Source organism: Tachypleus tridentatus, chromosome 2, assembly GCF_004210375.1.
Source record: "Tachypleus tridentatus isolate NWPU-2018 chromosome 2, ASM421037v1, whole genome shotgun sequence".
NCBI lineage: Eukaryota > Metazoa > Arthropoda > Merostomata > Xiphosura > Limulidae > Tachypleus > Tachypleus tridentatus.
The window spans coordinates 145,886,047-145,958,135 of record NC_134826.1 but is presented as its reverse complement, the minus strand read 5'-3'; the positions used below and the strand labels follow the sequence as shown (position 1 = coordinate 145,958,135).

At 34.6% G+C, this 72,089-nt stretch overlaps 1 long non-coding RNA gene across 1 annotated transcript; it reads left to right on the top strand.

The window, feature by feature from the left end:
- Window positions 1-22,288: 22,288 nt before the first annotated feature.
- On the top strand, window positions 22,289-49,992 carry LOC143245309 (uncharacterized). Its single transcript, XR_013025563.1, has 3 exons — window positions 22,289-22,406; window positions 31,075-31,230; window positions 49,863-49,992. It is a non-coding gene; the product is annotated as an uncharacterized LOC143245309 (long non-coding RNA).
- The last annotated feature ends 22,097 nt before the right edge of the window (window positions 49,993-72,089 follow it).

Genomic DNA, 72,089 nt, shown 5'->3' with positions numbered 1-72,089 from the left:
TGTATGAGATCCTTATATCTGTTTACATCTCATGAATGGTGAATTCAGCTCAAGGTTAGAGATACATTTGATTCTGTTTCATCAACAGACTGATAATTTGATTAAGTTGTGTTTTTGTTTTCCATATCAAGACCAGTAATTAGATTAATCGACTAAGTGCGCCCAGTCTATAAGCATGATCCATTGTGAGCTTCCCGTCACTCAACGAGCTTTCTAATTAAGTTAATGGATACAATAACATACTTATTAGGGAAGCTACGAGTGCAAATAATTTCGAAGTTTCAAACTCCACTCGCCTTAGACGTTGACTTAAAGCAAAATGAGCATTCTAGACTGCTTTTCTGTCAAATAATAAAAACAACAACTCACAAACTACCAGACATTAAGAGAATAAATTTTGCTTAGGATATGCTTTCTTTTTCTTCTAGTTTGGAAACCTAAACGTTCCGAGATGAACGATTACATTTAAAAGTGTTATGTAAATACAGCCACCTATAGAAATGTTATTGTAAATACTGCAAAGTATTAAGCTACACAAGTGTAACTTGCGATTTGACGGTCACATTATAACGCCCCCACGGCTGAAAGGGCGAGTATTTTGGTGCGATGGGAGATTCGAACCCGCGACCCTCAGAGTAGGAGTCGAGTGTCTTAATCCACCTGGCCATGCCGAACCCGTTGGTAAAGGAAGAAAAGCAAGTAATATTTTCAGTAAAACAGACAGCACATACGAAGCAATAAAATAATTTGTTTTACTCGCTTTATAAAATGTAAACTGATGTCGTAATCTATTGTTTAACTATGCATTTACGTTGAAGCTTCTCTGTGTTTGAACGTTCAGGACAGACAAGTGACGAGTAGTAACTATGGTAACAGGAGACGTCATCGCTTACGTAGAAGCAGTTCCGAGTCTCTGCATTTCTGTTTTTAGTTTTTGAGAAATTACAGTTGTACGAACTACAAATAAAAATCGATCTGCTCTGGAAAGAAACCTTCAAAAAATATTTGCACATTTTAGGAAATGGAAGACTAATACATAAAGTTATACAAATATGTATTTATTTTTATTTAAATCTATTTATCTATCTGGACATATTTAATCATTGTCTGTTTATCGATACATGGCTTAATTTTATCCGAGTTACATGGTCAACTGATTTTTAAGTAAACTAAATAAAACATTATTGTACCTTTCACGAGGTAAGAAAGAGTTCACCCAAATAACCGGTGAATGTTTATACAGATTGTTTGTATCTTAAGAAGGCTGTTTGTTTGACATTAGGCCCGGCATGGCCATGCGTGTTAAGGCGTGCGACTCGTAATCTGAGGGTTGTGGGTTCGCATCCCCATTGCATCAAACATGCTCGCCCTTTCAGCCGTGGGGTCGTTATAATGTTACGATAAATCCCACTATTCGTTGGTAAAAAGAGTAGCCCAAGAGTTGGCGGAATCTGGTGGTGACTAGCTGCCTTTCCTCTAGTCTTACACTGCTAAATTAGGGACGGCTAGCACAGATAGCCCTCGAGTAGCTTTGTGCGAAATTCAAAACAAACAAACAAACTTGTTTGACATTAAGCAGAAAACTACAGAATCATAATAAGGGGTGCTAAAAAAGTTGTGAAGGGATGCTAAAATATTGTTTTTCTTGATAAAGTAACGTTTGGTCAGTTCTTAAAGCTGTTATAAAAAAAAATTCTGAGTCGAAGACCTTAGGCCCCCAGTGGCTCAGCGGTATGTTTGTTAACTTACAACACTAAAACTGGGTTTCAATACTTCTGGTGGGAACATCACAAATAATTCACTGCTTCTATCTCGGGCTTAACCTCAGTCGTTATTAGTTTGTATTTAATTTTTGATAATTATCGTCCCGGTTAGTTGAGTTTTTGGGCTGAGTGTCCATTTCAAGGACCCTTAAGAGTGAGGCACAGGAATGTCTAATTTCGAAATATTGACCATGAGGAATGGAGTTAGCACTCGACGCCAAAATGGGCGTTTTATACGGGTCTTTGAATCGAATATTAGTATTATTTGTCGTTTCTACAATGCGTCCACACAGCTATAAATCGCGACTCGTTCCTTGGACCCTGTGATTCGCAGCAAAACGTGCTGAAACATTAGGCCTCGTTTCAATCAAGACGTAAAGACAGTCAAACTGGAAATAATAGACATTTATATATTTATTTTATAGTTTATATTACCGACTTTTATTTAATGTATAATTTGTTTCAGTATGCACTATCACCTTTCAAGCACAACAAACATATAGTATTGAAAACTACGAATGATTTTGCTAAACAAATTCTAATTAGTTTTTCATCTGACGCGTTTTATAAAGCCACGCTTTGCGTTATATATACCGGATGAACCACGAATGTCCCAAATAACGTGCCACAAAAGTTAATGTCCCAAATCACAAAAGTTAGGGACACCGACACATCAGGCGAAACATGGGATAAACAAGCAGGTGAGTGACCCCAAAATTCGGGCACAGCTGTAATTTAGAACTTTTGGCGTTTTCATTGTTTAACAACCCAGTCGACAAATTTACAGTGAAAAATTAAAAGACGTAGTCTATCGAATTACTGATGATAAATATCTTCTAAACGTAGATGTTACAATTTTTCAACGTTATCTTATAGCAATTTTATGGGTCGAGAGAATATTTCCTGGATAGGTGCCTTTCTTAAACTTAACTACCAGATTTTCGTATTGTTCAACACGGACGGACATCTAAATCCGTACTGAAGCTAAACCCATCGTAACACCACTGATAAGAGCTATGTTGTTCTTTCTGAGTCTAAATATGGTACAAACGATACGATTTGACATTCGTTATTTATATATTCTATATACACATATATTTATATACAGGGTTGACCAAAACTATCCCCCCCTCCACAATGAGGGAAAACTAATTTATAAGTAAGAGAATAAATAAATCTTTGGTAGTGTTTAAGTTACTTTTACATAATCACTGTTTGATTGGTTTTATTGTTCTACCTAATGATACGCAATTAGTTATCTGTACTGCGCTCACTACGGGTATCGAAACCAGGTTTTTAACCTGTAGGTTTAGTGCTGACCCACTAGAGGACACGTAATGACTGTATCAGTAAAACGTTGTTAAAGTGTCCACCACTGCTTTCAAAACACGTGTGACACAAAATATCTTCTTAAAATCCTCAGGAAATAAACAGATTTAATAGTTGTCTCGTATTTATTATTGTTTTAGTTATTTTTACAGCATGTTATTTTCTGTACATGCTGCAGTTTTGTAATAAACTATGAAAGGTTTGTTCTCGAGATACGCTAGTGAAGTGTAATAATATTTGAACTTGCTGGCTATTAATACATTTACTAATCAGTTGAAAGAATCACAACAAATATAAGGACATTTACCTTTTCAATATTTCAGTATGTCAGATGTAATTATTTTGTGATACCGAAACAGTGGGTTTGGTTTGGTTTGAAATTCGCGCAAAGCTACACGAGGGCTATCTGCGCTAACCGTCCCAAATTTTGCAGTGTAATACTAGAGGGAAGGCAGCTAGCTATGACCACCCACCATCAACTCTTGGGCTACTCTTTTACCAACGAATAGTGGGATTTACTGTAACATTATAACTCCCCCACAGCTGAAAGGGCGAGCATATTTGGTGCAACGGGTAACCGAACCCGCGACTCTCGGATAACGAGTCGAGGGCTTTAATCATCTGGCCATGCCGAGCCCCGAAACAGTGGAAAGCGTGCGTGTGTTTTTCTTTTAGCAAAGCCACATCGAGCTATCTGCTGAGTCCACCTAGAGGAATCGAACCCCTGATTCTAGCGTTGTAAGAGTGGAGAGAAACGGTATTTATCTGTTTTGTTGTTAAGTGCAACACCATACAATGAGCTATCTCTGCTCTGACAATCACGGGTATCGAAACACGGTTTCTAGCGTTATAAGTCCTCATACCTTCTCCCAATGCCACTGAGAGGCGTTCTTCATTGGTCCTCAACTTGACGGTGCTTGATCAATATCACTTCGTAATGTATGACTTCCTAAACCCTCCAACCCATACTATTTTTATAGAACGCAATTACGTCATTTCCCTTTAGTCATCTCGGGCTCGAGAAAGATCACCAAAATCTTCCAATGCACGTGCTAGGTTTTCAAGATCCCAAAGCCACTATGATTCATCCATTGCCAAATATATGTACATACGCAGTGCAATGAACTTCTTCGTGTACTCTTTAATATTCCCTGAAGAAATTAGACAACTGAAGCCACGTGTTCGTTTCTTACGTTTTCGCTTGCGAAAGAGACAATATAAAACCGTGTGTTATAAATGTATCTCAGAACTGCTGATGTGGGTATTAACACTTTTATTGATAAGTGGAGTTGGTTGCTAGGAGACATGGTCATCGTTTGGAAAGATGGAAACGAAAAAGTAAGCAACATTATTCATGACCACATGACTTACATGTCAATGACCCTACGAAATACGATTAAAGATCTGAGTCAGAGATTAAGAGCCTAAAACTCTGGTTTAAATCTTCCACTAGGATCACAACATGAGTCATGCGCATTCTGACTGACGCAGAAACCACATATATAATTTAATAAACAGCCTCTATGTTCAAGGTATATCATCATTATGTCAATAAAGTCTAGTGCGAAAAGCAATAAACAGGAGGCGGGTGGTGAACTTTTATATCTACACTAACGTTTTGACCTTGGGGTCGGAGTTGAAACAATCCGTTAGGCGTAGAAGGTGAGGAAATATACTTTAAAACAAAGAGAATTGCTAAGTTTCCTCTAAAGATGTGAGATGTTGTTATAACAACTTGAAAGAACGGAAAATGGTTTCCTCAATACTAAATATATCACGGTGTCAAAGTCATTATTTTAGTGCATAAATCTCTTAGCCTAACTGATTGTTATATTTCTGAAAATAAAGTTACTATTTTATATATTATTTTATACTGGCATCTAGTATTTACTGCGAAACTTCGAAGGATATATCTACAACCGTCTCTAATTTGAAAGTGCTGACCAGAAAGAGGTCAGCCGGTCAGCAGACACCCTACAACTTACCATCTAACTAAGGGCTCAGCTGCTCCTCTAATTGTTTGTTTTTAATTTCGCACAAAGCTACTCGAGGGCTATCTGTGCTAGCCGTCCCTAATTTAGCAGTGTAAGACTAGAGGGAAGGCAGCTAGTCATCACCACCCACCGCCAACTCTTGGGCTACTCTTTTACCAACGAATAGTGGGATTGACTGTCACGTTATAACACCCCCACGGCTGAAAGGGCGAGCATGTTTGGTGCGAAGGGGATGCGAACCCGTGACCCTCAGATTACGAGTCGCACGCCTTAACCACCTGGCCATGCCGGGCCCTGCTCCTCTAATAACGCATCATTATTGCAGAATATTTCATGATATCGAATCCGACTCTGCAACTCCAAAATCCAAAGGTCTACCACAGTTCTACCCGCCCCCTGTGTATTACTAAAAATATACTTGACAGGCATGTATCTATATTTTGTCTTCGGGATAAAAAAAAATTCTCTTCATATAAGTGACATCATGTTTGGGTGAAACACGTCGCTGATGTGAAAATGTGGTTGTTTCATTTTATTTAGCTGTCTCTGTTTGTTGTCAAACCACAAAGCTACACAATGGGCTATCTGTACCGTGCTCATCACAAGTATCGAAACTCGATGTGTGGTGTAACTTTTGAGACTTACCGATGAGCCTCGTTCTTATGGTTTAGAGAACGGCTCTAATTTTATATATTTTTTCTTCAAGTACAAACGTTTCACTTACAGCACCGTCATCTCTTTATTTGAGATCTAATTACAGTTTTATACTCTGGAGGTCAAACCATCTACATTGGTGTATTTTACTACACCCAAGGTCTCATTGGCTAATTTAGTCTAATTCTGCCTGAGCTAATTTCAAGTGCCGCGGCTGATGAGGATTCCCTCTCGTTCACCTTATAAATCTTTATTTCCAGCAACTGACAAAAGTATTAATAAAAAATTAACCCATTTTGGTTTGGTTTGAATTTCGCGCAAAGCTACAAGAAGGCTATCTACGCTAGCCGTCCCTAATTTAGCAGTGTAAGACTAGAGGGAAGGCAGCTAGTCATCACCACCCACCTCCAGCTCTTAGGCTACTTTTTTTGCCAATGAATAGTGGGATTGACCGTTACATTATAACGTCCCACGGCTGAAAGGACGAGCATGTTTGGTGTGACGGGGATTCGAACTCGCGACCCTCAGATTACGAGTCGAGCGCCATGCCAGGCCCGCCCATTTTGAAATTATAGATTTTTATCGGGTTCAGAAGAATAAAACCAGTACACTATCCATCTATTTAAGTTCCCTTTCTGTAATTATTTATCCCACTTAAGTTGTATAGTTGTTATAGCACGTTTAGAATAATGTGGTAGTTCATTCTAGAAACAGTAATTTTAATTAACTTTTTTTTTTTATAAGTTTCATAGAACTACTTGTATTATCAACTAAAATATAGGCATTTAAAACAAGCTTTAAAGAACTCCTTAAGAACTATTAACCCATAAACGTCAAGAACTAACGAAGTATAATTATTCTTTCAAAACAATATCAGATCTCCTGATATTTCAGTGATGTGAAGGAAAACCCACTTGTAGATAAATATATATGTAACACTAGGTAAAGTAATTCCTGATACTTCAGTTTCAAATTCATTACACAGAATGCGTCTAGTTTATCTGTTTTATGGCGTATTTAGCAGTGCAAGGCTAGAGGGAAGGCAGCTAGTCATCACCAACAACTCTTGGGCTACTCTTTTATCAACGAATAGTGGGATTGAACGTTACTGTATATTGCCCTCAAGACTGAAATAGCGAGCATGTTTGGCGGAACGGGGATTCGAATTCGCAACCTTCGGATTATGAGTCGAATTATATTGTGCATTTACAGTTTAATGTTTCGTTCAATATGGAAATCAACAATGAGCAATAAACAATTAACAATGAAGATAACCACTATAAGAAAAGTGTTATTTTCAAATACACGCATTGTCATATCAGTCGCAATATAATGACATATTAAGCTGTAAGCTTACTAGCAGTATTCTATAACAAATCTAGGGAGCTTTGCACATAGAATACTTGTATATATATATATATGTACATTAGATATGGTTATAGATAACCAATGAAATTATAATATCTTCAGACTTGTATTCAATATTTCTGTACTTAAAACCTAACATCCTATTTGCCCTATTACCAGCAATAGTACACTGCATGGATGTCTTTTGAGACTGACCAACATTACATCAAGGTTTCATGACACTGTTAATACTACTCCCATCAAAATTACACTTATAATTCACATTAGCACAACCCACATGCAATAACTTACATTTATTTTAATTAAAACTCATCTGCCGTTTATTTACCCAACTCACTAAAAGATTTAAATCCTTTTGTAAAGAAGCGACACCCTCAACATCATTAACAAATTTAAGTAATTTATTGACCATACCTTCGTATGTGTCATTAATGCCAATCAATAAAACTGATGGTCCAAAGACTGAGCCCCGAGATACCACATTTGTGGCATAAATTCAGTTTAACAGAACTCCATCTATAGCAACCATCTGCTATCTTCCATCCAGCAACTTCTCTATCCAATTAGTTAACATACAGCCCACAACTAAAGATACAAGTTTCTTTAGAAGCCTTTTACGTAGCGCTTTGTCAAATACTTTCTGAAAATTCGCAACACTAAATCTATACTCTCACACATACAGCAACATTTTCAAAAAGATTTGTTAGCCGAGATGTTTCCTTAGTGAAACCACATACACTATCCAATAAAATTCAAAATTTTATTTAATAATTCAGCAAAGTCTCTTTTATCAGACTTTTCAAAGCTTTTCCCGCAACTAATGTCAGACTAACAGACCTCTAACCACTGGACAACCTCTATTACCTCCCTTGAAGAATGGAGTGACATTAGCTAACTTCTAATCTGTTGGCACTTGTCCACAGTTGAAGAGGTTATATAAAAATGTGGCAAGGGACTCACGTATCCAATTCTTGACCTGCTTTAAAACCCTCAGGAAAATATTTTCTGGTCCAGGAACTTTATAATTATTTAAACTTCCCAATTTTATTTGAAGAAGTTTTCAATTTATACAATTTTTGTTCAAGTTTGCTTCATCTATAACTTGTTTGAGATGAAGAATACTGCTAAGTCATCTTTTGTAAAAACTAAAGAGAAAGCAGAATTTAATAACCTAGTCATTTCATAATTATTAAATACAAGCCTCTGTTTCTTATCCTTCATGTTTCCTACCCCTATCCTAAGATTTTATTTATCTCTGATGTTAAAAAAATTCCTTATGGTTAATTTCCATGAATTTGGACATATTTGGTTCATGAAGTCTTTTCGATTTTGTGATTTCTGTTTTGACCTTCTTTACCTTCTATCATATTCCATTTAATTTAAATTTCTTAGTTTTCGACGATTTTTATTAATTTTTATTTCCTATACCTTGTTTCATTAAACTTGGTTTTGTTCACAGACTTCCTCTCTTTTATTCTTGTAATAAATACAGTGGAACCTCTCTAATCAGGCCAGTTAGTTCCGAAGGTGGCTGCTTTAGAGGGGTTCCATTGTATATTTGTTTTTGTTTTGAATACTGAAATATTGTTTTTAAATCTTCCACATCTGATCAGTGTCTCCAAACAAATCATCTGTCCAACTTACTACAAATAATTCTCCGTTAACAATGTATTTTATTGAAAGAAAAGACAATGTATTTTATTTAAAGAAAAGACAATGTATTTTATTTAAAGAAAAGACAATGTATTTTATTGAAAGAAAAGACAATGTCTCTTCCTTTCAGTGTTTAAGATAAATCTTTCAGTCTTTCAAATATTAGTGTTATATTTCCAACAATCCGCAAAACCAAGCACTTGTTCAATGTGTTCCATGTCATCTTTTTTTTTTAAAGCGTAATATTTTAAATTTAAAGTTTCTTCAAAGTGTTCAGAATTACACTTTATTTCAAAATGTGTCAAATAATGACCTTATAAGTCTATTCACAGTATTCGATGTTATCCTTTATTACGAAATGTGTCAAATAAAGACCTTATAACTCTGTTTACAGTATTCGATGTCATACTTTATTTCAAAATGTGTCAAATGAAGACCTTATAAGTCTGTTTACAGTATTCGATGTCATCCTTTATTTCAAAATGTGTCAAATAAAGACCTTATAAGTCTGTTTACAGTATTCGATGTCATCCTTTATTTCAAAATGTGTCAAATGCCGATCTTATAAGTCTGTTCAGAGTATTCGATGTCATTCTTTATTTCAAAACGTGTCAAATACCGATCTTATAAGTCTGTTCAGAGTATTCGATGTCATTCTTTATTTCAAAACGTGTCAAATAATGACCTTATAAGTCTGTTCAGAATAATTGATGTCATCCTTTATTTCAAAATGCGTCAAATACCGATCTTATAAGTCTGTTTAAAGTATTCGATACCATCCTTTATTTCAAAATGTGTCAAATACCGATCTTATAAGTTTGTTCAGAGTATTCGATGTCATCCTTTATTTCAAAATGTGTCAAATAATGACCTTATAAATCTGTTTACAGTCTTCGATGTCATCCTTTATTACAAAATGTGTCAAATAATGACCTTATAAATCTGTTTACAGTATTCGATGTCATCCTTTATTACAAAATGTGTCAAATACCGATCTTATAAGTCTGTTCACAGTATTCGATGTCATTCTTTATTTCAAAATGTATTACACTTGAAATTCCTGTTGCTCACAGCGTTCAGTGTCATCCTGTATTTATTAAAAGTCTTATACTTCAACCTCTGGTTTGTTGAGAACTTAGGTCATAGTTTAGTTATTTAGTTTAATCTATATATTTCTAATAATAGCTCAAGGCTTTAAATCTATATTTTACACTAGTGCCTTGTTAAATATCAAACGTTCTTTGTTTCCCGTATAGTAGCAGTACAGTCAGTTCTTTATATATATATATATCTTTCATACAGAATACTTGGCTCTCATAACAATGAAAATCATCGACTCGGATTTTATGGTTATCACTATTATTGTCTCACTGAAACTCGTTTTAAAATATGCCGAATAATCAACACCCTGAAAATTCATTTAATCCAAATATTTATTTTGTTTAGGTAAATAGTTCTAAAGAATCAAAAACAAGTTTATCATTAAATTAATGCCTTATCATGCTCTATATAAAAACGATTAGACTAATGTATTTTCTTGTTTTATATAATACCACTAGAAACCAGGTTTCGATACTCCGTGTGGGCAGAGCACAGATGACCCTTTGTGCAGATTTGTGCTTAAACAAAAACAAACATACTCTATATAAAAATGACCAAAGTATTGTCTTATTCTGTTCTATGTAAAACGATTAAACTAATCCCTTATTCTGTTCTATATAAAATGACTAAACTGGTGTCTTCTCCTCCTCCATATAAAAATGATTAAATTAATGTCTTTCCTGTTCCATAGAAAAACGATTAAACTGATGTCTTATCCTGTTCTATATAAAAATGACTAAACTAATGTCTTATCCTGTTCTGCATAAAAATGACTAAACTAATGTCTTATCTTGTTCTGTATAAAAATGATTAAACAAATGTCTTATCCTGTTCTACATAAAAATGATTAAACTAATGTCTTATCCTGTTCTGTATAAAAATGATTAAACTGATGTTTTATCCTTTTTGTATAAAAATGACTAAACTGATGTTTTATCCTGTTCTGTATAAAAATGAATAAACTAATGTCTTATCCTGTTCTGTATAAAAATGACTAAACTAATGTCTTATCCTGTTCTACATAAAAATGATTAAACTAATGTCTTATCCTGTTCTACATAAAAATGATTAAACTAATGTCTTATCCTATTCTGTATAAAAATGATTAAACTAATGTCTTATCCTGTTCTATATAAAAATGATTAAACTAATGTCTCATCCTGTTCTGTATAAAAATGAATAAACTGATGTCTTATCCTGTTCTGTATAAAAATGACTAAACTGATGTCTTATCCTGTTCTGTATAAAAATGATTAAACAAATGTCTTATCCTGTTCTATATAAAAATGACTAAACTAATGTCTTATCCTGTTCTGCATAAAAATGACTAAACTAATGTCTTATCCTGTTCTGTATAAAAATCACTAAACTAATGTCTTATCCTGTTCTGTATAAAAATGACTAAACTAATGTCTTATCCTGTTCTACATAAAAATGATTAAACTAATGTCTTATCCTATTCTGTATAAAAATGATTAAACTAATGTCTTATCCTGTTCTACATAAAAATGATTTAAGCTACAATTTTATAGCTGACGTACAAGATAACCTATAAGATTCCGTTTGTTGTTCGTTAACTTATCGATTTCTAACACTAACACACTTCAAGTGAAGATACTCGTGTTCTTTCTGTAATCTACTGACTATTAAAAATTCCAAGTTCTAAGTTAATATGGGATGACACTCAAGGGGAAGGGTGTACCATATGCCTGAGTAAACTGTTAATCATATTATTGAGGTGTGTTTTTAAAATACTTTACAATATGCAATTATAAACGTTTTTTTTAACTAAGAGTGAGAAAGTGTTTTTTCAACAAAAACAAAATGGTTCTTCTGTCTTATAGGTTATCTCGGTATTGATGACCTTTGAGATACGTTAGTACCAAGGATTTTCAATAACACTTTCCAGTTCAACAGTTTTTTCCTATTTTCGAAGTTTTTTTTTATCTTTCCCAGCATTCTTTGATTCTATATTCAGAATTAGTCCTTTACAAAACTCGTGTTAAAATCCTGTTTATAAACCATCTGAACAAACTAGTTGGAGAAACAAGTAAGTCCCAACGAGCTCGTGACACCAACGTTACGTCCACTCTTGTTAATCACTGGAAGACGTGTGTTTGAGACTAATCCCTCTCGTCAGGAAGCTTAAACATGTAATGATCCGGATTGGTTCGTCGCCCACACTCTGCTTGTAAAATATAAATGCTTACGCACACATTAGTTATTTTTCACACTATTAATAGTAACTGTTTGTTTTCTAACACCTTCAAACAACTTGTATTTGTCTCGCTTTTGTTCGGCTGGTTCATCTTATCTTACAAAGGGCTAAAATTTTGACATTATGAATTTAATTATGCTTTTAATATTCGTTATTAATAAACATGGATTGGATTTGTTGGAATTTTGCGCAAAACTTCAACAGGATTATGTGCGCTGGTCATTACCGTCCATCATAGGTTTGAACATTATAACAATAATTCATTTCTGTGTCGATAGTCCGATGTGGCTTAGCGATAAAAAAGCACACACTTAAATTAACTTCACCACTTTCACCTAGAGAAACATATGTCCACAATACCAACGTGGTTACACAATTTAAAGTTCAGTTTTTTTATATACATGAGTGGTATCCGTAAAAAAAACAAAAAACAACTTCTATGGATACGTTTTCTCCGAAACTAAATATCACATAAAAGACGTCACTAAAGTTTGTTTGTTTGAAGTAACACAAAGGGCTATCTGCGCTCTGGATTATTGGTTTCAGTATTTCACAATACAATTACCGTATAGGTTACAGTAATATAATGTTTTCCTGTCATCGTCACAAATCTGTACAGTTTCTTCATCTAAAATTAACAAAGCTGAATAACAACTAATCTCACCATTAGCTAACAAACAATAATAACAACTAATTTCACCATCAACTTATAGCAACTAATGTCACCATCAGCTAATAACAACTAATTTCACCATCAACTTATAGCAATTAATGTCACCATAAGCTTATGACAACTATTCTCGCCATTAACTAATAACAACTAATTTCACCATCAACTTATAGCAACTAATGTCACTATCAGCTTATGACAACTATTCTAACCATTAACTAATAACAATTAATTTCACCGTCAACTTATAGCAACTAATGTCACCATCAGCTTATGACAACTATTCTCACCATTAACTAATAACAACTAATTTCACCATCAACTTACAGCAACTATTCTCACCATTAACTAATAACAACTAATTTCATCGTCCACTAATAATAATTAATCTTCCCATTAACTAAGAACAACTAAAATCCTAAAGCTAAAAGTGTTCTCCACGTGGGCAGGTAGTTAAGTAATCTGAATCAATAACAACTCTTAGTTAATTACCAGTTTTTAGGCCTAACAAAGAAAGCTAACATACGGTTACTGATGTATTCAAGATCGTCTGTTGTTATGCAAAATAGGTTCCTCACAGCCACAATGAAAAGCGTGGCCACGAGTGAGTTTCATTACTATGAACACACGTTAGGGCCTTTTGTCAGCTCTAGAGAGAGAAGCCAACCATTTAACAGCACACACCTCCGTCGTTTGGGCTACTTTTGTCTGGGATTTCATCAGCCCTGTTACAGCACCAAAGTGCAGATCTCGTTTTGACAGCAGTGGGCAACCGATTGGTATCCATACAAGCTAGTCATTAGGCCTCACTCAGCCCATAGAGACCGAACCTTTATGTCCTATGGTTTCTTTCTATTTTTTTATCTTAGTACTAAACATCCATGTTAGTGATGCATTTCGATTAGTGCAATATTCGCCACTAAACTCTATTATATAATAAACTACGTTGGTTGCACATTTTATTTATCAATTCTGAGTGTCGCGGGTTCGATTCCCCGTCAAACCAAACATGATCACACCTTCAGCGGTGAGGGCGTTATAATCTAACGGTTAATCCCACTATTCATTAGTAAAAAAGTATCCGAAGAGGTGGCGGTGGGTGGTGATGACTAGCTGCCTTACCTCTAGTCTTAAACTGCAAAATTAGGGACGGCTAGCGCAGATAGCCTTCGTGTAGCTTTGCGCGAAATTCAAAAACAAACCAAATCAAACCATCTGCTGTGACTATTAAGGGTAATCGAGATCCTGGTTTTATCGTTGTAAGTTCGTAAACAGACCGCTGTCCCGGCGGGGGACACCTGCAAGATATTCACAAGGTTCTGAAAAGTTGAACCAACCTTTTTAAAACTGGGTTACTGAACAAGAAAATTACCCTCGACAAATAACTTTCGAGTATTATAATTTATTTCTTTATTCACTACTGAGAGAAAGTAGTATAACAGGTTATGGATATATCCTCGTATATCCTGATTGTATTAACAGGTTTCATAATATGGATATATCCTCGTATATTCTGACTGTATTAACAGGTTTCATAATATGGATATATCCTCGTATATCCTGACTGTATTAACAGGTTTCATAATATGGATATATCCTCGTATATCCTGACTGTATTAACAGGTTTCATAATATGGATATATCCTCGTATATCCTGATTGTATTAACAGGTTTCATAATATGGATATATCCTCGTATATCCTGATTGTATTAACAGGTTTCATAATATGGATATATCCTCGTATATCCTGATTGTATTAACAGGTTTCATAATATGGATATATCCTCGTATATCCTGATTGTATTAACAGGTTTCATAATATGGATATATCCTCGTATATCCTGACTGTATTAACAGGTTTCATAATATGGATATATCCTCGTATATCCTGATTGTATCCCTTCTTATTTTATTTTTAAGCACATTAACACACAAAATTGGTTGCAAAATGCGAGAGCTGAGATACAAGCGCAGTAGTCGAATAATTGTGTGTTGTCTTTGGTAACATACGCCAAGGAGAAACATATCTATACATCATCTTATAATCACTAGAAAAATGTTTATAAGTGGAAGTTAGGAAAATGAAAGGAATTTTGTAGTTTCTAACACTCGAGACGTTTAAACAACAACGTAGAACGTGTAAACCTGGTGTTTGGAAAAGTGTCCAATAACCGTTCTGATAAGAACAAAGAACCGGAGGTTGGGAAATTATCCATTAAATGTTCAAAGAAGAACCTGGAAAGTGGAAACGTGAAGTTTAAAAAGTACGTATTTTTATATGTACCTTTCTACGCAACATACGCGATTTTACTGCACAGGAAGATATGAGATTGATTCATAACGTAGGTATTATTGTTTTGCGGTGCCACTCAGTTGGATTTGATAGGTGTCTTAGTAACAGCATAATGTAACTGATGGTAAAATCGGAATCAGATCAAGGATAGAAAATTACAATTGTGTCTTTTTTTACATAAGTTTGATTGCTGGCTCCTTGGTGGAAATAACAAGCTATTGTTCATAGATTTAAGACACCTAACCATTGGCTACACCTGTTTCGCATGATTAAACCGCACTCCTTTAGCAGTGTAGAAAGTGTGAATTTCATGTTCGAACTTCACAAAGACGCGTATTTTAAACCACTAAAGAACAGAGAACAGGCTTAGCAAGCACTATCGTAGTAACCAGTCAGGTGGTGTTAAATCGCTTCTTGAGCTAAATATACTTATACGAAGCGATTCTAATGTTTGCCACGTAATTAGCAAAGTTCAGTCTAACAGCCTTTAAAGTGCCAATGTAAACCCACTGTCTACTCTTTACTACATTTATTTAAATATGATCTTCAAAACGGAATGATGCATCTGCAGATTACTAGACCGAGGGGACAGTGATGAAGATTTCTGTTACAAAACACAACAACAAGAGAATCTTCACTCAGGTGAAAGTTGTTCACCACTCACTCAATATAAACGATGAATTAAATTACTGAATCAGAAACTAATTCACTGTAATTCTTGAAACTAAAACATTAGTTTATCGTACTCATCTTAAAACTCAGTAAGGCGTGATGACCGTAAAACGAAATTATTGTTAGAGGGCGTTGAAGATTTGGAACTTGTTCGTTCGGTTGAAAGGTGCGAAAAATCTTAACATAAGAGTTGCAATATTTGCATTGTAGTAAAATCAATAATATGTTTTGTGACAATGTTTTCTTGGGTGATCAAGATTTCTGTACAAATAATGTTTCAAAATAAAATATTATTTTAAGTTGTTTGCTAACTACTGTAGTCCTACTTCTACAAATATGAAGTTGTTTGCTAACTACTGTAGTCCTACTTCCATAAATATGAAGTTGTTTACTAACTACTGTAGTCCTACTTCTACATATATGAAGTTGTTTGCTAACTACTGTAGTCCTACTTCCATAAATATGAAGTTGTTTGCTAACTACTGTAGTCCTACTTCTACAAATATGAAGTTGTTTACTAACTACTGTAGTCCTACTTCTACAAATATGAAGTTGTTTGCTAACTACTGTAGTCCTATTTCTACATATATGAAGTTGTTTGCTAACTACTGTAGTCCTACTTCCACAAATATGAAGTTGTTTGCTAACTACTGTAGTCCTACTTCTACAAATATGAAGTTGTTTACTAACTACTGTAGTCCTACTTCTACAAATATGAAGTTGTTTGCTAACTACTGTAGTCCTACTTCCATAAATATGAAGTTGTTTGCTAACTACTGTAGTCCTACTTCTACAAATATGAAGTTGTTTGCTAACTACTGTAGTCCTACTTCTACATATATGAAGTTGTTTGCTAACTACTGTAGTCCTACTTCTACAAATATGAAGTTGTTTGCTAACTACTGTAGTCCTACTTCCATAAATATGAAGTTGTTTGCTAACTACTGTAGTCCTACTTCCATAAATATGAAGTTGTTTGCTAACTACTGTAGTCCTACTTCCATAAATATGAAGTTGTTTGCTAACTACTGTAGTCCTACTTCTACAAATATGAAGTTGTTTGCTAACTACTGTAGTCCTATTTCTACATATATGAAGTTGTTTGCTAACTACTGTAGTCCTACTTCCACAAATATGAAGTTGTTTGCTAACTACTGTAGTCCTACTTCCACAAATATGAAGTTGTTTGCTAACTACTGTAGTCCTACTTCCATAAATATGAAGTTGTTTGCTAACTACTGTAGTCCTACTTCTACAAATATGAAGTTGTTTGCTAACTACTGTAGTCCTACTTCCATAAATATGAAGTTGTTTGCTAACTACTGTAGTCCTATTTCTACATATATGAAGTTGTTTGCTAACTACTGTAGTCCTACTTCCACAAATATGAAGTTGTTTGCTAACTACTGTAGTCCTACTTCCACAAATATGAAGTTGTTTGCTAACTACTGTAGTCCTACTTCCATAAATATGAAGTTGTTTGCTAACTACTGTAGTCCTACTTCTACAAATATGAAGTTGTTTGCTAACTACTGTAGTCCTACTTCCATAAATATGAAGTTGTTTACTAACTACTGTAGTCCTACTTCTACAAATATGAAGTTGTTTGCTAACTACTGTAGTCCTACTTCCATAAATATGAAGTTGTTTGCTAACTACTGTAGTCCTACTTCTACAAATATGAAGTTGTTTGCTAACTACTGTAGTCCTACTTCCATAAATATGAAGTTGTTTGCTAACTACTGTAGTCCTACTTCCACAAATATGAAGTTGTTTGCTAACTACTGTAGTCCTACTTCCATAAATATGAAGTTGTTTGCTAACTACTGTAGTCCTATTTCTACATATATGAAGTTGTTTGCTAACTACTGTAGTCCTACTTCCACAAATATGAAGTTGTTTGCTAACTACTGTAGTCCTACTTCTACAAATATGAAGTTGTTTACTAACTACTGTAGTCCTACTTCTACAAATATGAAGTTGTTTGCTAACTACTGTAGTCCTATTTCTACATATATGAAGTTGTTTGCTAACTACTGTAGTCCTACTTCCACAAATATGAAGTTGTTTGCTAACTACTGTAGTCCTACTTCTACAAATATGAAGTTGTTTACTAACTACTGTAGTCCTACTTCTACAAATATGAAGTTGTTTGCTAACTACTGTAGTCCTACTTCCATAAATATGAAGTTGTTTGCTAACTACTGTAGTCCTACTTCTACAAATATGAAGTTGTTTGCTAACTACTGTAGTCCTACTTCTACATATATGAAGTTGTTTGCTAACTACTGTAGTCCTACTTCTACAAATATGAAGTTGTTTGCTAACTACTGTAGTCCTACTTCCATAAATATGAAGTTGTTTGCTAACTACTGTAGTCCTACTTCTACAAATATGAAGTTGTTTGCTAACTACTGTAGTCCTACTTCCATAAATATGAAGTTGTTTGCTAACTACTGTAGTCCTACTTCCATAAATATGAAGTTGTTTGCTAACTACTGTAGTCCTACTTCCATAAATATGAAGTTGTTTGCTAACTACTGTAGTCCTACTTCTACAAATATGAAGTTGTTTGCTAACTACTGTAGTCCTATTTCTACATATATGAAGTTGTTTGCTAACTACTGTAGTCCTACTTCCACAAATATGAAGTTGTTTGCTAACTACTGTAGTCCTACTTCCACAAATATGAAGTTGTTTGCTAACTACTGTAGTCCTACTTCCATAAATATGAAGTTGTTTGCTAACTACTGTAGTCCTACTTCTACAAATATGAAGTTGTTTGCTAACTACTGTAGTCCTACTTCCATAAATATGAAGTTGTTTACTAACTACTGTAGTCCTACTTCTACAAATATGAAGTTGTTTGCTAACTACTGTAGTCCTACTTCCATAAATATGAAGTTGTTTGCTAACTACTGTAGTCCTACTTCTACAAATATGAAGTTGTTTGCTAACTACTGTAGTCCTATTTCTACATATATGAAGTTGTTTGCTAACTACTGTAGTCCTACTTCCACAAATATGAAGTTGTTTGCTAACTACTGTAGTCCTACTTCCACAAATATGAAGTTGTTTGCTAACTACTGTAGTCCTACTTCCATAAATATGAAGTTGTTTGCTAACTACTGTAGTCCTACTTCTACAAATATGAAGTTGTTTGCTAACTACTGTAGTCCTACTTCCATAAATATGAAGTTGTTTGCTAACTACTGTAGTCCTACTTCTACATATATGAAGTTGTTTGCTAACTACTGTAGTCCTACTTCTACATATATAAAGTTGTTTGCTAACTACTGTAGTCCTACTTCTACAAATATGAAGTTGTTTGCTAACTACTGTAGTCCTACTTCCATAAATATGAAGTTGTTTACTAACTACTGTAGTCCTACTTCTACAAATATGAAGTTGTTTGCTAACTACTGTAGTCCTACTTCTACAAATATGAAGTTGTTTGCTAACTACTGTAGTCCTACTTCTACAAATATGAAGTTGTTTGCTAACTACTGTAGTCCTACTTCCATAAATATGAAGTTGTTTGCTAACTACTGTAGTCCTACTTCCATAAATATGAAGTTGTTTGCTAACTACTGTAGTCCTACTTCCATAAATATGAAGTTGTTTGCTAACTACTGTAGTCCTACTTCTACAAATATGAAGTTGTTTGCTAACTACTGTAGTCCTACTTCCATAAATATGAAGATGTTTGCTAACTACTGTAGTCCTACTTCTACAAATATGAAGTTGTTTGCTAACTACTGTAGTCCTACTTCCATAAATATGAAGTTGTTTGCTAACTACTGTAGTCCTACTTCTACAAATATGAAGTTGTGCTAACTACAAAAGTCCTACTTCCATAAATATGAAGTTGTTAGCTAACTACTGTAGTCCTACTTCTATGAACATCAAGAGCTTTCAGAACATACACGTAATCTACAGAAATGAGCTATTTGTTATCAGGTCTTCCAACAATCAAGTTGGAATTCACAAATAATGGCTCTCGAAGTACCGCATAGAACACTCTTGTACGGGATGACTATTTAAGAAAAACACAAAAAAACATAATTAAAATTATTGTACTTCCAAAGTGCTTAACGTTGAGGAACTGGGTTCAAACCAGCGTCACATTAGTACGAATAAGTTTTATTATTCGTGATAAACTGTGTTTTAATGTTACAGAGTATATTAATTGTATTTTCCAATCTCTAAATTAAGCTACTTGTAGCAGGATCTAGTGGGACTACTCGTCTTATTATATTAAGCACAAAAATTTTCCTGTAGTTGAAAGAGGGACAAATAAAACCAGTGGTACCTTATTGGAAAAACGACGTGGGTAAGCCGAAGAACATGGTTTTGAAACGCCCTCCACTGTGTCTGAAAGTTACTGGATTACTTCGCACAATTCTTAAAGCGCGTCTGATGAAACCACCAAGTAAACCGAGTACTTTTTAGATGTAACTATTTTAAATTTTTGAGCTTGTGTGTAAAAACCTTGCGATTTCGATTTGAGTGAAAAATAGCTCATTACGTCACTACACTATTAATATTTTAAACGTGAGCGAATTGTTTTGATTTTCTTATAACAAAGCCACATCGGGCTATCTGTTGAGCCCACCGAGGAGAATCGAACCCCTGATTTTAGCGTTGTAAATCTGTACCAGCGGGGTTTGCGTGGACGAAACATCAAGGGCTGGACAGAAAGGTGATAGTCATCCCTTACTTAGGACTGGTCAGGAAGGAAGAGAAACCACTGACCATAATCCACTGCTGAATTAAAACCTTTGAACTAAGTAAGCTAGCGTCACTGTCACAGAACTTTAAAAGTAAATTTCATTGAGGTGATATAATATAATAAATCTCACGTTTTTATTGTCAAACATTTTACAGTTTGAACGGAAGGTTAAAATAAGTAGGGAAAACTTATAATACGAAATAGTTTTGACTTAAAGAAACCAAAACGTCTACGTCAATTTCAGGTTGCATTTGGCTTCCTTCTAAGTTCTCGATTCAACTAAAACAAATTCAATGGCTCTTGTTAAGAAACTCTGAATATTATTGTTATGGACCAAAATAGCTACGTAAAGAGGAATCAGTATTAAGAGATCATAAGTTTATATTTAGTTATTACAGACATAATTCACCGTTCACTTTTTATGGTGCATTTACCAGACTCAAACAGCTAGTAATAATAAAATAAACCAACTTTTAAACACTTTATTAACTTTGTTAACCCGTATTAGATCTCTATATTTAAAATAGTTATATGTTTTTATCCTGGTCATAAATCTATCGGTGTGGTTTTGGTCAACTTTTATAGAATTATTTCAAACAGGAAGTATGCTGTGATGACCAGCAATACAACTAATACATAAAGTTTGTTACTTGCTTGGACTGTCTTTGATAGGTTTAAAACTAGATGTATTATTATCCTTTGGTAAGTAATTAATCAAACTATAGTAATAGAGGAAACCGTTCACTTTTAACGTGTTTTTTTCAAGTCACGCTTTTTTTAAAGTTGTAATTTTTATCATCAACGTTAAAAGTGAAAGAATTATGATAAATAAATAATGAGAGATAATACTTTACCTTCCCTGGACTACAATCGAAGTCGAATATTTTATCACAACGTAACATCTATATGGCGGATGCTCCGGAGTTCAGAGCTGCAGGGCTCATAGAATAAAATTATTGCTAGGTGCAAAGTGCAGTGTTGGCCCACAGCGGTCAAAACAGCTCGCTGGCGTTGAAGCTCGTGCCTAGAAAATTTACAATAACGAGCTACCAGCGCGTGCAGCGAGTAGAGATTATGAACCAACGTCATGCGCGGGCTGTTCTGACGTCATTCATTATAAGAAACAGACCAGGGAACTGATGGAGGAGGGTCGGGGGAATGAGGGAACAGAAGAGATAAAACCAGAAGGGCCTTTTTTTTCTTCAGTTACTTGTTTTGCCACACGACGACTTGGAACTCATTTAAAATAAATATTACAATCACTTCTAATGCAGATATAAAATGATAAGGATTACAGTCAGTGTTAGGCAGAACCAGTAGATTATCAAGAGACGACATGCGAGTCTCTAATTCAACAACATTGCAATGTTATCAAACCAAAGACATGATGACTAAAATAATTCTATTTTTTTCTGTTGATACTTATTTCGTTAACTAAAACCCACAAAATTTCACGGTTAATTTTTACATATTACGTCAATAATCGTTTATTTAGTAAACGGAAGGAGATGATTCTCTTGTCGGTTTCAAAACCTCTGCAGTTTGCTCTAAGTTCGACAATACAACTCGTAGCAGTGCACTGAATATACAGTCTGCACAACAACAGAAAAAGAAACCAACACAGTTAGTCACTTGGCTAAAGGAGTTAAAGTGACGTTTTCTGTTATCCAAGTGTCCTTGGAGAGTATATGTTTCTGAGAAAACCTATCTCAAAAAGACAGTGAAACAATTCCCGTTACTTGGAACAGTTAATTATATTCTTAGAAGTGCCCAGAGTTTTCTAAATGACATAAAAGGGAACTATAATTGATAACCAGCCAACAAAGAAGTGAAATGGATTTTAAAATCAACTGAACTTCTCCTTAAAGGATGTTGGGAGGAAACGTAGGAGCTATACTACTAACGTTTACACACAGGTTAGGAAACATAGGAGCTTTACTACTAAAGTTTACACACAGGTTAGGAATTTTGACCAGTTTAGTTAAAATTTTTTCCATATTTTTCAGCATTACTCATTCTAATATATTCCATACTTTTCAGCATTACTCATTCTAATATATTCCATACTTTTCAGCATTACTCATTCTAATATATTCCATACTTTTCAGCATTACTCATTCTAATATATTCCATACTTTTCAGCATTACTCATTCTAATATATTTCATACTTTTCAGCATTACTCATTGTAATATATTCCATACTTTTCAGCATTACTCATTGTAATATATTCCATACTTTTCAGCATTACTCATTCTAATATATTTCATACTTTTCAGCATTACTCATTCTAATATATTCCATACTTTTTAGCATTACTCATTGTAATATATTCCATACTTTTTAGCATTACTCATTCTAATACATTCCATACTTTGTAGCATTACTCATTCTAATATATTCCATACTTTTCAGCATTACTCATTCTAATATATTCCATACTTTTTAGCATTACTCATTCTAATATATTCCATACTTTTTAGCATTACTCATGCTAATATTTGTAAAAAATAATAAGTAAAGAAGTTTAATATTTTGAATTTTTATTTTTGGAATATAAACACTTCTTTGAGCAGTTTATATGTGTTTGTTTTACAGTTAAGCACAAACGCAGAGATTGTTTGAAAGGAAAATCTCAGTAGATATTTTGTAAACACTATAATATTGTATTTATTGTAAAAGTATCAAACAAATATTATTATGTGCCTGTAAAAGCGGCCCGGCATGGCCAAGTGTGTTAAAGCGTTTGACTCGTAATCCAAGGGTCGAGGGTTCGAATCCCGGTCGCATCCAAACATGCTCGCCCTTTCAGCCGTGGGGGCGTTATAATGTTACGGCCACTCGTTGATAGAGTAGCCCAAGAGTTGGCGGTGGGTGGTGATGATTAGCTGTTTTCCCTCTAGTCTTACACTGGTAAATTACGGACGGCTAGCACAGATAGCCCTCGAGTCGCTTTGTGCGAAATTCAAAACAAACAAACAAACTAACGAAGCCTGTATAAGCAGCTTCCTAGCCATACAGTATTGTTGCAGGGTAAAGTCGCAAGTAAAATAACTCATATCTAATTGTTTCAGATCATAAAAATAACCAGGAATCGAAAACCCTCTTACATCCAAGATACAAAGTTACCACGAATTTCAACCACGAATGTTTGGTAAACAGTTAATAGTTGTTCTTACATTATTGGGTCTCGTATATCGTCATTATCAATTGTTCTCTTTAACAATGATATAAAACCTGTTTACAACAAACTTTCAGTTTATACCAATAGTTACAAACACAGAGTCACCAAACTGTAATATTTAAGCGAAATTAATATCCGGAGAGCCTTTTCTTTTACTGGAAACGAAAAAGATGTTTGTCTGTATTTTGTATTTCTGTCAAAGCTATCAAGACTAGGGCTATTCGTTGTCGTCGTACCTAATTTTGAACTACTGACGAGAGAAAATACATCAATCAACAGTACCCTACCATACGCCATCCATGTTCGTTTTATACTATCATACTGAAAAACGAAATTTACCTCACTAAACGACATCCAGACTGAACACCACGAAGAATAATGATTTGCTTCTAATTGTAAGAATTCAGGACTTCGTCAATATTGCAAAGAGATTCTCGAATGATCAACAATGTTCGAGAACACGCCAGCGTTTTCGTAAAACAAATATTGTTGATTCATACGCTCAAATGAGACTAAAATACTTAACAAATGATCTGGATTAAGTCTGTCTCTCAGTGATACTAAGACACTTAACATCTGAACTGTAAATAGTCTGTCTCTTAGTGATGTGAGACTCAGTTACTTAACATTTGAACTGTATTAAGTCTGTCTCTGAGTGAAGTAATACTAAGACACTTAACATCTGAACTGTAAATAGTCTGTCTCTTAGTGAAGTGGGACTTTGTTACTTAATATCTGAACTGTAAATAGTCTGTCTATGAGTGAAGTAATACTAAGACACTTAACATCTGAATTGTAAATAGTCTGTCTCTTAGTGAAGTGGGACTCAGTTACTTAACATCTGAACTGTATTAAGTCTGTCTCTGAGTGAAGTAATACTAAGACACTTAATATCTGAACTGTAAATAGTCTGTTTCTTAGTGAAGTGGGACTTAGTTACTTAACATCTGAACTGTATTAAGTGTGTCTCTGAGTGATACTAAGACACTTAACATCTGAACTGTATTAAGTCTGTCTCTGAGTGAAGTAATACTAAGACACTTAACATCTGAACTGTAAATAGTCTGTCTCTTAGTGAAGTGGGACTTAATTACTTAACATCTGAACTGTATTAAGTCTGTCTCTGAGTGATACTAAGACACTTAACATCTGAACTGTAAATAGTCTGTCTCTTAGTGAAGTGGGACTTAGTTACTTAACATCTGAACTGTATTAAGTGTGTCTCTGAGTGATACTAAGACACTTAACATCTGAACTGTATTAAGTCTGTCTCTGAGTGAAGTAATACTAAGACACTTAACATCTGAACTGTAAATAGTCTGTCTCTTAGTGAAGTGGGACTTAATTACTTAACATCTGAACTGTATTAAGTCTGTCTCTGAGTGATACTAAGACACTTAACATCTGAACTGTAAATAGTCTGTCTCTTAGTGAAGTGGGACTTAGTTACTTAACATCTGAACTGTATTAAGTGTGTCTTTGAGTGATACTAAGACACTTAACATCTGAACTGTATTAAGTCTGTCTCTGAGTGAAGTAATACTAAGACACTTAACATCTGAACTGTAAATAGTCTGTCTCTTAGTGAAGTGGGACTTAATTACTTAACATTTGAACTGTAAATAGTCTGTCTCTTAGTGAAGTGGGACTTTGTTACTTAACTTGTTCTGTAAGGCTTAGTTAGGACTTGCTCTCACCATCAGTGTACCGATTACCTTTTACCTTTCATTATTTTTGATCACCTGTTTTTTCGATAGTTTTGTGTCTGTAAAAGTCTTACTGTGTATGTCGTGCTGTCTTTGTGCATCAAAACCAGTGAGTCTTGGAAACATATTTCGTACTTAAAAGCAGAGCAGTTGTGTCAGAGTCACACGCTATGGAAAACTTTATCTGCTTTTGAAAAGAAATAAACAGACCGATAATAGCCCTAATGATTCTGGTAAATGTTGCATTCACACCTTTGTATTTTGCAATAGAAAATTAATAAATGTGTGAAACTAAAAATCTTTGATGTCAGAGGCCCCTCTAATAGCCATAACATTACAACATCTAAAAGCTACACACCCTGGTTTGCAGAAATATAGCTATCTTTAGTTTATTATAAGATATAAGAATGCTTACAATGACTTTAAATCAAACCCGTTAATTGGAAGCTATCTAAATAAGTAAGTGTTGTATATTAGTATCATTTCAACCTAGACAGCTTTCGCTCAAGAGAGTGCGTTGTGGTCACTAATGCTTCAACAAAATAGACCTCTCTTTCATGTCGTATCTGTCTGCTCACGTTTCAATTTATGTCTCTCTCTGTCCTTGCTAAGCAACGCGCACAAAAGTACCCGTATATTTGCTTGTTTATATGGTAAACTTTATCTTCTGTTTATCTACTTGTAATTTTTATCGGTCTGTCTTACTATTTACCTCAGTGTTTGTATTTTTACCTGTCTTCCTTTCTGTTGTTTAGTACGTTATACTCTGTGATATTTTTAAGCCAGAGCTTCTGTTTACTTTATCGATTTTATGTATTATTTACCCATCTCTTTCTTACGTTTTTCTTTCATTGCATTATTTTATAATTCGACTTTTACAATTATTTGCATTATTCTCATAACTTTTAATCGTAAGTAATTTCTCCGTACGAAAAAAGCTAAAATTACTCAAAAATAAAAGTACCAACGGTAACAGTTGTACACGAAATTCTTCATAACGGGAAAGGCTATTAAGTTATAACAAAGAATACTGTGCACATATTCTTTATAAGAGAAAAACATACAACAAATTAGGGTTTACTTGTTTATGAATTTCGCGCAAAGCTACACGAGGACTATCTGCGCTAGCCCTCCCTAACCTAGCAGTGTAAGACTAGAGGGAAGGTAGCAAGTCATCACCATTTACCGCCAACCCTTGAGATATTCTTTTATTAATGAATGATGGAATTGACCATAACATTATAACGCCCACACCGCTGAAGGTGCGATCATGTTTGGTGTGACGGAGATTCGAATCCGCGACCCTCGGATTACGAGTCGAGTGCCTTAACCACCGAGCTATGCCGGGCCGTAAATTGTGAGTTGAGTCTATATCAGGAACATTATAAGCGATACTGATTAATCCAGTGCAGAATTACTTTTGAATAATTTTGTGTAATTGTACCGTGATCTGGACCATGAAATAAATAAAAAATTGTGCTATTAAACAAGCTTCATTGCTGGTCAGCATTGGAATGTAATGAATATTTCTAAGTGATTTACGCACAATATTTTTAACTTTTATAGCCTTTCCACTTTTGTAAAATTGGGTTCGAATTCCATCTGGTCTTTGTATTTATTTCTACAGAATATTTTATAAGTTTACTTGCGGACGAGCCGTATTTTAAAATTCTAAGCATAATATATTAATACAGAGTCGTAGCAACACAATAGCACATTGACTTACGTTTTCGTACATGAATGTAGGATTGGTTCTATGTTTGATACAAGATAATAGAATATTGTTATTCGTTTTAAGATATATGACAATAAGATATTGTTTTTCTTTTTACTACATGCTAAGGCCCGAGTGGTTAAGGCACTCGACTCGTAATCTAAGGGTCACTGGTTCGAATCCCCGTCACACCAAACATCTCGCCTTTTCAGCCGTGGGAGCTTTATAATGTGACGGTAAATCCCGCTATTCCTTGGCAATGAGTGGTGATGACTAGCTGCCTTCCATCTAGTCTTACACTGCTAATGTAGGGACGGCTAGCGCAGATAGCCCCGTTTAGCGCAGATAGCCCCGTTTAGTTTTGAGCGAAATTCAAACTTAGTTAAGCTCGTTTTTAAGTTAAATTTCAATAAAATCATTTTTCTCTTGGATTGTGAACATTGCTAAATGTCAATCACAAGTACATTGTTGTAGAGTTGTCAGATAATTCCAGAAGAGGTCGCAGATCCAATAGTCTTTCGCAGGAACTAACAGCTATACTTTCCCGGGTAATTTTGGCAGCATTGTTAATTTGTATGGTTTTTCTTAATTGTTAACGTTTTTCTGTGCTGTGTCTAATGGACCACACTTTTAGTGTTGTAAGTCCTCAATCTAACCTCTGAGCCATCGAATATTTGTGTGTTATATATATGGCTATCTGTAATCTTTTTAAGCATTAATTATTATGTACTATTCTTACGTGTAGAGTCCAGACTCTTTAGCCAATCATTTATAAAAATGTATTTCGAAAATTATATTTTATTGATACACATTTCTTACCGACCCGACATGGCCAGGAGGTTAAGGCACTCAACTAGTAACCCGAGGGTCTCGGGTTCGAATCCCAGTCACACCAAACATGTTCGCCCTTTCATCCGTAGGGGCGTTATAAAGTGAAGTTAAATCCCACTATTCATTGATAAAAGAGTAGCCCCAGAGTTGGCGGTGAGTGGTGGTAACTAGCTGTCCTCCCTCTAGTCTTAAACTGCTAAATTAGAGACAGCTAATGCAGATAGACAGCTAAATGAGGGACGGCTAGCGCAGATAGCCTTGTGTAGCTTTGCGTGAAATTCAGAACAAACATTTGTTACTTCATTTAAAGGTGGTGGTGGGTGTGGCAATTTATGGCGCAAAGTAACTAGGCTGTCTGCGCCTTAAAGCTTGTGAATGCATTTTGTGTTTACTCTCTGAGTGAAAGGTAGCACATCAATAAATTTATCACAGGATTATGTGTTTCTTGTTGCTCAACATACCATTCATTAAATACTTAGATTCGTGTTTCCTCTCCACTAAGTCTTAAGCGCAAAACACGAACTGAAACCATCTGGTTTCGACAACTGTGTTGAGCGCAACCGAGGTAGCCCATCGTGTAACTTATGGTTTAATAAAAAAACAAAGTAATTCGTCTTTTAACTTCAGCAATCTCATGATGGTCTCAAGTTAAAGGGGCATCGAAATCGGATGTTCTCAGTTCGTGTTTTATTATCTTCTGATTGTAAATATGCAGTTCTTATCCTGTATGGGTCACCGCTGAATCTAGCAAAACCGACATACGTATTTATATTCAACACATCAGCAAACGTTCTTTTCAGAGTAACGTAGTACGTTCACTCTTTAGTTTTGTAGTTTTAAACTAGTTTCAAATAGCATTCCTCGAGAACAAAATTAAACCGCTAATGTTCTCGACATTCCATACGATGAAATATATTTATAGGAAAATAACAAACAGCACTTATTTTCTGGAAAGAATGATATATTTAAACAGTCGCTGCTTTGTTACTTGAAGGACAGGTATCGCGGTAGCTTGTGGAATGTAAACCTTGATGGTGATAGTAATCTTGATGTATGGTTTTACCACATAATCACGTTGTTCCCGAGATTCAACATTTCAACATTCCAGCAAGCGCCATCTAGAGGGGTTAAAACAGCATCTGTATTTAAATTTTATTTTATTTTAATTTTTTTTGTATGCATCCACTGTGGTTGAAGAAATTTACCATCACAACGGCTGATGTCGCGACGCCTCCTGGTTGTATCTGCAGTGATATTTTCTTAATAAATGTGTTACGCTAAGATTTTCACTTGAATTCGAAAAAAAAACACTAATTACTGGCTTTGTTTTGACTTTGGTGTTCGTGTGTGTTCTACTGCGCTTTCACACGACATAGTCACTTGTTGCCTTGTTCTTGTTGCCATGGTTACCAACAGTTAGAGTTCACACGTTTCTCCACCTTCGCTGCTACGAAGACTGAAGACAGCTTTTTTATTAGTTTGTGTTTTAGTCGTTTTATTTGTTTAAAGACAATCACGTTTCACTAAGAGAAAAGAAACGTTTGGTAATCCACATCTGATACATGTGTGTGTATATATAGCAAAATGTTCCTTCTTTTACGTAGCGGCCTAGGCATAGCCAGGTGGTTAGAGCACTCGACTGGTAATCTGAGGGTTGCCAGTTCGAATCCATCTCCCACCAAACATGCTAACCCTTTCAGCTGTGGGGGTGTTATAATGTTACGGTCAATCCCCCCATTCGTTGGTAAAAGAGTAGCCCAAAAGTTGGCGGTGGGTGGTGATGACTAGCTGCCTTCCATCTAGTCTTACACTGCTAAATTAGGGACGGCTAGCGCAGATAGCCCTCGTCTAGTTTTGAGCGAAATTCAAACTTAGTCAAACTCGTTTTTAAGCTAAGATTTCAATAAAAAATCATTTTTCTCTTGGATTGTGAACATTACTAAATGCCAATCATAAGTACATTGTTGTAGAGCTGTCAGATAATTCCAGAAGAGGTCGCAGATCCAATAGTCTTTCGCAGGAACTAACAGCTATACTTTCCCGGGTATTTTCGGTAGCATTGTTAATTTGTATGGTTTTTCTTAATTGTTAAACGTTTTTCTGTGCTGTGTCTAATGGACCACAGTTTTAGTGTTGTAAGTCCTCAATCTAACCTCTGAGCCATCGAATATTTGTGTGTTATATATATGGCTATCTGTAATCTTTTTAAGCATTAATTATTATGTACTATTCTTACGTGTAGAGTCCAGACTCTTCAGCCAATCATTTATAAAAATGTATTTCGAAAATTATATTTTATTAATACACATTTCTTACTGACCCGACATGGCCAGGAGGTTAAGACACTCAACTAGTAACCCGAGGGTCTCGAGCTCGAATTCCAGTCACACCAAACATGTTCGCCCTCTCATCCGTAGGGGCGTTATAAAGTGAAGTTCAATCCCACTATTCGTTGGTAAAAAAGTAGCCCAAGAGTTGGCGGTGGGTGGTGATGACTAGCTGACTTCACTCTAGTCTTAAACTGCTAAATTAAATCGTTGTTTTAACGGTTTGTTTGTTTGTTTGTTTACAATTAAACAAAAAGCTACATAATGGCTATTCATGCTCTGCTTACCACGGGTTCTACCAAAACGTTGCACAATGGATAATTGGGTTTTGTCTGAACAGGGATAGAATCCCAAAATCTAGCGACATAAGTTTCCAAACGTAAATCAAAGTCATTGTGGGGGTCATCACTTGTTTTTATTTTTACTTTTGCCCTCTAGTGGCACAGCGGTATGTCTGCGGAGTTACAACGCCAAAAACCGTCTTGCGATACTAGTAAACATATACTACTTAAAATAAAAACACTAGCAAACGATGGTGATATATATTTTAAGTCAATATGGAACGCTACCGCCATCTTGTTTGTTAAGTTATCTCATGGTTTCACTGGTTTTTGAACGAACCACACGTAAGTGAAGGATAATATGAGAATTTGAACCTAAACCTACTTAACACGACATATATATACCTTCAACAGAATGGTGAGATTGACAATGGTTTCTTATATATTTGTTCTCAATTCTTTACAGTTTTAGTTATAAAAAACGAAAATGTAAAATTACTCAGTATGATGGCGCTAGTAATAAAAGGTTGAAGCAATGTTAACAACATAAGTATTAAGTACCTAATACACATGTTTATTTATAGCTATAGAAAGATCTATCCTGCGCTCCGTCTACACCGAATTTTAGCTTTTAGGTCCGTAAGCTTATCGCTGACCCACTGATGGGGACGTCTACCATACGGAGAATATTAACACCCCACTTCGAAGACAAGCGTCACTAGGAAACAAGCACAGTGAAGGTAAATACACGAGAACAAATAGTGATATTTTATTTAATTCAACTTAGGCCCACCATAGCCAGGTGGTTTGGGGGCTCGACTCGTCATCTGAGATCGCGGGCTTGAATCTTCGTCACACCAAATACGCTCATCATTTCAGCCCCGAGTGGCGTTATAACGTAACACCAATCCCACTTTTCGTTGGTAAAAGAGTAGCCCAAGAGTCGGCGGTGGGTAGTGATGACCACTTGTCTTTCCTCTACTTTTACACTGCTAAATGAGGGACGGATGGCGCAGATACCCCTTGTGTAGGTTTGCGCGAAATTCAAAAAAACAAAATCAGTTCACTTTGATTGGTCTATATATTCATATATACGTGGAAAGATTGACTTTCTTAAATTTATTATGCTTAGATAACTTTTTTTTTTATATTTACGGCCAGATCAGTATTTTTTTGGAATGATACAAAATTCATAAATTAGAAACCATCAGATTTTAACGCTAAAATTTCGTCCAGTATTTATTTTATTTTTGGTACAGAAAAAAAAAAAACAGTTTGTCCTATTCGTCAAAGAGTTAAAAAGACAACTAATTTGGTAGATATAACCTGCTAGCAACTCAGTTTGTTTACTTAAAATACAGTTTCTTGGAAAAGTTTTAACTTAGCTTAAAATGAGATAGGTTAAACACACCCTAAAGTGAGAGTAATGTGTTGTAAACTTCCGACGTAAAACGTAGTTCCAAATACGGATTTATCACTTTATAGACTGTTACCCAGGGTGAAGATTGATCGCAAATAGGACTGTAAAAATAGACGAATGCGAGTTCTAAGTGGACATGACACAGTAAAATGGCCAGTATGCTATTTCTTTTCCAGGAACACAAGACAGGCAATGATTTGTTAAATGTGTCACATTTCTTGGAGCAAATGTGTTGTTAAATTGATTGTTCCGATAACCCACTTTCTAACGGTTATCTGCGTGTTTGTTACATCCGAAGTCGTGGGAATAAAACTACACTAGAAAAAGATCTAATAATTTTTGTCCAGTTTTGCTTAATACAGCTAATAAATCTGTCAAATTTCGCATAACTGACTGACTTTTGCATGAGGGTTTTTTTCTAGAATCGTGAAGTTGTTTTTGACCAACATTTAACAAAAACGAACATCAAAAAAACATCTGTGTGACACAGACGTGAACAGCGAGATATTGCTATATTATTGACTGAAATAAAAACATTTCCTTCCAGTAAACTCACATAAACAAACACTTCCGTTTGCTACGTTATATATTAAAACAAAACTCACGGGTTTGTATATTTAGATTATCTAAAGCTGACAACGCTGAACTGTAGCAGTCTAAAGCTGACAACGCTGAACTGTACCAGTCTAAAGCTGACAACGCTGAGCTGTACCAGTCTAAAGCTAACAATGCTAAACTGTACCAGTCTAAAGCTGACAACGCTGAACTGTACCAGTATAAAGCTGACAACGCTGAGCTGTACCAGTCTAAAGCTGACAACGCTGAACTGTACCAGTATAAAGCTAGAAAATGGGCTATCTCTCTACAGCGGGTATCGAATCCAGATTTTTAGCATGGTAAGCCCTCAGACTTACTGCTGAGCCACTGGAGGGGGGAGAGAATAAATATAACTTATTATATCGACCGAATAATAAAACATTTTTTTATTTCAGATACTGAGATATTTAAAAAATAAAGAGATACTCCACGGAAAAATAGTGACCATCACAAACCTAAAAGGTTTGTTAAAGTGTTCTGAGAGTCGCAGGTTCGAATCCCCGTTACACCAAACGTGCTCATCTTTTCAACTGTGGGTGCTTTATAACTTAGATCAATCCTACTATTTGCTGGTAAAAGAGTAGCCCAAGAATAGGCGATGGGTGGTGATGACTAGCTGCATTCTCTCTAATCTTACACTATTAAATTAGGGACTGCTGGCGCAGATAGTCCTTGTATAGCTTTGCCCGAAATTTAAAACAAACATAAATCTAAAAATCAACACGTGTAATTTCACACATGTTTGTTTCAGGTATAAATGAAATAATATAAATCGTATGGCACAAAAATTACTTTATTCAAACGTCTTAGCACGCTGTAACACCGTAATCCAAAGGTCTCGAGTTTGTTTGTTTTTTGGAATTTCGCACAAAACTACTCGAGGGCTATCTGTGCTAGCCGTCCCTAATTTAGCAGTGTAAGACTAGAGGGAAGGCAGCTAGTCATCACCACTCACCGCCAACTCTTGGGCTATTCTTTTACCAACGAATAGTGGGATTGACCGTCACATTATAACGCCCCCACAGCTGGGAGAGCGAGCATGTTTGGCGCGACTCGGGCGCGAACCCGCGATCCTCAGATTATGAAGCGCACGCCTCAACGCGCTAGGCCATGCCGGGCCGGTCTCGAGTTCGAATCCCAGTCACACCAAACATGGTCGCCCTTTCAGCCGTGGGGGCGTTATAATACGATAGTCAATCCCACTATTCATTAGTAAAAGAGTAGCCCAAGAGTTGATAGAGGGTGGTGATGACTAGCTACCTTCCCTCGAGCCTTACATTGCTAAATTAGGGACGGCTAGCGCAGATAGCCCTCGTGTAGTTTTGCGCGAAATTCAAAAACAAACATTATAACACTATTCTAAAGTTTTAACATTACATCTATATTGTTGAGTAATGGCTATATTGAAAACCTGAAGTGACACCTTATGCGAGACGTGGTCTGAACGGTCAGGTCAGAAACCTCAATATTCAGTTATAGATTTTAGAAACGTTGGATTGATGTAGATTGACAAGTTAAAAGCATTCGCCGTCTCCAGTGTTACTCTCAACCAAACAGTGAAACTGACTAGCACAGATCAAAGGACTTCACCAAAGCGTGGAACGTGTTTAGCACAACATCATAGCACATACGTTAGGATTTCTGACACGCAGCCCGACATGATAACCATAATTTCGTGATCGTCGTTCAGTGTCAACAGCATAAACGTTTCCTTAACATGTACATTGCGTCTACGACTGTTCACATTATTTTTCTGAAGACGTGGACATTTTTAAGTATGACGACATAAGTATATTTTTACAAAATAACCCTAGGAGTTTGAAACGAGGAAACCGTAAACCTTGTGACGTTTATAAAAAAGGTAAGCTTTATAGAATTTTGTTTCTTAACATGTAAGTTAGTAGACACTACAAGTGGCCTAATAGTTAACGCACCGGGTTTATTGCACGCGTTCAGTTGTCTTGTTTTGTTTGTTTGTTTTTGAATTTCGCACAAAGCTACTCGAGGGCTATCTGTGCTAGTCGTCCCTAATTTAGCAGTGTAAGACTAGAGGGAAGTCATCACCACCCACCGCCAACTCTTGGATTACTCTTTTACCAACGAATAGTGGGATTGACCGTCACTTTATAACGCCCCCACGGCTGGGATGGCGAGCATGTTTGGCGCGACCGGGATGCGAACCCGCGAGCTTCAGATTACGAATCGAGTGTCTTGACATCCTGGCCATGTCGGGCTTCCACTGTCACCAAAACGAGGTCTACACATTTAGGAGTCGTAGATGCGTCTTATTAATGATGGTCGCCCTTCATTTTTCTTTCAGATACGTTTATCACTTAGGAATTAGACACTGTTATTGCACAGATAGCTATTGCACAGCTTTCGCAAAAATTCTAAAAAACTACACAAAGGTGACTCGGCATGACCAGGTGGTTAGGGCATTCAGTTCATAATCTGAAAGTCGCGGGTTCGAATCCAGGTAATATCAAACATGGTCACCCTTTCAGGCGTGGGGCCGTTATTATGTTACGATCGATCCCATTATTTGTTGGTAAAAGAATGATTCAAGAGTTGCCGGTGGGTGGTGATGACTAAATGATTTCCCCCTATTCTTACACAGCTAAATTAGGGTCAGCTAGTACAGAAAAGAAATAACAGTAGATAGAAAAACAGAGATAACAGATGGCGTACTTGAAGTACTAAATAACATATTAATCCACCTTTGGAAGCAGTAGTTCAAATACACACAGACTATTGGCAATGCATGAGGTTTTGTGACAAGGTAGAACTCGGTTTGAAATCGCTTTAACTCTTGTTTATTTTGGAGTTCCTGTAAAAATAAAATGAAAAATACACTCGTGAAACTGACATTTTGACTAACGGTCTTTCAGCTCTAACTGTTGGACTGGGGTACAAAGAAACAAACACGCTGTTCGGAGAAAATTGGCTCAGCACATGTTGAGAGTTGACCGTGATATTTGTAAGAAACTTTATTTGCAACTTATTTCCTCGAAGCTTTGACGAAAAAAAAAAACCGCGCTTGTAAATGAAAAAAGAAATATCTGATTAAACTTTCATAACTAAAAGAGTGCGCTATTTATTTGTGTACCTCATAGAAACTTAAACAGGATTGCGTTTCTTTCAACGAGATAATAATATTTTTTTCTTTATCACCTAAATACTCATTAGAGATGGCGCTGCTTTTACGTCTTTCGGAATGGGAAACAGATTGTGTTGAAAAGGCGACAATGAGAGGGTAGTTAATTAAAGCTTTTCTTCGGGTATATAAAAACAGAAATTAATTAAGTTGTCAGCACCTCTGACGTCAAAAGAATATTTATCAAGATGGGTGTGACTTAGTTTCAAAATAGTATTTATTATGTTCCAGTGCATTATACTGCCGTGCGACTCGTAATCTGAGGGTCGCGGGTTCGAATCCCCGCCGCACCGAACATGCTCGCCCTTAAAGCCGTGGGGGCGATATAATGTGATGGTCAATATCACTATTCGTTGGTAAAAAGAGTAGCCCAAGAGCTGTAGGTGGGTGGTGATGACTAGCTGCCTTCCCTCTTGTCTTACACTACTAAATTAGGGATGGCTAGCGCAGATAGCCCTTGTGTAGGTTTGTGCGAGATTCAAACCGTGAACATCTACACTGCCTGCACGTGTATGTTTTATTTAAAAGTGTAAATGTTCTTGTAATAGAAGTAAAGTATGTAATGTGTTTTTATCCCCAGATTAAACTCTTTAAGCCTATTTTATAACGTGAAGTAACGTTAAAGTCTGTTATCACTCATTATATTTTCTCGTTACCAAAAGGACAAGTGTGCTTGACAAACGTGATTACATAACTCAGGTACAAAATGCATTTGATACAATAATACACTATAAGAACATTTATAATACCACCATCTTGTCGTAACCTTCATTCAGCAGGGGGAAACTGGAGTTAAAGTCATTGAACGTTTTCCTTGTTTCAGTGTAGGTAAAATGTTTAAAGACTGTATCAACAACAATCCGTAAAAACCCTCTCAGGAAGAATCCGCGAAATTAAAAAAAAATAATTTAAATTATTCAATAAAATTTTGGTAAAAATAAATCGATCTCATTTCAGTGTCTGTTCGTTTGTTTTTTAATTTCGCGCAAAGCTACACGAAGGTTATCTGCGCTAGCCGTCCGTAATTTAGCAGTGTAAGACTAGAGGGAAGGTAGCTAGTCATCACCACCCACCGCCAACTCTTGGGCTACTCTTTTACTAACGAATAGTGGGATTGACCATCACTTTATAACGCCCCCACGGCTGAAAGGGCGAGCATGTCTGGTGCGACTGAGATTCGATCCTACAACCCTCGGATTACAACCTGGATATGCAGGGCCAATGTTGAAAGAAGGTCAATATGAGAGCATAAAGATCAATCATATAAACAAACATCATATAATAATTAACGAAAACGTTAGGAGTTTAATAACACCTTATGATAAGCACAATTTAATTTCAAACAACCTTATTTTACCTAGTCTTTATGTTTTGTCTAAAGTTCATAAGATTGGGAACATGTTTAGAAGTATTGTATTTAAAATTAATAGTTCAGTGTTTAATACAACGAAATTCGTTTCGAAAAAATTGTAATTTTAAAAGGATAAAAACAAAGTGTCAACAATTCATTTGAATGTCAGAAAAGAATTGAACAAAAAATTTTAGATCTCAAAAATATATTTTGGTGTCTTTTGATGTTGTATCAATTTTCACTGAAAAAGCTCTTGAATGTTTTGGGAAGAAAAAAAAATGAGATAAAATGTCTTAAAAATAACAGACATGAATAACTTAGTAGAAGCAAGTGTTGAAAATATTTTTTTAAAATTAATAATAACGTTGATTAAAAATAAATTAGGCTTAGCTGTGGGTTGTTATTTATCTCCGCTGTTATGGGACTTATTTATGGATAGTTTTGAAACCGAAGTGTTAGATAAAGAATAAAACAAACCTGAAGTTTGGTTTAAGTAAGGAGACAAAAGGAATTGTCTCTGGCTTGTTATTTACCTCAGTAACATTGACAATATTTTCATATTTACTCACGAGGTACAGAAAAGTATAAGTCAGCAGACATACCACTGTTCCACTGGTTGGGGTTAAATTAAATCTAAAGTATTAAATAAGAATAATAAGCTTAATGAAAATGCCACCAGATGGGGTAAAAGTTTCTAATAGGTAAACTGCATGACCAGTTGTAACTGATTAATAACCTCTTAACTACAAGCATGACCAGTTGTGACTGATTAACAACCTCTTAACTTCAAACATGACCATTTGTGACTGATTAATAACCTCTTAACTACAAGCATGACCAGTTGTGACTGATTAATAACTTCTTAACTTCAACATGACCAGTTGTGACTGATTAATAACCTCTTAACTACAAGCATGACCAGTTGTGACTGATTAACAACCTCTTAACTGCTGTTAGACTATCCAGTGTTGACTGTTTTACTTTAGACACAGAAGTTACGTGCCCAGTAAACATATTAATACAACCATCCAACCTTAACCAAAGCAACATATTTTGGAATAAGTAAAACTGAACAGAGAAGGGGTGGATGAGAAGACAAGGATATAGTACGTTAAATATATACTCTCAAACGAAGACAGAAATAAAACACTTAAAATATATACTCTCAAACGAAGACAGAAATAAAACACTTAAAATATATACTCTCAAACGAAGACAGAAATAAAACACTTAAAATACATACTCTCAAAGGAAGATAGCGATAAAGTATGTTAAATGTATAGCCTCAAACGAAGATAAGAATATAGAACAATACATACGTACTCTCAAACCCTTATCTATTCAATTTACCTACACTGGAACTATACTGTAGTTACTTCTATCAGCCAGCTTAAACCCTTATCTATTTAATTTTCCTACACTGGAGCTACACTGTAGTTACTTCTATTAGCCAGCTTAAACCCTTACCTATTTAATTTACTTACACTGGAGCTACACTGTAGTTACTTCTATTAGCCAGCTTAAACCCTTACCTATTTAATTTACCTACACTGAAGCTACACTGTAGTTACTTCTATTAGCCAACTTAAAATCAACCAGTGCATTGACTTTTTATTTTTATTTCTTCGTCTTTAAATGGGATATATTTAAGTAAATGTTTATAATGTAGTTACGACCCGTGTTGGTAAGGGTTTCATTACGTTTTTGACAAAATGTTTAGACAAAGTTTTTTAAGTTGAAATGTGATTTGTATGTTTCTTCACATCCACACGAGACGAGAAAATATTTATCAAGGGGAAATAGGTGGCTATTCATAGTATCAAACTTCTTGAATGAATAATATACCGAAAATAATAAACGTTTTTCGTCTCTGTAGGCGACATTCTTTGTATGATAATAGTCTAAGTTGTCTCATGAATTTAGTAACATTATAAAACTACAGTCAATACTTTATCAACAGTTTCTATAGATCCCTCGGTATCTCAGCAGTAAGCATTAGAAAATAAAAAGTTTTAAAATTCGGGGCTCTATCCCAGCAGTGGGCATAGCACAGACAGTTCACATTGTGGCATTGAGCTTAGCATGAAACAAACAAATAAGGTCTATGAGAGTCAAATTCCAGAGGGGAAAATAATAAAGCAAAATTAAAATAAAACAAACCTCCGAGTTTCACCGAATGACCAAAAAAAATCAGTTATTGGAAAATCTGTTAATTAGAATATTGTTTTTTTCAAAATAATTTAAGAGTGATGTTTCATTAGAAATCAGATGATAGAAATGAATATTCTACTATGGATTGCTCTTTGTGGAGCCTTTATCAAGAAGTATGATCAAAGTAGATACTTATCTGTTATGGTATACTCAGTGGTTTGTATGTTACCGGTTTGGTTTGTTTTGAATTTCTCGCAAAGCTACACAAGGGCTATCTGCGCTAGCAGTCCCTAATTTAACAGAATAAGACAAGTGGGAAGGCAGCTAGTCATCACCACACACTGCCAACTCTTAGGCTACTCTTTTTACCAACGAATAGTGGAATTGGCCGTCACATATAACGCCCCATGGCTGAAAGGTCGAACATGTTTGGGGTGACGGGAATTCGAACCCGCGACCCTCAGAGTGCCTTAACCACCTGGCCAGGCGAGGAGTGTATTATAGGTAAGGGATTCTACTGCCAAGAAGATAATGACCTCAAACACTCATCCAATCTACGTATTCAGAAGTTACTTAGCTAAGAAAGAAGCTGTTGGTGTTATTCAAATTATACAATTATACAAATTATCGGGGTTCCCACCGAGCCCCGATCTCAACCATTGAGCAGATTTGGGATTTGAGAGAACAAGCCCTTGACAAATCAAAAGTACTTCCAAAAAAACTTTATTTGTTGTATACTTGAGACATTTGGAGTAAAATTCTAAAGGAAACTTTGATTAACTATGTTTCAACGGCGCCTAAAAGGTTGTCTGCAGTTATTAAAACAGAAACACAAAATATTAACTGTTTGCTGAGCTCAAGCACTTTCATCAAGTGTCTTTTGTACTAAATATGAAGATTAATACAATGTTAATGTCTCATCTGTGATTTATCTTTCGTTGTTCTATTAAATACAATGTTGATCTGTGGTTTCATCTGTGGTTTATGTTCTTCATCTGTTGTTTCTATTAAATACAATGTTGATGTTTCATCTGTGGTTTATCTTTCATTGTTCTATTAAATACAATGTTGATGTTTCATCTGTGGTTTATCTTTCATTGTTCTATTAAATACAATGTTGATGTTTCATCTGTGGTTTATCTTTCATTGTTCTATTAAATACAATGTTGTTTCATCTGTGATTGTTCTATTAAATACAATGTTGACGTTTCATCTGTGGTTTATCTTTCATTGTTCTATTAAATACAATGTTGATGTTTCATCTGTGATTTACCTTCCATTGTTCTATTAAATACAATGTTGATCTTTCGTTTCATCTGTGGTTTATCTATCATTGTTCTATTAAATACACGTTTCATGATTTACCTTCCATTGTTCTATTAAATACAATGTTGTTTCATCTGTGATTTACCTTCCATTGTTCTATTAAATACAATGTTGATGTTTCATCTGTGGTTTATCTTTCGTTGTTCTATTAAATACAATTTTGATGTTTCATCTGTGGTTTATCTTTCATTGTTCTATTAAATACAATGTTGATGTTTCATCTGTGGTTTACCTATCATTGTTCCATTAAATACAATGTTGACGTTTCATCTGTGATTTACCTTTTATTGTTCTATTAAATACAATGTTGACGTTTCATCTGTGGTTTATCTTTCATTGTTCTATTAAATACAATGTTGATGTTTCATCTGTGATTTACCTTCCATTGTTCTATTAAATACAATGTTGATGTTTCATCTGTGATTTACCTTCCATTGTTCTATTAAATACAATGTTGACGTTTCATCTGTGATTTACCTTCCATTGTTCTATTAAATACAATGTTGATGTTTCATCTGTGGTTTATCTTTCATTGTTCTATTAAATACAATGTTGATGTTTCATCTGTGGTTTACCTATCATTGTTCCATTAAATACAATGTTGATGTTTCATCTGTGGTTTATCTTTCGTTGTTCTATTAAATACAATGTTGATGTTTCATCTGTGGTTTATCTTTCATTGTTCTATTAAATACAATGTTGACGTTTCATCTGTGATTTACCTACCATTGTTCTATTAAATACAATGTTGATGTTTCATCTGTGGTTTATCTTTCGTTGTTCTATTAAATACAATGTTGATGTTTCATCTGTGGTTTATCTTTCATTGTTCTATTAAATACAATGTTGACGTTTCATCTGTGGTTTATCTTTCATTGTTCTATTAAATACAATGTTGATGTTTCATCTGTGATTTACCTTCCATTGTTCTATTAAATACAATGTTGATGTTTCATCTGTGGTTTATCTTTCGTTGTTCTATTAAATACAATGTTGATGTTTCATCTGTGGTTTATTGTTCTATTAAATACAATGTTGATGTTTCATCTGTGGTTTATCTTTCATTGTTCTATTAAATACAATGTTGACGTTTCATCTGTGATTTACCTATTGTTCTATTAAATACAATGTTGATGTTTCATTGTTCTATTAAATACAATGCTGATGTTTCATCTGTGGTTTATCTTTCGTTGTTCTATTAAATACAATGTTGATGTTTCATCTGTGGTTTATCTTTCATTGTTCTATTAAATACAATGTTGATGTTTCATCTGTGTTGTATTATACAATGTTGATGTTTCATCTTGTTCATTGTTATTAAATACAATGTTGATGTTTCATCTGTGGTTTATCTTTCATTGTTCTATTAAATACAATGTTGATGTTTCATCTGTGTTTACCTATCATTGTTTTATACAATGTTGATGTTTCATCATTGTTCTATTAAATACAATGTTTATCTTTCATTGTTCTATTAAATACAATGTTGTTTCATCTGTGATTTACCTTCCATTGTTCTATTAAATACAATGTTGATGTTTCATCTGTGTTTATCTTTCGTTGTTCTATTAAATACAATGTTGATGTTTCATCTGTGGTTTATCTTTCATTGTTCTATTAAATACAATGTTGACGTTTCATCTGTGATTTACCTGCCATTGTTCTATTAAATACAATGTTGATGCTTCATCTGTGGTTTACCTTTCGTTGTTCTATTAAATACAATGTTGATCTTTCATTGTTCTATTAAATACAATGTTGACGTTTCATCTGTGGTTTATCTTTCATTGTTCTATTAAATACAATGTTGATGTTTCATCTGTGATTTACCTTCCATTGTTCTATTAAATACAATGTTGATGTTTCATCTGTGGTTTACCTATCATTGTTCTATTAAATACAATGTTGATGTTTCATCTGTGGTTTATCTTTCGTTGTTCTATTAAATACAATGTTGATGTTTCATCTGTGATTTACCTTCCATTGTTCTATTAAATACAATGTTGACGTTTCATCTGTGATTTACCTTCCATTGTTCTATTAAATACAATGTTGATGTTTCATCTGTGGTTTATCTTTCGTTGTTCTATTAAATACAATGTTGAAGTTTCATCTGTGGTTTACCTATCATTGTTCCATTAAATACAATGTTGATGTTTCATCTGTGGTTTATCTTTCGTTGTTCTATTAAATACAATGTTGATGTTTCATCTGTGGTTTATCTTTCATTGTTCTATTAAATACAATGTTGACGTTTCATCTGTGATTTACCTACCATTGTTCTATTAAATACAATGTTGATGTTTCATCTGTGGTTTATCTTTCGTTGTTCTATTAAATACAATGTTGATGTTTCATCTGTGGTTTATCTTTCATTGTTCTATTAAATACAATGTTGACGTTTCATCTGTGATTTACCTTCCATTGTTCTATTAAATACAATGTTGACGTTTCATCTGTGATTTACCTCCCATTGTTCTATTAAATACAATGTTGATGTTTCATCTGTGGTTTATCTTTCGTTGTTCTATTAAATACAATGTTGAAGTTTCATCTGTGGTTTACCTATCATTGTTCCATTAAATACAATGTTGATGTTTCATCTGTGGTTTATCTTTCGTTGTTCTATTAAATACAATGTTGATGTTTCATCTGTGGTTTATCTTTCATTGTTCTATTAAATACAATGTTGACGTTTCATCTGTGATTTACCTACCATTGTTCTATTAAATACAATGTTGATGTTTCATCTGTGGTTTATCTTTCGTTGTTCTATTAAATACAATGTTGATGTTTCATCTGTGGTTTATCTTTCATTGTTCTATTAAATACAATGTTGACGTTTCATCTGTGGTTTATCTTTCATTGTTCTATTAAATACAATGTTGATGTTTCATCTGTGATTTACCTTCCATTGTTCTATTAAATACAATGTTGATGTTTCATCTGTGGTTTATCTTTCATTGTTCTATTAAATACAATGTTGATGTTTCATCTGTGGTTTACCTATCATTGTTCCATTAAATACAATGTTGATGTTTCATCTGTGGTTTATCTTTCATTGTTCTATTAAATACAATGTTGATGTTTCATCTGTGGTTTACCTATCATTGTTCCATTAAATACAATGTTGATGTTTCATCTGTGGTTTATCTTTCGTTGTTCTATTAAATACAATGTTGATGTTTCATCTGTGGTTTATCTTTCATTGTTCTATTAAATACAATGTTGACGTTTCATCTGTGATTTACCTTCCATTGTTCTATTAAATACAATGTTGATGTTTCATCTGTTGTTTATCTTTCGTTGTTATATTAAATACAATGTTGATGTTTCATCTGTGGTTTATCTTTCATTGTTCTATTAAATACAATGTTGACGTTTCATCTGTGATTTACCTGCCATTGTTCTATTAAATACAATGTTGATGCTTCATCTGTGGTTTACCTTTCGTTGTTCTATTAAATACAATGTTGATCTTTCATTGTTCTATTAAATACAATGTTGACGTTTCATCTGTGGTTTATCTTTCATTGTTCTATTAAATACAATGTTGATGTTTCATCTGTGATTTACCTTCCATTGTTCTATTAAATACAATGTTGATGTTTCATCTGTGGTTTACCTATCATTGTTCTATTAAATACAATGTTGATGTTTCATCTGTGGTTTATCTTTCGTTGTTCTATTAAATACAATGTTGATGTTTCATCTGTGATTTACCTTCCATTGTTCTATTAAATACAATGTTGACGTTTCATCTGTGATTTACCTTCCATTGTTCTATTAAATACAATGTTGATGTTTCATCTGTGGTTTATCTTTCGTTGTTCTATTAAATACAATTTTGATGTTTCATCTGTGGTTTATCTTTCATTGTTCTATTAAATACAATGTTCATGTTTCATCTGTGGTTTACCTATCATTGTTATATTATATACAATGTTGATGTTTCATCTGTGATTTACCTGCCATTGTTCTATTAAATACAATGTTGACGTTTCATCTGTGGTTTATCTTTCATTGTTCTATTAAATACAATGTTGATGTTTCATCTGTGGTTTATCTTTCATTGTTCTATTAAATACAATGTTGATGTTTCATCTGTGATTTACCTTCCATTGTTCTATTAAATACAATGTTGATGGTTCATCTGTGGTTTATCTTTCATTGTTCTATTAAATACAATGTTGACGTTTCATCTGTGATTTACCTGCCATTGTTCTATTGAATACAATGTTGATGTTTCATCTGTGATTTACCTGCCATTGTTCTATTAAATACAATGTTGATGTTTCATCTGTGGTTTACCTTTCGTTGTTCTATTAAATACAATGTTGACGTTTCATCTGTGATTTACCTGCCATTGTTCTATTAAATACAATGTTGATGTTTCATCTGTGGTTTACCTTTCGTTGTTCTATTAAATACAATGTTGATCTTTCATTGTTCTATTAAATACAATGTTGACGTTTCATCTCTGGTTTATCTTTCATTGTTCTATTAAATACAATGTTGACGTTTCATCTGTGGTTTATCTTTCATTGTTCTATTAAATACAATGTTGATGTTTCATCTGTGGTTTACCTGCCATTGTTCTATTAAATACAATGTTGACGTTTCATCTGTGGTTTATCTTTCATTGTTCTATTAAATACAATGTTGATGTTTCATCTGTGATTTACCTTCCATTGTTCTATTAAATACAATGTTGATGGTTCATCTGTGGTTTATCTTTCGTTGTTCTATTAAATACAATGTTGATGTTTCATCTGTGGTTTATCTTTCATTATTCTATTAAATACAATGTTGATGTTTCATCTGTGGTTTACCTATCATTGTTCTATTAAATACAATGTTGATGTTTCATCTGTGGTTTATCTTTCGTTGTTCTATTAAATACAATGTTGATGTTTCATCTGTGTTTTATTTTTCATTGTTCTATTAAATACAATGTTGATGTTTCATCTGTGGTTTATCTTTCGTTGTTCTATTAAATACAATGTTGATGTTTCATCTGTGGTTATCTTTCATTGTTCTATTAAATACAATGTTGACGTTTCATCTGTTATTTACCTGCTATTGTTCTATTAAATACAATGTTGATGTTTCATCTGTGGTTTATCTTTCATTGTTCTATTAAATACAGTGTTGATGTTTCATCTGTGGTTTATCTTTCATTGTTCTATTAAATACAATGTTCATGTTTCATCTGTGGTTTACCTGCCATTGTTCTATTAAATACAATGTTGACGTTTCATCTGTGGTTTATCTTTCATTGTTCTATTAAATACAATGTTGATGTTTCATCTGTGATTTACCTTCCATTGTTCTATTAAATACAATGTTGATGGTTCATCTGTGGTTTATCTTTCGTTGTTCTATTAAATACAATGTTGATGTTTCATCTGTGGTTTATCTTTCATTATTCTATTAAATACAATGTTGATGTTTCATCTGTGGTTTACCTATCATTGTTCTATTAAATACAATGTTGATGTTTCATCTGTGGTTTATCTTTCGTTGTTCTATTAAATACAATGTTGATGTTTCATCTGTGTTTTATTTTTCATTGTTCTATTAAATACAATGTTGATGTTTCATCTGTGGTTTATCTTTCGTTGTTCTATTAAATACAATGTTGATGTTTCATCTGTGGTTATCTTTCATTGTTCTATTAAATACAATGTTGACGTTTCATCTGTTATTTACCTGCTATTGTTCTATTAAATACAATGTTGATGTTTCATCTGTGGTTTATCTTTCATTGTTCTATTAAATACAATGTTGATGTTTCATCTGTGGTTTATCTTTCATTGTTCTATTAAATACAATGTTGATGTTTCATCTGTGGTTTATCTTTCATTGTTCTATTAAATACAATGTTGACCTTTCATCTGTGATTTACCTGCCATTGTTCTATTAAATACAATGTTGATGTTTCATCTGTGGTTTATCTTTCATTGTTCTATTAAATACAATGTTGACGTTTCATCTGTGATTTACCTGCCATTGTTCTATTGAATAGAATGTTGATGTTTTATCTGTGGTTTATCTTTCGTTGTTCTATTAAATACAATGTTGACGTTTCATCTGTGATTTACCTGCCATTGTTCTATTAAATACAATGTTGATGTTTCATCTGTGGTTTATCTTTCGTTGTTCTATTAAATACAATGTTGATGTTTCATCTGTGGTTTATCTTTCATTGTTCTATTAAATACAATGTTGACGTTTCATCTGTGATTTACCTGCCATTGTTCTATTAAATACAATGTTGACGTTTCATCTGTGGTTTATCTTTCATTGTTCTATTAAATACAATGTTGATGTTTCATCTGTGGTTTATCTTTCGTTGTTCTATTAAATACAATGTTGATGTTTCATCTGTGGTTTATCTTTCATTGTTCTATTAAATACAATGTTGACGTTTCATCTGTGATTTACCTGCCATTGTTCTATTAAATACAATGTTGATGTTTCATCTGTGGTTTATCTTTCGTTGTTCTATTAAATACAATGTTGATGTTTCATCTGTGGTTTATCTTTCATTGTTCTATTAAATACAATGTTGATGTTTCATCTGTGGTTTACCTATCATTGTTCTATTAAATACAATGTTGATGTTTTATCTGTGGTTTATCTTTCATTGTTTTATTAAATACAATGTTGATGTTTCATCTGTGGTTTATCTTTCATTGTTCTATTAAATACAATGTTGATGTTTCATCTGTGGTTTATCTTTCATTGTTCTATTAAATACAGTGTTGATGTTTCATCTGTGGTTTATCTTTCGTTGTTCTATTAAATACAATGTTGATGTTTCATCTGTGGTTTATCTTTCATTGTTCTATTAAATACAATGTTGACCTTTCATCTGTGATTTACCTGCCATTGTTCTATTAAATACAATGTTGATGTTTCATCTGTGGTTTATCTTTCATTGTTCTATTAAATACAATGTTGACGTTTCATCTGTGATTTACCTGCCATTGTTCTATTGAGTAGAATGTTGATGTTTTATCTGTGGTTTATCTTTCGTTGTTCTATTAAATACAATGTTGACGTTTCATCTGTGATTTACCTGCCATTGTTCTATTAAATACAATGTTGATGTTTCAACTGTGGTTTATCTTTCGTTGTTCTATTAAATACAATGTTGATGTTTCATCTGTGGTTTATCTTTCATTGTTCTATTAAATACAATGTTGACGTTTCATCTGTGATTTACCTGCCATTGTTCTATTAAATACAATGTTGACGTTTCATCTGTGGTTTATCTTTCATTGTTCTATTAAATACAATGTTGATGTTTCATCTGTGGTTTATCTTTCGTTGTTCTATTAAATACAATGTTGATGTTTCATCTGTGGTTTATCTTTCATTGTTCTATTAAATACAATGTTGACGTTTGATCTGTGATTTACCTGCCATTGTTCTATTGAATACAATGTTGATGTTTCATCTGTGGTTTATCTTTCGTTGTTCTATTAAATACAATGTTGATGTTTCATCTGTGGTTTATCTTTCATTGTTCTATTAAATACAATGTTGATGTTTTATCTGTGGCTTACCCTTCATTGTTCTATTAAATACAATGTTGACGTTTCATCTGTGGCTTACCTTTCATTGTTCTATTAAATTAGCCTGAAATGTAATTTTTGACTTTGTCTTAAAAGTTTTGTAGAGTACCATACAATTAGGGTTGAACTAGTTGAAGTACATTTGGCTACATATATTATTGTTTGACAAGAAGCACGTATAGAAGAGGCAGGTTCTTTGGGTAATTGTTTTGCTTTGCTCTTTTAACTCAGATGTTATTGTATCTGGTTTAAGAAAAAAAACATCTAAATGCGTGACAATATATGGTTTCCATTTCTGGTCCTTTAAAGACAGATTTAGGTTAAGTCTTATCGGAAACGATGTATGGTTATTGATCAGTTTCATAACGTATCATATTGGACTAGAGAGAAACAACAACTCTGAGAAACGTGGGTATTGTTTGTGAGGGTTCCTTAGTTTTGGGGACAAAAATAAAGTATTCCACCAAAATAACTCGTGATGTGTGCCCTAAATTATTTTTATCCAAACAAACTGCGATTGAATCATGTGTTTAAAAGACAGATACTGATGACAAAGTGAAACTATTCTAACACACTTTTCTTAATGAAAGAGAGAGTCATCTTAAATCTAAACACTATTAAAACAACACATCTTCTCTATAAGGCCAAGGTCATGCCTTTCTAGATGGTTAGAAAGCTAGACTCACAATCTGAGGACTGCAGGTTCGAATTTTTGTCACACCAAACATGCTCTTCCTTTCAGCCGCTGGGGACGTTATAATTTTACGGTTAATTCCACTATTCGTTGGTAAAAGAGTAGCGTGGGTAATGATGACTAGCTGCCTCCCCTCTAGTCTTACACTACTAAATTAGGGACGGCTAACACAGATAGCCCTCGTGTAGCTTTGCGTGAAATTCAAAACAAACAAACTATAAGCCTAAGGACTAATTGTGCTAAAGTGTATTTCTTCCCTAATTATAGATTAAAAAGAAACTTTTCTTCGGTGGTATATCACGTGACCACTGTATATGCGATTCTATACAGAAACTGAGATACTGTGTGAAACATTTATGTATTGTCCACGAATACAAATTGTTTTGAAGAATATAACAGTGGTATTAGGTACAATATAACCTTTATTAAACAAATAAAAAATATTTCAACAACAATTTCCGAAAAGATGTCTCATAGATTCTTAAAAATCCAAGCTATAACAAACTATGATACTGAAGGTTATAAAACACAGATAGTGAAAATAACAAATACAAGAGTCATCGAATCGGTCACTTTATACACATACAATTTAAAAAAAGAAACATAGAAACATACTAGGGATGATAGACGAGCAATTCAATAGCATTTATTTCAAAACCTCTTTGTGTAAGATTCCGAATATGTCTATTATTATGGTTTGTGCATTCTTCGAACCATTTAGAAGTACATGGGCGTTTAAGTAGAAATAACATTTATATCTGTTTACCATGAGTTAAACATCAATGCAAGCTTAGAAAGCAAAGTCTAACAATATTATGTTTGGTTGTTTTGTTTTCATTTAAAACTGAATTTCAAATAGGTAAACCTTGTTTTAAAGGTCAGGGGTTATAAACCTAACCTGTGAATGGACGGCTAATTTGATTTCAATTCTATATTCAGTTTTATTTCAACGTTAAAAAGCATTCCACTTTGTATCATGTATTATTCATTTATTCTACACTGCGTTTTCTAGAACTGTTATACAAGTATTATAGATTGTAATTTAGCGATTAATTATGTAATTTTATGTAAAACATATATTGTTTTTTTCCTTTAGCGAATCACCTGTGATATCCAGAACGAGGGAACTCTCACGAGCTTGTTCTGGCATCACTATCAACCTCTTTTCAGATAGTAAAGAACAAAATGGTTCTTCACGTACTAAAGGTCATTTTAAACTGTGTACACTCTTCTGTGTTGGTTCTTCACGTACCAAAAATTATTTTAAACTGCGTACACTTTTCTGTGTTGGTTCTTTACGTACCAAAGATCGTTTTAAACTGGAATATCTTCTCGTGCATTATATTAGGTTGTGCAGAAATATATGTTGTTTTTTAACTGCGAAGTTTGGAAAAGTATAACCCAGTGTTGTGAAACATGCTTTAATCAAAGTGAGCACCATTTGATTCAACACACTGTTATCAACGTGTAACGATGCTGCTTATGTTCCTGATGTAGAGTTTCTATGTTCAATGAACATACCTGAAAGCTACTTCTGTAGCTGCCTGGTTTTGAAAGCGTTTATTTTTCAAAAAGTTGTCATGGTGCTTGAAAAAATGAAATTCTGTAGGGGAAGGGCCCGGGAAATAAGGTATATGAGGCAGAACTTCGATTTCCAATTCGTTCAAATTTTGAAGCATCATCCTTGACGGGTCTGATAATGCCGATTTTGTTGACCTTCAGTCAGCTCATACAGAACCCACTTATCCAACTTTTTCATCTTTCCAATCACAATCATGTGGTTGACAATGCTTGATGTGCTTGTGCCCAGCTTTTCTACAAGCTCACTTACTGCTGTGTGAGGGTCTGTCTCAACTGCTTCCCTTAATGTGTTTTCATTTAAGAATGGCTTCTTTCACGGACTTCTTGGTCTTTAAGACTTTCATCTCCTTGTCGAAACCTTTGGAACCAAAGTTCAGTAACAGATCCACGGCCAAATGCCTGGTTCATGTTCCGTGTAGTTTCGGTGGCTTTTCGTCCAAGTTTGAAGTCATAGAGGAAAATCAGATGAACGTTCGTCTTGTCCATACTGCCTTGGGGGTTGCGAAACTTATTCTGAGTAGAGTTGAAACAGTAGACAATTAAGACACCTTGTCAGCGACAAACGTTGGATTAAACCAACCAACCAACCAACGATAACTTACTCAACATTCAGCTTCTATATGCCATCATGAGAATTCCGACATTTATTTCTGGACAACCTAATATTACTCCACATGTCTGCATACAAAACAAATTAGGTACGTTCATATATACTATTTACGAATATGGTTGTTCTTCTATCTAGCAGTTTTTAGGCCTGATGTAACAATTTTGAAATTTCTACATAAATCAGCATTATTCTCAGCTTACCATATCTTACGAACGTAAAGGTGTATTTCTATTTATTTCTATAATTACGACGTTTACACTGATTTGTTTGACTGTGATAATTGTGAAATTTCTTATTAACATTTTGGTTCCGAAGGTCCAAGATTTGCCTTTACGATATGCCACTGAATACGCTCTACACTTTAAGCTGTGGGCGCATTATAAAATTGTTACCAATTCCCAGAGTTTGTTTGAGAGTAACCATGGAGACGACTGGTGTTGGCTGATCAGAAATGTTCTAACTTAAGAATAGCTGTACCTGAACCATAGGGTTCTCTCACCTGAAAATTACCTGATCAAAATTAAACAACAATGAGTGAATGTTTCTATACTACATTACAGCAAAGATAAATATCGAGTGAATGTTTGTATACTACCTTACGATAAAGATAAAAGTGTGAATGAATGTTTCTATACTACCTTGCAATAAAAATAAAACATTAAGTGTATGTTTCTACACCCTCAGTCAATATGTACATTGTTCCCTATAGTCTTCTATCAGTATGTACTTATTTTCCCACTGATTTCAATCAGTATGTATATATTTCCCCACTGACTTCAATCTATATGTATATACACTTTCTCTCGCCTGGCATGGCCAGGTGATTAAGTCGTTCGACTCGTAATCTGAGAGTCCTGGATAAGAATCCCCGTCGCACCAACCTTGCTCGTCCTTTCAGCCGTGGGAGCGTTATAATGTGACGCTCAACCCCACTATTCGTTGGTAAAAGATTAATCCAAGAGTTGGAAATGGCTGGTGATGTCTAACTGCCTTCCTTCTAGTATTTCACTGCTAAATTAGGAACAGCTAGCGCAGATATCTCTCGTGAAGGTTTACTCGAAATTCTAAAAAACAAACAAACATTCCCATTAAGTTAAATCAACGTGAATTTCCTCCTCTTAGTTCTACGTATTTAATTTCTAGGCAAAAGAGAGCAATGTATTGAGCAGGGTAGATGAGATTTTCAGCTTTTAAAGGCAGTAATTTAAACTGTATTTGGCACTGTGCTTGTATTTCTCAACGTTTATGGATCCCGTCCTAGCGAAGAAAAGGTAAAAGTTACTAAACATTCATTTCCTGCTTCGACTCGATGGATTTTCTCGGAAGGCAGAGTTTCTACTAAAATTATTTTGGTGTCCAGGAAAAATGCCAAATTTGGCTTCTATTAAAAGCATGCTCAATCAGGATGTGTTTCTACGGTACAGCTCTAGACACTGTTATAAATCTTAGACCAGAAACGGTTCAATGACTTTCATTATTATAGAATGATAGTATTGCAAGCTACGTTATAGGGTTAAATTTCTGAGGATTGTGTCATCTTGGGCTGTTTGGAATAAATGAATACTGAACACAGAGAAAATACTGTAATCCATGATATGAGGTTAATATCTATATATTAAACTGAATTTGTAATTTTATTGACCAAAAAACGGCCGTAATAAACGAAACATTCATGAAATGAACTTTTACAATTATTATTGTTTATTTGTTTTTTAATTTCGCGTAAAGGCTATCTGCGCTAGCTGTCCCTAATTTCGCAGTGTAAAACTAAAGCGAAGGCAGCTAGTCATCACCATCCACCGCCAACTCTTGAGCTACTCTTTTGCCAACAAAAAGTGAAATTGACTGTCCAATTATAATGCCCCCCATTCCTGAACGGGCGAACATGTTTGGCATGACGAGCATTCGAACCCGTGACCCTCTCCTGGTCATGCCGGGCTCACTATTATTCAGCAACCCTCTCCTGGTCATGCCAGGCTCACTATTATTCAGCGACCATTTCCTGGTCATGCCTGGCTCATTATTATTCAGCGACCCTCTCTTGGTCATGCCGGGCTCACTATTATTCAGCAGCCCTCTCCTGGTCATGCCGGGCTTACTATTATTAAGCGACCCTCTCCTGGTCATGCCAGGCTTACTATTATTAAGCGACCCTCTCCTGGTCATGCCGGGCTCACTATTATTCAGCGACCCTCTCCTGGTCATGCCGGGCTCACTATTATTCAGCGACCCTCTCCTGGTCATGCCAGGCTCACTATTATTCAGCGACCATTTCCTGGTCATGCCGGGCTCACTATTATTCAGCGACCCTCTCTTGGTCATGCCGGGCTCACTATTATTCAGCGACCCTCTCCTGGTCATGCCTGGCTCATTATTATTCAGCGACCCTCTCTTGGTCATGCCGGGCTCACTATTATTCAGCGACCCTCTCCTGGTCATGCCGGGCTTACTATTATTAAGCGACCCCTCCCTGGTCATGCCGGGCTCACTATTATTCAGCGACCCTCTCCTGGTCATGCCGGGCTCACTATTATTCAGCGACCCTCTCCTGGTCATGCCGGGCTCACTATTATTCAGCGACCCTCTCCTGGTCATGCCAGGCTCACTATTATTCAGCGACCCTCTCTTGGTCATGCCGGGCTCACTATTATTCAGCGACCCTCTCCTGGTCATGCCTGGCTCATTATTATTCAGCGACCCTCTCCTGGTCATGCCTGGCTCATTATTATTCAGCGACCCTCTCTTGGTCATGCCGGGCTCACTATTATTCAGCGACCCTCTCCTGGTCATGCCGGGCTTACTATTATTAAGCGACCCTCTCCTGGTCATGCCGGGCTCACTATTATTCAGCGACCCTCTCCTGGTCATGCCGGGCTCACTATTATTCAGCGACCCTCTCCTGGTCATGCCGGGCTTACTATTATTAAGCGACCCTCTCCTGGTCATGCCGGGCTCACTATTATTCAGCGACCCTCTCCTGGTCATGCCGGGCTTACTATTATTAAGTGACCCTCTCCTGGTCATGCCGGGCTTACTATTATTAAGCGCCCCTCTCCTGGTCATGCCGGGCTCACTATTATTCACAGGTCTTTGTTTATCTCAAATCTGTATTTTACTTTTTAAATTAAAATGCCATAAATAATTAACACATATGTTATTGTATTGTCTTTCGTATTGTATTACATGTGTTTTTATCACGGGCGTGGTCTAGTAGTTATTGTGGTCAGACTGCGGATCCTAGAGGTCTGGTTCACGTCCTGTCGTCAAGAAATGTATTTTGAGCTTTAGGGCTGTGGGCGTATGTGCTGCAAGACTGACAACCGAATCCAACTATCCGGACATACAAAATTATTACAAGATCTAACCACCTTCTCTCTGATTGGTCGGCTTACAATAAGAGTGGTTCTGCGAAGATATTTTGTGTATTTTGCGACAAAAGTTTGAATTAGACAGAACTAACTTTGAGCTCAAACTAGATTGAATGATTTGCATCATTATATATATATATCTTATGTTATCTATAGGCTTATGATTATACAGATTCCTATAATAGTTAGTTAAGGCGACTCTCAAACGAATCACGCTTAGTTTCTCTCACCATAGGGTCCAGTATAGCCACGTGGTTAATGCGCTCGACTCGTAATCTGAAGGTCGCGGGTTCAAATCGCCACACACCAAATTTGCTTGACCTTTCAACCGTGGAGGCGTTATAATGTTACGGTCAATCCCACTATTCTTTGGTAAAAAAGTAGCCCAAGAGTTGAGGGTGGGGTGTGATGACTAGCTGCCTTCCCTCTAATCTTACACTGCTAAATTAGGGACGGCTAGCGCAGATAGCCCTCGAGTAGCTTTGTGCGAAATTCTAAAACAAACAATTTTCAACTGAGCCCTCTTGCGGCTCATTGATAAAATAACAGACATATAACGAAAAAAGTGAGTTTCGATAATCATGATACGAAGAGCACATTGTATTGATGACTACCATACCAATCTTTCTAAAGGAATGATATCTTTCGAATACAAAGTCTTAATGTCCAGGTCAGGGATTCTTAAGCCGTATATAATGTTGAATTACTCATTAGAAATAAGGTAACTAGTCAATAGTGCCCTCTGACAGAATGGCTGTGCTTTTCTTCTGGAACCAAATAATGTGATTGACTGTAACATTTGTAATATGTTAGCAACTCATTACATTCCAAGTCACTTCCAATTCTAAGTGGATACAATATTCTTTGAAATCATTACATGGAGAGTCAATACAAGATTCTTTGAAGTAATTACTGGGAGAGACACACAATATACTTTGAATTCATTGCATGGAGAGTCAATACAAAATTCTTTAAAATTATTATATGGAGATTCAAAACAAGATTCTTTAAAATCATTATAAGGAGAGTCAACAAAAGTTTTTTTTCAAAATCATTACATGGAGATTCAATATAACATACTTTAAAACCATTACTTGATGATTCAATACAATATTCTTCGAAATCATTACATGGAGAGTCAATACAAGATTCTTTGAAATCATAACATGGACAGTCAATTTAAGATTCTTTGAAATCATTACATGGAGAGTCAATACAAGATTTTTTTTAACTTAATCACCGAGATGTGTTCTTTTGCAAGTAAGTACAAAGTTACACAAAAGGCTATCTGTGTTCTGCTCGACACGGGTATCGAACCATGGTTTCTAGCGGTGGGAGTACGCAAACATACCACTGTGCTATTGGGGAAGGTGCAATTGCCAAACTGTTCGTCTTTTAATTCCAGCCTTTGCATCATAACTTTCTAAAACCATAACAGTAAATATATTAAAATATGTACCTCAGAACAGCTGGTACGAGTATTAACACTTTTACAAATAAAGCAGAGAACAACGTTTCGACCTGAAGATGACCGAAGTGAGTTTCAAGAACATTATAATATTTTCTTAGTTCTGTATAAAGTTTCAGTGTCATTACCACTTATACTACTGTACCCGAATTAACTGATAGCCAGTTAATGAAGGAAAGTGCACAAAAACAAATTGGATCCCTCTAGAAACAACGAAGTGTTTTAATTATCTATTCATCTCTTTTGGCACGTTTACGAGAGAAACGAATCAGGCATATCGTGTTAAACTAAAAACTTTAATTATCTCGAGAAGTACAGTTAATCAGGTAAGCAGCCTAATTTTACAGGCGCTGTTATTGGTGGAACTGTAAAGTTGGTGCTCACGTGATCAAGATGTTTAGTTAAAAATCGATTGTTATATTAAAAGCAATGAGGTGAGTTTCCTTTGGCAAAATTGCGCCCTCTTAACATCGCAGATTATTAAAATTATGTGTTGTTTTTTTACGATCACAGACGGTCGAATACTTAGACGTGAACTGACTGCAACCGAAATATAAAGATAGTTCAGAGGAAAGCTACACAATGGTTATCTACACTGTGTACGTCAAGGGGTTTTGTTTGTTCGTTTTTTAATTTTGCGCAAAACTACAAGAGGGCTACCAGCACTAGCCATCCCTAATTTAGCAGTGTAAGACTAGAGGGAAGGCAGCTAGTCATCACCACCCCTCACCAACTCTTAGGCTACGTTTTTACCAACGAATAATGGGGTTGACCGTAACATTATAATGTACCCATGCCCAAAAGGGCGAGCATGTTTGGCATTACGAAGATTCGAACCCGCAACTCTCAAATCACTAGTCGAGCGCCCTAACTACCTGGCCATACTAGGCCTACGTCGAGGGAATCGAACCCCAATTTTCGAACGTTGTGAGCCCTCGAGCTATCCATTGAAAAACTTGAAACACTAACGTTATTAATTAAAAACATAATGATAAGTACTTATCATACGTTGTTTATTTGCTGGCTTATGGTAAGCTTAAAGCTTTAATTTTCATGAAAGCACAATAGAAACATATTTAAGTTTCAACAAAAATATGTTATAATTTATATTCTCCGAGTCAATAAATAAGTTTAAACAGAAAACAACTCAGCTTATATTCATTCAGTTCTGGTATTTATCTTTTCATAAAATCTTTATCGTGGTTTTCTTGTATTGTAGTTTTAGACCGATTAGGTTACACAAACTCTCCCTAATAGTAGAACCGATTTGATAACATCTTTTTCGTAATGCTATAATCGATAAGATAACACTTACTCTCCGTAATATTAGTATCGAATTTTTAACATATCCTATCAGTGATGTAAAAATCGAGTAGCTAACACACGCTGTTCGTAATGGGTAGATAACACACACACTCTCTGCACAATATTAGGTCCGGTGAGATAACACAATCATTTCTGTTAGTAAAATAGCTTATATATGCTAGATATTATGGCGAGCACGTGCGTTGTTATGATGTATACTAGATTATTATTTTTATTTCTAAGATTTTTGCTTTTGGCAGGATTAAAATAGCTTTTAAATAAACTTATTGAACACAGTTTCTCTCCTCTTGTGTTGATAATTTTTGGTTTCAGAACAGACACCACAATAATAGTCCTAAATTAGGTCATGACACAAGTTTTTCTTGTTAATTTTAACAGTAAGTTCATCTTCATAGCGGTCAGTACGTCTGACGTCTTATAATCCTATAAACCAGGTTTCCTCTCTCACAGGAACAGCGGTAAGTCTTCGGACTTACAACGCTAAAATCAGGGTTCGATTCCCGTCGGTGGACACAGCGGATAGCCTGATGTGGCTTTGTATAAGAACACACACACACACACAAACCAGGTTTCGTTTATCAGTGATGTCGAGAAAGCCCACTTGTAGAGAAATTTATATGCAAAAACGGCTCGTTTCGGTTGAAAAATATTTTACATAGAAGAGCGAACAACGTTTCGACCTTCGGTCATCGTCAGGTTCACAAAGAAAGAGGTAACTGACCGGAAGCTGACCACATGTTTGAAAGGGTTTGTGTAACTGAGTGTCGGAATGTAGCTGGCGGTGCTAGATGTTTGAAACCTAAAACAAGACAAAAACATAAAAATTCTAAAAGCAGATAAAGGTAACGCTATAGTCAAAATGAACACGAATGAATACATCCAAAAAATGAAGAACATCCTATCAGACACGAACAAATTTAAACCAATACACACAAATCCAACAAAGACACACGAGACACAACTGAACAAATTACTACTACAAATAAAAAAAGCCAACACAATTTCACAAACACTTTATTCCTACCTACGTAAAACCGACTCACGCACACCACAAATATACGGCATCCCCAAACCTCATAAACCAGATTGTCCATTACGACCAATAATGTCCACATATGAATCGTTTAATTACAATCTTGGTAAATACATAGCATGAGCATTCTCCAAATATGTAACATCAGCCAGCTCATTCATCAAAGACTCTTTTAATTTCAAGTCTAATCTAAATCAACTTAATCATAAAGCCTTAATGGCCAGTTTGGATGTTATATCCCTCTTTACTGAAGTTCCAACCACTGAAGCCTGCAAGATAGCCTTAGAACTCTATATTCGAGACCCTAACCCAACTATAGACATTCCTAGTAACCAGTTAGCAACCCTTATAGAATTAACTACGATAAAGACAAACTTCATGTTCAACAACCAAAACTATATACAAACAAATGGCCTAATCATGGGCAACCCAGTATCACCAGTTCTAGCCAATATTTTTATGACACAAGTTGAAACACAAGCAATTAACACAGCATTACATCCACCACTATACTGGTACAGATATGTAGATGACACGGTTGCGGGATTCAAATCTACAGAACACATACTTAATTTTTTCAATCACATTAACTCTATACATCCCAACATTGACTTCACATGTGAACAGGAAGAAAGCAATCAAATATCATTTCTTAACCTCAAAATTACAAGAACCGACACACAATTCAAAACAGAAATCCACCGAAAAATCACCCATACTGGACTATACATTCCTTGGGACTCAGTACATAAAACAAAACAAAAACTCAACATACTAAGAAACCAAATAAACACAGCCATAAAACTATACTCACCAGATAAAATTAACGATGAATTAGACAAAATAAAACAATACTTCATCAACATCAATAAGTTTCCACCAAAAACAGTAGAAAAAATTATACGCACACACCTAGACAGAAAGCAAAATCAACCAACAAAAGTAAATATATCTCACGAATCAAAAAATCACGAAACCATATACTGCTGCATACCATATATTCCTGACATTAGCAGAAAAATAACCAACATTTGGCAAAAACTAGTAACAAAATATGACATTCCAGTTAATACCAAATTTATTCAAAAACCAGATACAAAACTAAAGTCCATGCTATGTAAAAACTACACTGACAAAAACAAAACCAACGTTATTTATAAAATACAATGTGATAACTGCCACGACTTTTATATTGGAGAAACAAGTAGAAAAAATGGAAACCAGATTTAAAGAACATAAAAAGTCACCTTCACACGTTTTCGAACACTGCAAATCAAATAAACACAACATAACCATAGAAAACACTCAAATACTAAATAAAGAAACAAACATAAACAAACGGAAAATTAAAGAAGCCTTACTTATACAACAACTCAAGCCCAAAATAAACCAATATAAAGGAACGCCTTTATACCTATATTAAATATAATAAAATAAAATTATATATTCGAACATCTAACACCGCCCTCTACATTCCGACACTCAGTTATACAACCCCTTTCAAACATGTGGTTAGCTTTCGGTCAGTTACCTCTTTCTTTGTGAACCTGACGATGACCGAAGAAGGTCCGTTGTTCGCTCTTCGATGCAAAATATTTTCTCAATCAACCCAAACGAGCTCGTTTTTACATATATATTTCAGGTTTCGTTTAACAAACAAGTCACTGACTTGACACTCGTACAAACACATTGACACTCCTACAAACACACTAATTTTCCCCTTTTCTTTTGGATATTTTTACACATGAAAAAAGATTAAAAGTATTTTATTTATTTATTTAGCTCTTTTAGGATAAGCCCCCACCCCCACCAGTGGCACAGCGGCATGTGTACGGACTTACAAGATGAGAAATCGGGTTTCGATACCCGTGGTGGGAAAAAGTATTTGTGGCAGCGAATATTGCAGGCTAGCTGCCTTCTCTCAGCTCAGCATTAGTTCCAAATTAATGTGGACTGCGAGTGAACCATATAGGTCTTTCATCTGGTTTCTCATCTCACGTGCGCCTAAGGTGTCGGTCAGGTCGAAAGATTTGGGTTCGTTTACATATTTTAACACATAAACAGCCTGCTTATTAACTTCCACAGTACGTACATTTATTTACATTCTTTTAACCAAATGAAGTTTAAAATAAAACATTTGTGGATTGTATATTTCCAGTTTTATTTGATAACTATACAGAAAAATTAGAAACTGTACGCAGCAAAATAATAGTATTTGATAACCAGAAACTATGAGCTTTAGAATTAGCACTTTAACATCACACATCGAATACTGTTGTATTCGCCCTTTGTGTTTCTTTTCTTTTTGTTCTTTAAGCCGCGGCATGGCTAGGTTGGTTAAGGCGTTCGACTCGTAAACTAAGGGTCGCGGGTTCGCATCCCGGTCGCGCTAAACATGCTCGCCCTTTCTACCGTGGGAGCGTTATAATGTGACGGTCAATCCCACTATTCGTTGGTAAAAGAGTAGCCCAAGAGTTGGCGGTGGGTGGTGATGACTAGCTGCCTTCCCTCTAGTCTTACACTGCTAAATTAGGGACGGCTAGTGCACATAGCCCTCGTGTAGCCTCGCACGAAATTTAAAACAAACCAAACAAATTTATTGGAGAATAGTATTAAATGAATTTCCACATGATGTCAGCGCTACCTATCGATTACGCTTATTACTATATTATTAATACTTTATTTTATATTTCTGTGTTATTGAGCACAAAACTACACAATGGGCTAACTGTGCTGCACCCTCTGCACACAGATTAATTTTTTAATGTTCTAAGACCTTGGATTTTCCGCTGAGCCACAGGGGACGTCATTAACTCAAACAGTTTAACAAGATTAGCATGTGATGCAGTAAGTAATTAATGGAATTCTTACATAAACACAATTTAATATATTAATATATATATATATGGTATATTTACAGTTTCTTCAATCTCTCATCACAAATGTAATAATTTCTATATCAGTAGTTTGTATTTTCAACATATTCACTTATATAGTACATAGAAATAGATACCACTACTGTATCTCAGAATGGCTGGTGTTGGTATTAACACTTTTACTAATAAGGAGAGAACACTGTTTCAACCTTCCTAGGTCATCTTCAGGTTAACAAAGAGAGTTTGCAGCTGACATGTCTCAGGGACGAAAATCACCCATACCGAATTACACATTCCCTGGGACTCAGCACCTGAGTCAAAACAAAAACTCTACATATTAATAAACCAAATAAACACAGCCACAAAACTATGTTCACCTGATAAAATTAACGATGAAATCAACAAAATAAAACAACACTTTATCAACATTAACAAATTTCCTGAAAAAACCGTTGAAAAAAGTTATACACACACACCTAGACCAACAACAAACAAGCAACAATAAATCCCAAGACACAACAAACTACAAAACCTTACACTGTTGCATACCATATGTTCCTGACATCAGTGCAAAAATAACCAACATCTGGAAAAACTGATGACAAAACACAACATTCCAGTAAAGACTAAATTTATTATAAAACCAGGAACAAAACTGAGGTCTATACCATGTAAAAACTACACTGACAAACACCACACCAACATTATTTATAAAATACAATGTGATAACTGCCACGACTTCTATATTGGAGAAACAAGTAGAAAAATGGAAACCAGATTCAAAGAACATAAAAAGTAACCTTCACACGTTTTCGAACACTGCAAGTCAAATAAACACAACATAACCATAGAAAACACTCAAATACTAAATAAAGAAACAAACATAAACAAACGCAAAATTAAAGAAGCCTTACTTATACAACAACTCAAGCCCAAAATTAAACCAATATAAAGGAACGCCTTTATACCTATACTAATTAATAACCTGACATCCACCTGCAACGCCCTCTACAATCCGGTACCCATTCATACTGTTGTCCCTAAGACATGTGTTCGTGAACAGTCACATTCAAACTCTCTTTGTAACTTGAAGATGACCTTGGAAGGTCGAAACGTTGTTCTCTGCTTTATCAGTAAAAGTGTTATTACCCATACCAGCCGTCCTGAGATACATTTGTATGCAACACTGTTTTTTGGGTTGTTGTGTGTTAATAGTTCAGCGAAAACTAAACTTTAACTAATCTATTTGTCTCTTAATCGTGAAACTGACAACCAAGAGATAGGACCACGGAAACAGTGAAATGAGAAAGAACGACGTGATTTTTAGGTTGTTTTTTTATATATTGAAAACATTCATTTTCCTACGTTTATCCTGTTTAGACATTCAACCGAGTAACACTGAAGAATACATGTGTTCAAATTAAAACCTTAGGATTGTATAATGAAGGCTAATTTAAGGGTCATTTGTTCTTAGGTCGTTGCACTTGTACAATAGGATAACTCATTCAACCTTCTTCATACTTTTAGTGATTCGTCAGCAGTAACCCTACACGGTTTGAACCCTGGAGTAGCAGTTTCGTCTTAGTAACGAAACGTTAAGTGCACGATGCAAGGCTTTGACCATCATTAACTTTATCATTATAACACGAGTAAGTTTTCTTATGCACACGTTGAGGCAGTGAAGTAAGTAAAAACCAAAATAATCTTTATCCTTCATATAATATAAAAAAATAATAATAATTCTACTTCTACCAACGTTTCGCCGTTGCGGCTTTATTAGTGATAGTAGTAGTACAAATATATACACACTTACAGTGCACGTGGTTTTGTGCAACTCGCCAACAAATTTAACTGACAACAATACTGCTATCCGCAACAGCGAAACGTTGGCAGAAATTATTTTTTGCATTTACTTATCTGGAGTACACGGGTAATATTAATCTTACCTTTATTGACAAGTTGTCCAAACCCCTGCTTAAAAACAACAAAATATTTCTCCAACGTCTCCCGCTGAAACAGCGATAAGTCTACGGATTTACAACGCTAAAACAAGGGGTTCGATTCTCCTCGGTCAACACAGAAGCTGGCACGATGTGGCTTTGCTATAAGAAAACCACCACAACATGTATATTTGCGGAGTTAAAACGCTAGAAACCGGGTTTCGATACCAGTGGTAGGCAGAGCACAGGTAGCCCATTATAAATGTTTGTGCTTAATTCCAAACAAACAAATCACCATCAACTGCCCCCAATGGTCCAGCAGTATGTCTGCGAATTCACACCATTACACACTGGGTTTCGATACCCAAGGTAGGAAGACCACAGATAGCCCATGAAGAATCTTTCTTTCTAATTACAAACAACCAAATTTATATAAGTTTCTCTTGTTGAGCTTCGTGTGAAAGAAAACAAAGGTAAATAGCTTCGGATTTATACTTACTTATAAAAAATTCAAACAGCACACACAAAAACTGCTTAGTCCTGTCATGACCAGTTAGTTGGGTCGTTTGCCTTCAGGTATCATCGAATATGCTCGGCTTTTCAGCCCAGTGGGAGTTATAAATACCCACTCAATCCGACTATTCGTTCCCAAGAGATGACTGTTGGTGTTAACTAGCTGTTTTATTTTAGTTCATTACCTCAAAATTAGAGACAGTAGGCGCAGATAGCCTTCGATTAGCTTTGCGCAACGTTCTCCAAACAACCAAATAATTATACACTACCCACGGCTGACATTCAACAAAATAATCCAACAATAAGTGCGTAGAACATATAATTACTGAGTGTCACACTAACAGTACTCTAACAACGGCAGGCACCCATAACGTTGCTGTTATTCCTATACTATTAAACTCCGAAATATTTTAGTTGTTAATATGAAATTCGTTGTAATCTATCATCACAACCTGAGCTTGATACTTATACATACACCCAACTTGAACAAAGGTTTTTGTTTTGTATCATTGATACTTCCGGAAAGAATGTTTAGTTTACTTCAGACTTTCGCGCTAAGCAACATAAGGGTTATCTTTAGATTATTCTCATTATGTTCTGAAACAATAAACCAAATTTAATCTTTAGATAAGTGTTATTATGTTTTGAAACAAGAACCAAGTTTAATCTTTAGATTAGTGTTATTATGTTCTGAAACAAGAAACAAGTTTGATTTTTATATTAGTGTTATTATGATCTGAAAAAAAAACTAAGTTTGATCTTTAGATTAGTGCTATTATGTCCTGAAATAAGGAACCAAGTTTCATCTTTAGATCAGGGTTAGTATGTCCTGAAACAAGGAACCAAGTTTCATCTTTAGATTAGTGCTATTATGTCCTGAAACAAAAACCAAGTTTAATCTTTAGATTAGTGCTATTATGTCCTGAAACAAGGAACCAAGTTTGATATTTATATTAGTGTTAATATGTTCTGAAACAAGAATTAAATTTAATCTTTAGATTAGTGTTATTATGTTCTGAAACAAGGAACCAAGTTTCATCTTTAGATTAGTGCTATTATGTCCTGAAACAAGGAACCAAGTTTCAATTTTAGATTAGTGCTATTATGTCCTGAAACAAGGAACCAAGTTTGATATTTAGAATAGTACTATTGTGTCCTGAAACAAGGAACCAAGTTTCATCTTTAGATTAGGGTTAGAATGTCCTGAAACGAGGAACCAAGTTTGATCTTTAGATTAGTGCTATTATGTCCTGAAACAAGGAACCAAGTTTGATCTTTAGATTAGTGTTAATATGTTCTGAAACAAGAAACAAATTTAATCTTTAGATTAGTGTTATTATGTTCTGAAACAAGGAACCAAGTTTCATCTTTAGATTAGTGCTATTATGTTCTGAAACAAGGAACCAAGTTTAATCTTTAGATTAGTGTTATTATGTTCTGAAACAAGAAACCAAGTTTGATCTTTAGATTAGTGCTATTATGTCCTGAAACAAGGAACCAAGTTTGATATTTAGATTAGTGCTATTATATCTTGAAACAAGGAACCAAGTTTGATCTTTAGATTAGTGCTATTATGTCCTGAAACAAGGAACCAAGATTTATCTTTAGATTAGGGTTAGTATGTTCTGAAACAAGAACCAAGTTTGTTCTTTAGATTAGTATGTCCTTAAACAAGGAACCAAGTTTCATCTTTAGATTAGTGCTATTATGTCCTGAAACAAGGAACCAAGTTTCATCTTTAGATTAGTATGTCCAGAAACAAGAACCAATTTTGATCTTTAGATTAGTGTCATAATGTCCTGAAACAAGGAACCAAGTTTCATCTTTAGATTAGTGCTATTATGTCCTGAAACAAGGAATCAAGTTTCACCTTTAGATTAGGGTTAGTATGTCCTGAAACAAGGAACCAAGTTTCATCTTTAGATTAGTGCTATTATGTCCTGAAACAAGGAACCAAGTTTCATCTTTAGATTAGTGTTATTATGTCCTGATACAAGAACCAAGTTTGATCTTTAGATTAGTGCTACTATGTCCTGAAACAAGAACCAAGTTTGATCTTTAGATTAGTGCTATTATGTCCTGAAATAAGGAACCAAGTTTCATCTTTAGATCAGGGTTAGTATGTCCTGAAACAAGGAACCAAGTTTCATCTTTAGATTAGTGCTATTATGTCCTGAAACAAGAACCAAGTTTAATCTTTAGATTAGTGCTATTATGTCCTGAAACAAGGAACCAAGTTTGATATTTAGATTAGTGTTAATATGTTCTGAAACAAGAATTAAATTTAATCTTTAGATTAGTGTTATTATATTCTGAAACAAGGAACCAAGTTTCATCTTTAGATTAGTGCTATTATGTCCTGAAACAAGGAACCAAGTTTCAATTTTAGATTAGTGCTATTATGTCCTGAAACAAGGAACCAAGTTTGATATTTAGAATAGTACTATTGTGTCCTGAAACAAGGAACCAAGTTTCATCTTTAGATTAGGGTTAGTATGTCCTGAAACGAGGAACCAAGTTTGATCTTTAGATTAGTGCTATTATGTCCTGAAACAAGGAACCAAGTTTGATCTTTAGATTAGTGTTAATATGTTCTGAAACAAGAAACAAATTTAATCTTTAGATTAGTGTTATTATGTTCTGAAACAAGGAACCAAGTTTCATCTTTAGATTAGTGCTATTATGTCCTGAAACAAGGAACCAAGTTTAATCTTTAGATTAGTGTTATTATGTTCTGAAACAAGAAACCAAGTTTGATCTTTAGATTAGTGCTATTATGTCCTGAAACAAGGAACCAAGTTTGATCTTTAGATTAGTGTTAATATGTTCTGAAACAAGAACCAAATTTAATCTTTAAATTAGTGTTATTATGTTCTGAAACAAGGAACCAAGTTTCATCTTTAGATTAGTGCTATTATGTTCTGAAACAAGGAATCAAGTTTCACCTTTAGATTAGGGTTAGTATGTCCTGAAACAAGGAACCAAGTTTCATCTTTAGATTAGTGCTATTATGTCCTGAAACAAGGAACCAAGTTTCATCTTTAGATTAGTGTTATTATGTCCTGATACAAGAACCAAGTTTGATCTTTAGATTAGTGCTACTATGTCCTAAAACAAGAACCAAGTTTGATCTTTAGATTAGTGCTATTATGTCCTGAAATAAGGAACCAAGTTTCATCTTTAGATCAGGGTTAGTATGTCCTGAAACAAGGAACCAAGTTTCATCTTTAGATTAGTGCTATTATGTCCTGAAACAAGAACCAAGTTTAATCTTTAGATTAGTGCTATTATGTCCTGAAACAAGGAACCAAGTTTGATATTTAGATTAGTGTTAATATGTTCTGAAACAAGAATTAAATTTAATCTTTAGATTAGTGTTATTATATTCTGAAACAAGGAACCAAGTTTCATCTTTAGATTAGTGCTATTATGTCCTGAAACAAGGAACCAAGTTTCAATTTTAGATTAGTGCTATTATGTCCTGAAACAAGGAACCAAGTTTGATATTTAGAATAGTACTATTGTGTCCTGAAACAAGGAACCAAGTTTCATCTTTAGATTAGGGTTAGTATGTCCTGAAACGAGGAACCAAGTTTGATCTTTAGATTAGTGCTATTATGTCCTGAAACAAGGAACCAAGTTTGATCTTTAGATTAGTGTTAATATGTTCTGAAACAAGAAACAAATTTAATCTTTAGATTAGTGTTATTATGTTCTGAAACAAGGAACCAAGTTTCATCTTTAGATTAGTGCTATTATGTCCTGAAACAAGGAACCAAGTTTAATCTTTAGATTAGTGTTATTATGTTCTGAAACAAGAAACCAAGTTTGATCTTTAGATTAGTGCTATTATGTCCTGAAACAAGGAACCAAGTTTGATATTTAGATTAGTGCTATTATATCTTGAAACAAGGAACCAAGTTTGATCTTTAGATTAGTGCTATTATGTCCTGAAACAAGGAACCAAGATTTATCTTTAGATTAGGGTTAGTATGTTCTGAAACAAGAACCAAGTTTGTTCTTTAGATTAGTATGTCCTTAAACAAGGAACCAAGTTTCATCTTTAGATTAGTGCTATTATGTCCTGAAAAAAGGAACCAAGTTTCATCTTTAGATTAGTATGTCCAGAAACAAGAACCAATTTTGATCTTTAGATTAGTGTTATAATGTCCTGAAACAAGGAACCAAGTTTCATCTTTAGATTAGTGCTATTATGTCCTGAAACAAGGAATCAAGTTTCACCTTTAGATTAGGGTTAGTATGTCCTGAAACAAGGAACCAAGTTTCATCTTTAGATTAGTGCTATTATGTTCTGAAACAAGGAACCAAGTTTAATCTTTAGATTAGTGTTATTATGTTCTGAAACAAGAAACCAAGTTTGATCTTTAGATTAGTGCTATTATGTCCTGAAACAAGGAACCAAGTTTGATATTTAGATTAGTGCTATTATATCTTGAAACAAGGAACCAAGTTTGATCTTTAGATTAGTGCTATTATGTCCTGAAACAAGGAACCAAGATTTATCTTTAGATTAGGGTTAGTATGTTCTGAAACAAGAACCAAGTTTGTTCTTTAGATTAGTATGTCCTTAAACAAGGAACCAAGTTTCATCTTTAGATTAGTGCTATTATGTCCTGAAACAAGGAACCAAGTTTCATCTTTAGATTAGTATGTCCAGAAACAAGAACCAATTTTGATCTTTAGATTAGTGTTATAATGTCCTGAAACAAGGAACCAAGTTTCATCTTTAGATTAGTGCTATTATGTCCTGAAACAAGGAATCAAGTTTCACCTTTAGATTAGGGTTAGTATGTCCTGAAACAAGGAACCAAGTTTCATCTTTAGATTAGTGCTATTATGTCCTGAAACAAGGAACCAAGTTTCATCTTTAGATTAGTGTTATTATGTCCTGATACAAGAACCAAGTTTGATCTTTAGATTAGTGCTACTATGTCCTGAAACAAGAACCAAGTTTGATCTTTAGATTAGTGCTATTATGTCCTGAAATAAAAAACAAAGTTTCATCTTTAGATCAGGGTTAGTATGTCCTGAAACAAGGAACCAAGTTTCATCTTTAGATTAGTGCTATTATGTCCTGAAACAAGAACCAAGTTTCATCTTTAGATTAGTATGTCCAGAAACAAGAACCAATTTTGATCTTTAGATTAGTGTTATAATGTCCTGAAACAAGGAACCAAGTTTCATCTTTAGATTAGTGCTATTATGTCCTGAAACAAGGAATCAAGTTTCACCTTTAGATTAGGGTTAGTATGTCCTGAAACAAGGAACCAAGTTTCATCTTTAGATTAGTGCTATTATGTCCTGAAACAAGGAACCAAGTTTCATCTTTAGATTAGTGTTATTGTGTCCTGATACAAGAACCAAGTTTGATCTTTAGATTAGTGCTACTATGTCCTGAAACAAGAACCAAGTTTGATCTTTAGATTAGTGCTATTATGTCCTGAAATAAGGAACAAAGTTTCATCTTTAGATCAGGGTTAGTATGTCCTGAAACAAGGAACCAAGTTTCATCTTTAGATTAGTGCTATTATGTCCTGAAACAAGGAATCAAGTTTCACCTTTAGATTAGGGTTAGTATGTCCTGAAACAAGGAACCAAGTTTCATCTTTAGATTAGTGCTATTATGTTCTGAAACAAGGAACCAAGTTTAATCTTTAGATTAGTGTTATTATGTTCTGAAACAAGAAACCAAGTTTGATCTTTAGATTAGTGCTATTATGTCCTGAAACAAGGAACCAAGTTTGATATTTAGATTAGTGCTATTATATCTTGAAACAAGGAACCAAGTTTGATCTTTAGATTAGTGCTATTATGTCCTGAAACAAGGAACCAAGATTTATCTTTAGATTAGGGTTAGTATGTTCTGAAACAAGAACCAAGTTTGTTCTTTAGATTAGTATGTCCTGAAACAAGGAACCAAGTTTCATCTTTAGATTAGTGCTATTATGTCCTGAAACAAGGAACCAAGTTTCATCTTTAGATTAGTATGTCCAGAAACAAGAACCAATTTTGATCTTTAGATTAGTGTTATAATGTCCTGAAACAAGGAACCAAGTTTCATCTTTAGATTAGTGCTATTATGTCCTGAAACAAGGAACCAAGTTTCACCTTTAGATTAGGGTTAGTATGTCCTGAAACAAGGAACCAAGTTTCATCTTTAGATTAGTGCTATTATGTCCTGAAACAAGGAACCAAGTTTCATCTTTAGATTAGTGTTATTATGTCCTGATACAAGAACCAAGTTTGATCTTTAGATTAGTGCTACTATGTCCTGAAACAAGAACCAAGTTTGATCTTTAGATTAGTGCTATTATGTCCTGAAACAAGGAACAAAGTTTCATCTTTAGATTAGGGTTAGTATGTCCTGAAACAAGGAACCAAGTTTCATCTTTAGATTAGTGCTATTATGTCCTGAAACAAGAACCAAGTTTCATCTTTAGATTAGTATGTCCAGAAACAAGAACCAATTTTGATCTTTAGATTAGTGTTATAATGTCCTGAAACAAGGAACCAAGTTTCATCTTTAGATTAGTGCTATTATGTCCTGAAACAAGGAATCAAGTTTCACCTTTAGATTAGGGTTAGTATGTCCTGAAACAAGGAACCAAGTTTCATCTTTAGATTAGTGCTATTATGTCCTGAAACAAGGAACCAAGTTTCATCTTTAGATTAGTGTTATTGTGTCCTGATACAAGAACCAAGTTTGATCTTTAGATTAGTGCTACTATGTCCTGAAACAAGAACCAAGTTTGATCTTTAGATTAGTGCTATTATGTCCTGAAATAAGGAACAAAGTTTCATCTTTAGATCAGGGTTAGTATGTCCTGAAACAAGGAACCAAGTTTCATCTTTAGATTAGTGCTATTATGTCCTGAAACAAGAACCAAGTTTAATCTTTAGATTAGTGCTATCATGTCCTGAAACAAGGAACCAAGTTTGATATTTAGATTAGTGTTAATATGTTCTGAAACAAGAATTAAATTTAATCTTCAGATTAGTGTTATTATATTCTGAAACAAGGAACCAAGTTTCATCTTTAGATTAGTGCTATTATGTCCTGAAACAAGGAACCAAGTTTCAATTTTAGATTAGTGCTATTATGTCCTGAAACAAGGAACCAAGTTTGATATTTAGAATAGTACTATTGTGTCCTGAAACAAGGAACCAAGTTTCATCTTTAGATTAGGTTAGTATGTCCTGAAACGAGGAACCAAGTTTGATCTTTAGATTAGTGCTATTATGTCCTGAAACAAGGAACCAAGTTTGATCTTTAGATTAGTGTTAATATGTTCTGAAACAAGAAACAAATTTAATCTTTAGATTAGTGTTATTATGTTCTGAAACAAGGAACCAAGTTTCATCCTTAGATTAGTGCTATTATGTCCTGAAACAAGGAACCAAGTTTAATCTTTAGATTAGTGTTATTATGTTCTGAAACAAGAAACCAAGTTTGATCTTTAGATTAGTGCTATTATGTCCTGAAACAAGGAACCAAGTTTGATCTTTAGATTAGTGTTAATATGTTCTGAAACAAGAACCAAATTTAATCTTTAAATTAGTGTTATTATGTTCTGAAACAAGGAACCAAGTTTCATCTTTAGATTAGTGCTATTATGTTCTGAAACAAGGAATCAAGTTTCACCTTTAGATTAGGGTTAGTATGTCCTGAAACAAGGAACCAAGTTTCATCTTTAGATTAGTGCTATTATGTCCTGAAACAAGGAACCAAGTTTCATCTTTAGATTAGTGTTATTATGTCCTGAAACAAGAACCAAGTTTGATCTTTAGATTAGTGCTACTATGTCCTGAAACAAGAACCAAGTTTGATCTTTAGATTAGTGCTATTATGTCCTGAAATAAGGAACCAAGTTTCATCTTTAGATCAGGGTTAGTATGTCCTGAAACAAGGAACCAAGTTTCATCTTTAGATTAGTGCTATTATGTCCTGAAACAAGAACCAAGTTTAATCTTTAGATTAGTGCTATTATGTCCTGAAACAAGGAACCAAGTTTGATATTTAGATTAGTGTTAATATGTTCTGAAACAAGAATTAAATTTAATCTTTAGATTAGTGTTATTATATTCTGAAACAAGGAACCAAGTTTCATCTTTAGATTAGTGCTATTATGTCCTGAAACAAGGAACCAAGTTTCAATTTTAGATTAGTGCTATTATGTCCTGAAACAAGGAACCAAGTTTGATATTTAGAATAGTACTATTGTGTCCTGAAACAAGGAACCAAGTTTCATCTTTAGATTAGGTTAGTATGTCCTGAAACGAGGAACCAAGTTTGATCTTTAGATTAGTGCTATTATGTCCTGAAACAAGGAACCAAGTTTGATCTTTAGATTAGTGTTAATATGTTCTGAAACAAGAAACAAATTTAATCTTTAGATTAGTGTTATTATGTTCTGAAACAAGGAACCAAGTTTCATCTTTAGATTAGTGCTATTATGTCCTGAAACAAGGAACCAAGTTTAATCTTTAGATTAGTGTTATTATGTTCTGAAACAAGAAACCAAGTTTGATCTTTAGATTAGTGCTATTATGTCCTGAAACAAGGAACCAAGTTTGATCTTTAGATTAG